At 37.4% G+C, this 63583-nt stretch overlaps 1 protein-coding gene and 1 pseudogene across 2 annotated transcripts; both read right to left on the bottom strand.

Moving 5' to 3' along the window:
- LOC114688834 overlaps positions 1-15161 on the bottom strand; it is a 55831-nt pseudogene extending 40670 nt beyond the window's left edge.
- A 12473-nt stretch (positions 15162-27634) lies between these two features.
- LOC114688241 (vomeronasal type-2 receptor 116-like) lies at positions 27635-62803 on the bottom strand. 2 transcript variants are annotated; one of them, XM_028862864.1, is made up of 6 exons: positions 62607-62803; positions 45725-46016; positions 44665-45462; positions 43110-43337; positions 31958-32081; positions 27635-28539 (listed from the first exon to the last, which is right to left on the bottom strand). In XM_028862864.1, the coding sequence occupies exons 1-6, from the start codon at positions 62801-62803 to the stop codon at positions 27635-27637; spliced, it is 2544 nt and encodes an 847-aa protein (XP_028718697.1). The 2 variants fall into 2 exon arrangements, with proteins under 2 accessions (XP_028718697.1, XP_037058460.1); XM_037202565.1 differs by lacking the exons at positions 45725-46016; positions 62607-62803 and adding an exon at positions 30252-30254 and having other exon boundaries at positions 44665-45450.
- Between the last annotated feature and the right edge of the window lie 780 nt (positions 62804-63583).

The raw sequence follows: 63583 nt of genomic DNA, 5'->3' as shown, positions 1-63583 counted from the left end.
AAACAGCACCCCGAAATATACATGCAGACACAAAAATTTGTTAAGAAAAATGCACAACACACACACACATACACAGAGATACATAGACTCACATCCATATAGACTTACATACATAATACAGATAAATACAATATGCATACATGTATATATGTCAGACACACACATTAAAATACAGACAGAATCAGACAGTCATACTAACCCAAACAGACACACAGAAACAGAAATATGGAAAAATACAGAGGCTCACAACAAATCCACATAAACAAATATACATGGGGAGTCATACACATATTGAAACACCCAGATTGAGAAACATTGACATATACAAATTTATACTCACAAAAAAAGATTGACACACACACACAGAAAAACAGATATTCATATGTGCAAGCAGATACACAAAACACGCAGCAGTGACATGCAGCTGAACTGAAAAACACACAGGAAAATATACATAAATCAAACACACATACACAAAGACATTGACACAAGATAAATTTTTGCTCAATTCCTCAGATAGATATTCAGATAGACAGATATATACGATATATGCAGCAATGCAGATGTACACACAGATACACAGAAAAAAAGAATCATTCTCCCATACACAGTGAGAACAATTCATTCACAAACATGATTCATGTATGTCCAGAAATAAATAACAGCACCACTGTTACACAGTAATTCATGTGTAATTACTCACAGTGTGCTAAACAAGATCCCTGAGCCTACGCTAGGGCAGAATCAGTTGAGAACACTTGTGAAAACCATCTCATACACTTATTATCACATGTTTGAAAATAGATGAACAAGGACTCATCTTCTTATCATGGAGAGGATTAATTAGGAAGGACTGTTATATTTCCAGTAAGAGAAAAAGTGAAATAATATTCAGTGTTCTGTAATTATGTTACTGATATTCCTTGATAAATTCTATACTCCACTCCATTGCTTTGACATTAATATTTATATCAGACTCTAGACTTAATTCCTTACCAGTAAATAATTTCAAAATATTCCTATTTTGATTAAATATTTGCTAATCCAGTAAATTGGAGCATCTGACAGACTCTTAAAGGCTATATTGATGACACATAATTTCATCCAATAGAAAAAACACTACCTTCAAGCAGTTACCATGGTGTTCATTCCCATTATACACATGTTGAAGAAGAATCTCATGGGAAGCATGGACTGCAGTATACACAGCATTATATATGTCATAACTGTCATCACTATGACATCATGTCAATAGTCTGTCCCATTAGAAATTGTAATGAGGCATTGGATGAACAATTCTTCAGTGTCTTACACTTGGAAGCTGAGACTTCACAGTTAAAGTTCATTCATCCAAGCCTTGTAAGGTATTTATCTGTGTGTTTCAGAGGGTTCAATGTCTAGACAAAGGTTTTAAAACCAGAAATCTCAGGATGGTGGTGTGTAAAAGATAGTGTCCCATGGGATGAGCCAACTGTGCAGTCTCTCTTCCTTGTAGTGACATCCCACTGTGATGTGGTTAAAAATATTCTGTGTATACCTAGAGATTCCCACATTCTAAAGCTCACAGCTAGAGTACTGTCTATGTCACCATAAATGATAACTACATTTGCAGATGATGTTATGAGTTGGTTATAATACACTTCAGGCCTTGACATGTATAAATGGACGTTGGCTGGGACCATGCTTACAAAGGCAAAGCAGACTATATTTTTCTCCATCTCAGTTCTCAAATGTGAAAGAAATTGGGTACCCTGGTCATTGTCAGAGATGGCCAGTCCTATCCAGTTCCAGTTGAAGTGAAGCATCAAAGAGATCATTGCCAGGGGTAGAGCTGTGTCCTTGGGGGCCATCTGATATAGATAGAGAAATTTTTCATGATCACTCAGGATAGGATGGAAAGGTCCATAGGTAAGCTGAAAGATCTAGGACACAGGGAGCATTATGAGGTAGCATGCACTTCTAAGAACTTGTAAACACACTTTCAGCAAAGAGTTCTATAAAATTTCTTACCTATGATTTTTCCCTCATCTCAACTTCAAAAAGGAAATGAAGCCACATCAAGTCTCTGAATAGTACTCTTGAACCACAATGTTTAGCATAATTCCACACACTCTTCTTAGCATCTTGGTATTGTTCCAACAGAGTCACAGTTTCTTGCAAAACCACACCACAAAAGCTCACCTGTTGCCAGGAAATGATGGTGGTCAGGTGCTGGTGGCTCACGCCTTTAATCCCAGCACTCGTGAGGAAGGGACAGGCAGATCTCTGTGAGTTCGAGTTCAACCTGGACTACCAAGTGAGTTCCAGGAAAGGCACAAAGCTACATAGGGAAACCCTGTCTCGAATAAAAAAAAAAAAAAAACCCTCACCTTTTGAGATCTGTAGGGGTCCAGCAATGTCCCAACCAGAGCAGATGTTTCCCAATGTGGTCCTGTCAGCACCACTATACAAGTGAGCTCTTCATTACACTCATAATTAGGGTAAATATCTTGATTTTCTTCAGTTAAAAGCATGAGACTGTATAATTTTGACACAGTCTTACAACCACCTTCAGCCAATTGAAATACTAATGACATATTAGGCAAAAGTTCAGGGTTCCTATTGACTTCATCCATGGAAAAAGTTAAGGCTAATGGAAACTGGATGTTTTCATTTGGTGTTCTGTAAGAGGGTAGGATGGTTATTATGGACAGAGACCTAAAAATAATCCTTTGTAGTCAATAGAAGGACTATCCAGAACTGGATGGTATTCAAAACCAGACCCAAATACTGAATGAAATGTCTTGTGCTGTGAAGTTTGAATGACATAGTAAGTTGGATGTGGCAATATTTTATTGTGTTGAAATGTAGTATTATTTTATTTGTATGTTAATAAATAAAGTTTGGCTGCAGATCAGAGGAAATAGCAAACCATTTTAAGTAAAGACAAAAGTCAGGCAGTGGTAGCACATGCTTTAATCTGATCGCTTGGCAGGCAGGGTCTCTCTGTGTTAAAGGCCATACTAGGGAACAGAACTAGGCATTGTGACACATGCCTTTTTCCCATTACCAGTCACAGAGTCCTGGAAGTCTGAACAGACAGGCAGTGACAAGGAAGTGAGGCAGCTAAGCTAAGAGCCAATGAGGGGACAGAACAGCAAGGTAATAAAGGTGCTGGAAAACAGGAAGTTGCACACACTTTGGAAGATTTTGCATGGTGAGGTAAGGTTAGCTGGACACAGCCAGAGCTGCAAGAGGACAGAGCTGCAAATGGCTGGACTGCTTTTGATGTTACTGTGTCCGTGGATCAGACCTGGTGTGGCTCTGGCCAGAGAAAGAGGCTAGAATTTTTTTTCCTCTGGAGTGTGATTGCCCACAACCTCTCTCTTTTAATTCCAATTTTGGACTATGAGACAAGTAAGTAGCTTTTTTTAAATTCCCTTGGACATCTACTGTTCTAAGCAGACTTTGTAAGACATTAAGATATTTTAAAGGGAGAAACAAGTTAAAAGAAAATTTTTTCCATATTAAAATCCCACACTAGTGACTTAACAGCACACCTGAAAGCTCTAGAAGAAGAAGAAGCAAAGTCTCCCAGGAAGAATAGACGCCAGGAAATTATCAAAGTGAGAGGTGAAATTAATAAAATAGAAACTAAGAGAATAATACAAAAAATTAATGAAACAAAGAGTTGGTTCTTTGAGAAAATCAACAAGATAGACAAGCCCTTATCCAAACTAAAAAAAAAGACACAGAGAGAGAATCCAAATAAACAAACTCAGAAATGAAAAGGGGATATAACAACAGACGTTGAGGAAATCCAGAGAATTATCAGGTCATATTTCAAAAACCTCTGCTTCACGAAAATGGACAATGTAAAAGAAATGGACAATTTTCTGGATAGGTACCACATACCTAAGTTAAATCAAGACCAGATGAACTATTTAAATAGTCCAATAACACCTAAGGAAATAGAAACAGTCATTAAAAGTCTCCCAACCAAAAAAAGCCCAGGACCAGATGGTTTCAGCGCAGAATTCTGCCAGATCTTTAAAGAAGAGTTAATACCAATACTCTCTAAATTGTTCCACATAGCAGAAACAGAAGGGACATTACCAAACTCCTTCTATGAAGCTACAATAACCCTGATTCCCAAACCAAACAAGGATACAACAAAGAAAACTACATACCGATCTCCCTCATGAACATTGATGCAAAAATACTCAATAAAATACTGGCAAACAGACTCCAAGAACACATCAGAACTACATTCCAACATGATCAAGTAGGCTTCATCCCAGGGATGCAAGTGTGGTTCAACATACGAAAGTCCGTCAATGTAATACACCATATAAACAAACTCAAAGAAAAAAAAAACACAAGATCATCTCACTAGATGCAGAAAAGGCATTTGACAAAATCCAACACCCCTTCATGATAAAAGTCTTAGAGCGATCAGGAATACAGGGAACATACCTAAACATAATAAAGGCAATTTACAGCAAGCCAACAGCCAACATCAAATTAAATGGAGAGAAACTCAAAGCAATTCCACTAAAATCAGGAACGAGGCCAGGCTGTCCACTCTCCCCATACTTATTCAATATAGTACGTGAAGTTCTAGCCAGAGCAATAAGACAACATAAGGAGATTAAGTGGATACAAATTGGAAAGAAAGAAGTCAAGCTTTCCCTATTTGCAGATAAAATGATAGCATACTTGAGTGACTCCAAAGATTCCACACAGGAACTGATAAAGCTTATAAACACCTTCAGCTACATAGCAGGATACAAGATCAACTCAAAAAAATCAGTAGCCCTCCTATATACAATGGACAAAGAATGTGAGAAGGAAATCAGAGATGCATCACCCTTTACAATAGCCACAAATGACATAAAATACCTTGGGGTAACACTAACCAAGCAAGTGAAGGACCTATATGACAAGAACTTTAAGTCCCTGAAAAAAGAAATTGAAGAGGATGTCAGAAAATGGAAAGATCTCCCATGCTCATGGATAGGCAGGGTTAACATAGTAAAAATGGCAATTTTACCAAAAGCAATCTACAGATTCAATGCAATTCCCATCAAAATACCAACACAATTCTTCACAGACCTGGAAAGAATAATACTCAACTTCATGTGGAAAAACAAACAACCCAGGATAGCCAAAAGAATCCTGTACAATAAAACAACCTCTGGAGGCATCACAATCCCTGACTTCAAGCTCTACTATAGAGCTACAGTCATAAAAACAGCTAGGTATTGGCATAAAAACCGGCATGTGTACCAATGGAATCTAATTGAAGATCCTGACATTAACCCACTCACCTATGAACATATAATTTTTGACAAAGAAGCCAAAAGTGTACAATGGAAAAAGAAAGCATCTTCAACAAATGGTGCTGGCATAACTGGATACCAACATGTAGAAGGCTGCAAATAGTTCCATATCTGTCACCGTGCACAAAACTTAAGTCCAAGTGGATCAAGGACCTCAACATAAATCCAGCTACTCTGAACCTGCTAGAAGAGAAAGTAGGAAGTAGTCTTGAATGCATTGGCATAGGAGATCACTTCCTAAATATAACACCAGTAGCACAGGCACTGAGAGAAACAATCAATCACTGGGACCTCTTGAAACTGAGAAGCTTTTGTAGAGCAAAGGATACAGTCAACAAGGCAAAGCAACAGCCTACAGATTGGGAAAAGATCTTCACCAACCCCACATCTGACAGAGGACTGATATCCAGAATATATAAGGAACTCAAGAAATTAGACATCAAAACGACCAACAATCCAATTAAGAAATGGGCTATAGAACTAAACAGGGAATTCTCAACAGAGGAAACTCAAATGGCTGAAAGCCATTTAAGGAATTGCTCAACATCCCTAATCATCAGGGAAATGCAAATCAAAACAACACTGAGATACCACCTTTCACCTGTCAGAATGGCTAAGATCAAAAACACTAAGGACACTTTATGCTGGAGAGGATGTGGAACTCGGGGAACTCTCCTCCACTTCTGGTGGGAATGCAAGCTTGTACAACCACTTTGGAAATCAATATGGTGCTTTCTTAGAAAATTGGGAATCAATCTCCCCCAAGATCCAGCTATAGCACTGCTGGCATATACCCAAGAAATGCTCAATCATACCACAAGAGCACTTGCTCAGCTATGTTTATATCAGCATTGTTTGTAATAGCCAAAACCTGGAAACAACCTAGATGCCCTTCAACTGAAGAATGGATAAATCAATTGTGGCACATATACACAATGGAATACTACTCAGCAGAGAAAAACAATGACATCATGAGGTTTTTAGGCAAATGGATGGATCTAGAAAAAATCATCCTGAGTGAGGTAACCCAGACTCAGAAAGACAAATATGGTATGTACGCACTCACAGGAGGATACTAGATGTGGAACAATGATGACTGGACTGCTACTCACATCACCAGTTAGGCTATCTGTAAAACAGGACCCTAAGAAAGACACGTGGATCACCCAATGACGGAGAATTGAATGAGATCTACATGAACAGCCTGGACATGAGTGGGATCAATTAATGGCGAGGGTCGAGGGAAAGAGAGCTGGAGATCCCAGCTGGATCAAGAACAGAGAGGGAGAACAAGGAATAGGAGAACATGGTAAATGAAAAACACATGAGAAAAGGAAGAAACAAAGTGCTAAAGAGGCCCACAGAAATCCACAAAGATACCCCCACAAAAAGACTGCTGGCAATGGCCGAGAGACAGACTGGGACTGACCTGCTCTGGTGATGGGATGGCCAAACACCCTAATAGTTGTGCAAGAAACCCTATCCAAGGACTGAGGAATTTGGATGCAGACATCTACAGCTAGGCCCCCAGGTGGAGTGCTGGGAGTCTGATTAGCGAGAAAGACGAGGTTTTATATGAGCAAGAATTGTTGAAACCAACGTTGGATAAAGCACAGGGACAAATAGCCAAAGGAATGGAAACACATGAACTATGAACCAAAGGCTGAGGGGCCCCCAACTGGATCAGGCCCTCTGTAGAGGTGAGACAGTTGATTGGCTTGATCTATTTGGGAGGCATCTAGGCAGTAGTACCAGGTCCTGGGCTCGCTGCATGAGATAGCTGTTTGAAACCTGGGACTTATACACGGACGCTTGACTCAATCTGGGAGGAAGGGACTGGACTTGCCTGGACTGAGTCTATCAGGTCGATCTCAGTCCTTGGGGGTGGCATTGATCTGGAGGTGGTGGGAATGGGGGGTGGCCTTGGTGGAAGGGGAGGGGGCAGGAAGTGGGAGAACAAGGAAATCTGTGGCTGTTATGTAGAACTGAATAGTATTGTAAAATAAAAGAAAAAAGAAAAAAATGGGAAACATTTTTACAATGGAACAAAATTGGTCTTTTTTAATAACACATTAGGTAGTCTGAAAAAGGAACAATTAAATGAGAGGATAATTATTGTTGATGGTATGCATATAACATCAATTATGAATGTTATTTGTTTAGTCATCCTTATTATTTTATTAAAAATGTTGTTTAATTTAAGTGCCAAGATAAAAGCTTTAGTAAAATCTGTAAAATGATTTATAGAGAAATTCAGACCCTGAGAAAAGAATTTAAAGGTGAAATTATTTCAGGATTGACTTATATGGTTACAGAGAGACAGCATGTTTGCAAACAATCAAACTTAATCTATATGGTAACCTTACAGGAATTACCTGCTCAAAGGCATGTACAAGCTAACTGGACTCCAGTGGAAATGAGAGATTAAAGGAAGCTATAGTATCATATAGCATGCATTCTCCACTTGTAAAGCAAAAGTTAAACTCATGGCAAACTTGTAATAGGATTACTCCTCAGCACTGGAAAGAATTGTTAATAGCTGTCCTAGAGTCTGGAACATAATTACAATAGAAAACAGGGTTAAAGGAGGAGGCTATGACAATAAAAAGCCAATGTAGAACAAGAGGTGTGGAAATTTACCAGGATCAACTGCTTGGATAAGGTGAATGTGCTAATATACAAAGATAATGTTTATATGATAACCAAACCTTAATTCTATGTCTCATGGCAGCAATGAATTCATAGAACAGAATTGAAGAAGCAGGAAAAATATTGAATCATTCACAAAAGGTCTATAGGTTCCCAGAGAATCCTTCACAGATTTCTTACAAAGGCTGTCCTCAGTATTATATAGAATAATACCAAATTCAGAAGCTGGACAGATAATAATTGAATGATTGGCTTTTGAGAATGCAAATGCAGCATGCAAAAGAATAATCAGGCCATTGAAAGCAAGATCAGCACCCTTGGAGGATTGGATCAGGGAAAAAAATTAATGTTGAGTCTCATGACCATGATGATATGTGGATACAAGTGATTTCAAAACCTTTGAGGGAAGAAAAGTAGGAGTTTTGGTTGTTGTAAACAAAATTATTAGAAGGGGGCATATAAAAAGGGTATTCCTAGAAAGAATGTTTATTCAAAGAACAATGGCCATCCTCCCCTGGACTTCCCTTCTGGACCAGAGGTGAGTATCCCGGCTCAGCCTGGACCCCATCCCTGGGTACCAGCCACTTCGGGGAAGACCTGCCCAACAAGGAAGTTTGGTGAGAAAGATCTGTGTGATTCACTGCAGAAGTTGATGCAGCTGGCTAAAGCAGGTGATTGTCTACAGAACTGGGTATATGATATGGCATTTCTTTATGAGGAACTGAAGGAGAGGCAAATATTTGCAGTTAAGTTTTATGCTTCCCTGTATGGAGTGGACTATAAGTATCCATGGTATGTCTCCTTGTATTTGGGGCTCTGATAAAGCAATGAGTGAGAGGAGTAAAGTTAGGAAGGGGAGATTCCTGTGTTCCATTGGCAACAGGGTCAGAGGTAGAGAATTGAGTGCCCAACATGTAGTCTGCTGCTGAGATGGGGAAGGGAATGAGAGATTGGATTTGTTGGAATGGAGGGGAAAGTAATGATCTGCAGTTAGTCTAATAATGTGCAATATTTAATGGAACACGTGATGAAAACCATACTTGATGTGTGTTTATAACAGAGGTTGCAAGAAAGTCCTATGATGCAACTTGTATAGCACGGTGAGAATCATCTGAGTACTTTTATTTAAATATTTACTTACTTTTTGCTAATTGACTGTTCAGAAAAGTTTTACTGTTTTCACATGTGCTTTGAATATTGTGGTTTCTTGGGCAGATGAACAAATGTCTGTTAACCACAGATAAAGCACCAGTGACAGAGCAAGTCAATTATTCAACCCAAACATACACTTGTCAATGAAGACTCTACCCTTTCTCATGCCTGCCAACAAATCTCTTTATAGGCCATTTGCATGGTGAACTCCCCAGGCCTCTCATTCTCTTAGTATCAGCCTAGTCTATCACCTGTTTTCATAACTGTTTCTACATTATCCCAGACCCCAAAGGGTCAGAGTATTCGATCTCTATCAGAGACATCAATGGCCACTAGATTTCCAGGTAGGCCACCCATCCTTGAACATCCCCCACTGTCGTTGTTCCCCCCAAAACCCATCCATAACCCTCCAGACCACAATGCAACAGACCCAAAATACTAAGTGAGTCTCTGATCAACTGGAGAACATGTAGGACTATAATATGTCCACATTGGAGGCCCAACTCTATACTATCTCACATTATGGTGCTCAACTCTATCTATAATCACAAATCACTGTGCATCAGAGTTCTCCAGCCCCAACCTGGAAAGAGTCCCCCTGATGGACCAGAGGCAAATTCAGACACCAGAACTTTTTCCTCCAGTTCAAGTGGAGGTGTTTTAAAGAACCTCAGGTCAACTGGATGGAAAAAGGAGAAAACAAAAACAAAGGAACAAAACATTCAAATAAGATGAACATAAAAATAAGCACTTGGCTTATATTCATCACAAACTTAGAATCCTAGACACAAGTGTAAGTATATAGTCAACAACGACTGAGGCAATATGTCACTAGCAATGCCAGCTATCTTACTACAGTAAGTACTGACAATTCCAACACAGTTAAGTAGAATAAAAAAGACCTTAAAACCAACTTCTTGGAGATGGTTGAGGACCTTAAGTGAGAAATGAAAAAAAAAACCCTGAAAGAAATAGAGGAAAAGACAAATAAAACAGTGTAGAAAATGAGTAAATTCTTTAAAGAAGGTGGGAAATCAGTTGAAAGAAACGAATATAACTTTAAGACCTGAAAGGATGGAACTTGAAAATGTCATCCTCAGTGAGGCAACCGAGACTCAGAAGAATAAACATGACTTGTCCTCACTCATTCGGGGATACTAGATATAAAGCAATGAATAACCAGAATACAACCCACAGCTCAGAGAAGTTAGCTAACAAGGACAACCCTAAGAGAGATGCATGAATTGCCCTGGGAAAAAGAAATAGATGAGATCTCCATGAATAAACTGAATGGGGGAATAGCAGGCATGGGATCAGGGATGAGAACATGAGGGAACAGAAGGTTTCAGCTGGAGCATGAACAGAGTGGGAGTGCAATGAAAGAGATACCAAGCTAGAGGGAGATATCATGGGGACAGAGAGAAACTGGGTGCTAGGGAAGTTCCCAGGATTTCACAAAAATGACCCCAGCTTAGACTACTAGCAATACTGGAAATGGTACCTGAACATGACCTACCCTAGTAATCAGATTGGTGAATACCATAACTGTCATCAGAGAGCCTTCATCCAGTAACTAATGGAAGCAGATGCAGAGAACCACAGCCAAGCACCAGGCCAATCTCTAAGAGTCCAATCAAAGAAAGAGAAGAGGGATTCTATGAGCAAGGAGCATCATGATCATGATGGGGAAATCTACAGAGACAAACAAATCAAGATAAATTTTAGACCAATACCTGTAGATATTCCATGGGAATCAACTAGGCCCTCTCCATAATAGAGGCAGTTGTTTACCTTGATCTGTTTAAGGGGCCCCTTCTCAGTAGGATCAGGGTCCATCCATGATGCATGAACCAGCTTTATGGAGCCCACTACCTACAGTTGGATACCATGCAAATCCTTCATGTGGGAGTGGGGTGTTGGACTTGCCTCAAATGAATGCACCAAGCTCTGCTGACTTCCCATAGGAGGCCTTACCTTGTCAGAGGAGGGAATGCAGAATGGGTTAGGAGGGAATGCTGAGGGGCGGGAGGAGGGAAAAAAGGGGAGTCTGTGGTTGGTATGTAAAATGAATAAATTTCTTAATAAAAGAGACTTGAAAATGAATTAGAAACAATAAAGAAAACACAAACTGAGGGAATTCTGGAAAAGGAAAATCTAGGTAAGTAAACAGGAACTGCACACATCAGCATCACCAACAAAATACAAGAGATGGAACAGACAATCTGAGGCATTGAGATATGAGAGAAAAAATAGATTCAATTATCAAATGTTAGATCCTAAAAATCCTTGACTCAAAACATCCAGGAATACGTGAACACTATGAAAAGGCCAATAATAAGAATAATAGGACTAGAAAAAGGAGAAGCCTATCAAGGTACAAAAAAAATTTTAAAAACTCCAAATAGATTGGAACAGAAAAAGGATGCCCTTGCAAAATAATCTAAAGATTAAATATACCTAACAAAGAAAGAATATTGAATACTGCGATGAAAAAGTTGTAGTAACATTTAAAGGCCAACCTTATCTGAATTTCATCTGACTTTTCAATGGAAACTATAAATGCCAGAATGATATGATCAGGTGTACTGCAAATGCTAGGAGATCACAGATGACAACCCATACTACTATACCAGGTAAAACATTCAATCAATTCTCATGAAAGGAGAAAATAAGATACTCCATAATAAATCCAATTTAAACAATATCTACCCACATATACTGTTCTACAGAAGGTAATAGAAGAAAAACTGACACTAGGAAATTTGAATTCATCCATGGAAACACAGGATAAATAATTTCTTACCAGCAAAGCAAAGAAGCAAAACACACACAAGTGCCACCATCAACCTCAACATTAAAAAAAAGAAATTAACAATCATTGGTCATTGATATATCAGTGTTATCAACTTCAAAATAAAATGAGACAGACTAACAACAGTAATGATGTAGAAAGAGTATTCATCCTTCTTCTGGAAATAATAAATATAGCATAAAATCGAAATAGTCATGCCTCAGAGTTAATGGCTGGAAAAATATTTTAAGCAAAGTGAACTAAAAAACAAGATAGTGAAGCCATTCTAGCATCTAAAAAAATGCACTCCTAACCAAAATTAACAAAAGGATATGAGAAAGGGTACTACATATATATCATATGAGAAATCCACATAGATAACATTTCACTTCTTAACATCTATGCTCAAAATGGAAGGGCATTCACATTTATAAAAGAAACATAATTGAAGCTTAAATCACACATTGATTATCATACATTGATAGTTGGCAATTTCAATATCCCACTCTGTCCAAAGGACATGTCATCTAGACAAAAGTTAAGCAGAGAAATACTCAAGCTATTAGACGTTATAAATCAAAAGACCTAACAGATATCTACGGAACATTGCACTCAAACACAAAAAGTATTTCTTCTTTTCAGGACCTCATGGAACTTCCTCCAAAACTGACCACATGATTGGTCAAAAAACAAGTCTCAACTGTTGCACGAAAATTGAAATACCCCCCTGCATCCTGTCAGACCACTACAAATTAAACCCAAACATTGACAATAAGAGAAAAAAAAACAGAAAGCTTTCAAACTCATGGTAACTGAAGTCTTTCATGAATGTCTAAGGGATCCAAGGCACGAACATGGAAATGAATGACTTCTGAGAACCAAATAAATATGAATATAGAATACACCAAAATTTATGGGACAAAGTGTCAGTGTTGGTAAAAGAAAAGTTTGTTTATCTAGCTGTTTTACCAAAAAAAAAAGAAATTGGAGAGAACAAATACTAGCAATTTACAATTCACTTGAATGCTCTAGAACAAAAAGAAGTAAGCCCCATCCAAGAGGAATAGAACCTATTATAAACAAACTAAGGTGTAAAATCAATAAGATAGAAAAAAGAGAACAATAAAAAAAGATTTGATCTAACAAGAATTGGTTCTTTGAGAAGAGGAACAAACTCTTATCCAACATAATGTAAAGATAGACGGAATATCCAAATAACAAAATCAGAAATTAAAAGGGAGATATAATAATAGATATCAAGAAAATCTGAATAATCACTAGATCACATTTGAAAACTTGTAATTAAAAAATTGGAAAAGCTAAAAGAATTGCATGATTTTCTCAATAGATACATCTTACCAATTTAAATCAAGATCAAACAATTGAAATGCACCTGCAACCTCTAAGGAAATAGAATCAGTCTTTCACAGTTTCCAAAACAAATCAATCCCAGTGCTAGATGGCTTTAGGATAGACCAGATATTGTACCAGATATTACAGTATAACCTGTTTTCTTCAAATTATTCCACAAAATATAAACAGAAGAATGATTGCCTCTTCACTTTATGAAGCCACAGTCATCTGATACACAAACCACAAATAATTCTACAATAAAAGAAAATTACAATTTCCCCTTATGAACATAGATGTAAAATACACAAATAATTGCAAACTGAATCCAAGAACATATCAATAAGATCATCCATCATGACCAAATAGACACTATCCCAGATTTTGAGGGATGGTTCAACATATGAAAATCACTGAGTGTAATCCACTGTATAAACAAATTGAAAGAAAAACACCACATGATAATCTCATTAGATGCTGAAATAATGTTTGACAAAACCAACAACTTTGATGGTAAAAGTCTTGGGGAAAGTAGGAACACAGCGAACATATCTCAACATAATACAGGCAATGTACAACCATCCTATAACCAAAATCCAAGTCAGCAGAAAGAAACTCAAAGCAACCCCACTAAATACAGGAAGAAAACAAGGCTGTCTGTTCTCTTTATATCTACTCAATATAATATTTGAGATTAAGAGCAGTAACACTGTTGAATTAGATCATGAGGTTACAACTACACATGTACAAACACGCACACACATTGCTACACACAGAGATACTCACATTCATACAAAAATACATACATAATACAGCAACATACTCATTTACACACATTCCCATACATACTAAGACACACAGATAAACATGCTGTCACATCCAGACAGAGAGATGTATACACCAAAATAGACACACAAAAAGAGAAACAATCAAAATATACCCAGGCCCACACAAACATACATATTCTCAGAAAAATACACAGAGGGAGAGATACACAGATACAAACAACCAAACTGAGAGACATTGAAAGAGACAAATTCATGGCCACATGCAAAGACATACCAACAGACACACCCATATACACCAACACAGACATATGGATGTGAAACACTATACAGATACATGCAAAATACCCCCATAAGCATATGAAGACACATACACTGACAAGTACACACAGACAGATACACAAGTAGACACAAACCCACGTATATGTAAAGCAACACAGATATATACACAGACACACAGAAACACACAAACATACCTCCATATACAGTGAGATGCATCCATTCACATACATGAATATGCATGTATGCACCATACTGAATCACAGCACAGTTTCACTCTTAATTACTCCCCAGTGCCTAGAGTGGGGGCAGAATTAGCTAAGGACACTTGTGAAAACCATCTCCTATGGTGATTACAACATATTTGAGAATTAATAAATAAGGGCTCATCAGAGCCTCATAAGAGAATTAATGACTAAGTGCTGATATGTTTTCAGTATTAGGATGGACTGATGATATTTGGTTGCTTTGTAATATAATCACTGATTTTCATTGATAAATTGTTTATTCCACTTAATTGGCTTTGCCTAGGAGACTAAAACCAACATCTACATGTACTTCCTTAGAAACAAAAAATGTTCAAAAATCTTTCCATTTGGTGATTATTTCTTAATACACTAGATTTGCACATCTGAGAGACTCTTAAGCACTATGACAATGATGACACCAAATATCATCCAATAGAAGAAACACTAACTTCATGAAGCTAATATCAGGTTTTTTCCTATTGTGAATTGGCTGATTATCTTCTTGCTGATGAAGCATCTCATGCAGGGCAAGGAACACAGCATACACAGAATTGTATACATCATAACTTCCATCACTAATGGCCATGCCAATAGTCTGGAACATTGACCATTCCAATGAGGCATAGGATGAGCAGTTTTTCAGTGTCTTACACTTAGATGCCAACAGTTCACAGTTAAATTTTATTTCCCAGCCTTGCCAGGTATTCATCTGAGTATTTGAGATGGGTCAATGTCCAGATCAAAGAATTAAAACCAGAAATCGAAGGATGATTTTGTGCAAATGCTAGAGTCCCAAGGGATGAGTCAAGTGTGAATCTTCTCTTACTTGTAGTGACATCCAACTGTGAGGTGGTGACTCATATTCTCTGTATACCTAAGGAGTCTCACATACAAAAGCTCAAAGCTAGAATACTGTTTGTGTCACCATAAATAATTACTACATTCATGGCTGGTGTCATGATTTGGTATAATACACTTCAGCTTTTGACATGCTGCCAGGGATCATGCTCACAAAGATGAAGCAGACTGTATTTTTTCCATGTCTCTTCTCAAATGTGAAAGAGATTGGATAGCCTGATCATTGTCTAAGATAGACAGCCCAATCCAGTTCCGGTTGAAGTGAAGCATCAAATAGATTATGGCCAGGGGTAGAGATGTGTCTTTAGGGCCATCAGAAACAGATATGGAAATTGATCATGATCACACAGGATAGGATGGAAGGGTCCATAAGTAAGCTAAAGGAACTAGGACACAGGGAGTATCATGGTGAATCATGCATTCCTAAAAATTTATAAACACCGGTAAACACTGTTCTGCTAAATATTCTAGAAAATCTCCTTCCTTGGTACTTCTTCCCTCATCTTGGTTCACACAAGGAAATGTGGAAGTCCCATCAAGTCTCTGAATTGTACCCTTGCACTACAGAGTTTTACATAAGTGTGAGGCCAGTCTCCTCCTCACACACTTCTTAGATTCTGGGAATGGTAACAGTGGAGACAGAATTTCCTGAAAAATCACCCTCAAAAAAATCATCTGCTGGGATTTGTAGAAGTCTAGGAATATCCCAATGATGACAGATGCTGCCCAATAACTTCATAAAGTTCATGAGAGTTCATCTCCCATAAAAAGATGGACATTGCATTTTCCACAGAGAGGGCTCTCCACTCTATAATTGTTAGCTTGCTCAGAAGGTAAATTCAAGGGCACAGTCCTTGACCAAACAATAAACTTGATCTTGAATTCCTTTTGAAATTATAGCATATGACATGTGATGCATGAGCCAAGTTTCTGGTAATTTTGGGAAGAATAATAACTCCCATATCTTCTTACTTGTTTCATATCATCTGAACAATAAACATCAAACTCAAACATATTCTTTCATTCTGAACAATTCACGCACAGTTAAATACAATCTATTTTCCACTTAGAAATTGAATCACTGTGGTATCTTTATGAATAAATACAAATGTTTATCTATACATTTTTAAAATAAAAAATATCTTAGAATATACTTTATTACCACATGGAAAAATGTCATTTAAATTTTCAGTACCAGTCAACCCAGAATTGGAGAGTATAACTTATGAATCTCAAACACCAACTCCTGCACACTAAACAATAAGAGACATCAATGACTTGAGCTGTTACTGTTGTCTACTGGACTAAAGTGCTATGTTTGAAAACAACTATCAGTAATATACAAAATCAAAACGTATATTATATCCAAATTGGTAAAATATAAAGCTATAACTAGTAAAATTACAGAAAGAGAAACATAAGAGGTAAATATAAGTGTCAGAGAATAAATACATTAGACACAAAGAGAAGAAACGCATGCTTCTTAAATAATGTTAGAGATGTGCTTGTATGTAAATATTTTCAAGTGTAGCCAAGTATCATATGCCACAGCTGTCACTCAAGCAAGTGACAATGAAAGTAAGAAGTCATATGAGGGAAGAGGAGGATCTGTGATTGGTTAGTCAGGTGAATAAAAAATTTCTTAATTAAAAAAAAAAGAAAGTAAGAAGTCACCACTCTTAGTTACAGCCACACTTTTAAAGAATGCAAACATATCATTTAAATGTCCATGTGTCTTTGGTGGTATTTTCTCTACTCTTCTCTTGCCCACATCTACCGCTCAACTTACTACTCATTTCATTCCTCTGTCTAAGCAGTTTCCTTCTAACTTTCATATGTTTGGATGTGTGTATATAAGATTAATGAGACAGTGTGTTATTTTCTTTATATTTGTTTCACATGGGAACCCATCCTTAGATCCATAGGCCGTAAATTGTCAAATAATACATGTGGTGATATTTTATTTATTCTTAAATGTGATTTTATTTATATGTTAATAAATAAAGTTGTCTGGGAGTCAGAGCTAATAGCAAACCATTTAGCAGAAGTCTGGCAGTGGTAGGACAAGCCCTTAATCCAATCACATGGCAGGCAAAATCTCTGTGTGTTCAAGGACACAGCCAGCATAGTGATACACACCTTTAATGCCAGTACCAACCACAGAAAAATGGAGGTTTGTATAGACAGGCAGTAATGAGGAAGTCATGTGATTGAGTTAAAACCAATGAGAAGGTGGAACAGAAAGGCAATAAAAAGACAGGTCACACAGGAGATATCTTCATTATGTGTAAATAAACCTGGTGAGGATTTCCTCTGAATTATAATAGGTCTAAGAGAAGTCAGGACTCAGTATACTTTTTAGTTTAACATCATCTTTGGTTTCAATCATTTATGAATTACATAGAATCAATTTGTCTAAATTTCTCTAAAATCCATGTATATGGTTTAGTGAAAAATCACTGTGTATATATTTAAGTGTGGTAATTCATGATACAAAACTTTCAAAATTCTAATAATGCATGGCAAATAACAATAGTGAATCTTTGTACACATGAAAATAAAATCACAAAATTTAGCTGAAGTCTTTTCTTTACTTCCTCTTTTTTTTAGAATCATTGTGACAGATTCCATATCTAGCATATTCTGAATAACAGTGAAATAAACCTAGGCAGACAAATATATATGTGCTATGGTGACTCCCTTGCTTTCAGAAGGTTTCATGAAAGGTGTGGATGGACCATAAGATATTCCTACATTTACTGACTGAAGTAGCTATATGTGCTTACCACAATGGAGCCCTAGGATTCAACTCACCCTAGAAACATTCACTGTTATTCCCACAACTCCTACATACTCATTCATTTATTGTAGGTCAGATTTTAGTCGACATTTATCAAAATGATAGGGAAATCCCATCTTTACTATGGTTTTCCCTTTATATAGCTAAAACAATTGAGTGTATTTTTATACTCATGTTGTCTTTCACAATTTGAAAAAATTAAAGTTAAAATCTAACACTGGTTATGAAGAAGTCAGCATTTCTAATATTTTAGTGTTGGCCATGGACGTTCTTTAAATTGCATTAACCACATAGAGGTATGTCCCATTTATCCCTAATTGTCTCCATGACTTTTTCAACTAAGTGGTGTTGTATTCTTTCAAAGGCTTGTCTTCATCTCATGGGATGATCATATGTTATTTTCTTTTTTTTAGTTTGTTTATGTGATAGATTATGTTAGTTAATTTCTTGTATTGAACCATCCCTCCATCTCTGGGTTGAGGCTGACTTGTTCATGTTGGATCATATTTTTGATGCATTATTGGATTTTGTTTGCTTGAATTTTATTGAGTATTTTTGCATCTACTTTCTTAAGACAAATTGGACTATAATTCTCCTTTTTTGTTCTATATTTAGGAGATCTGCATATCAAGGTAACTTGACTTGTAAATGAATCTAGCATGTTTCTTCTATCTTTGCTTTGTGGAGTAAATGTTTGAGTATTGGTGATAGCTCTTCTTTGAAAGGCTGCAATAATATTTTATGACCCTGGCTTTTTTGATTGGGAAACATTTAAAAACAGCTTCTATTTTACTAGGGATTATAGGTCTATTTAAACTGTGTATATGATCTTGAGTAGAATTTTGTAGGAGATACATATTGAGAAAAATGCCTGTTTATTATAGATTTTCAATTTGGTAGAACATAGTTTTTTAAAAGTATTTACTTATGGTTCTCTGGATTTCCTCAGTGTCTGTTCTCTTCCCCTTTTAGTTTCTGAATTTATTTAATCTCTATTTTATTTCTGTGACTTTTACTTAGTGTGGATAGTGATATGATAATCTTGTTGATTTTCATCAAGAACCAACTCTTTGATTCCTCTTTTCTTCTATGTATAGAGCACTTTGTTTCTATTTTGTTGACTTCATCCCTGGGATTGTTAAATTTTTGTATCTACTCCTCTTGGGTTACATTGTTTCATTTTGTTATTGTTCTAGTTTTCAGGTATGCTGTATTGTTCTTAGTGAGAGATCTCTCCAACATTTTTATGTAGGCACTTAGTGATATGAACTTGCCTCTTGGAGCCACTTTTCTTCATGTCCCACAAGAAAGAAGATGAGGAAGTCAGATGGGGAAGAACTAGATGGATAAGAACGAGATGAGAGAGAAAGACCAAGATGGGGCAGAACTAATAGTCTTAGAGGGAACAGTAGAATGAAGTAGAGAGTATTGGGCAAGAAAGGAGCTAAGTAAGAGAGCAAATGGAAGGCATGTAGACAGAGAGCTGACTCAGAAGAATAAAGTGTAGAGACTAAAGAGCTCTGTGTACATTGATCTATCAGAGAATCTCTCAGATTAATCCACCACCAATAGCATGTCTTCTGAAATTCTGGATAAATGCAATTCAGGGGCTGGATCCCAATAGCATTCATTACCTGGTGCTTGTCATGATAACCATACTAATCAGAAGAGTAATTACCCAAGTACATCCAGAAAGAGAGGAGTCACTTAGAGGAGGCTGTTCAGAGTAGAGTCAGTTTCCCTGAGGATCATAAAGATGACCTCCGAAGTCTTCAGCTACCAAGTGGACCTAATCAAAGGGTGCTGCAGACCCCACGGACATGGTACCTCCTGGAGTGTTGAGTAGTTGAGTAATACCTTACCCCAGTCCCCTAAGAATATTTTTCAACCCATCGATCAGAAGAAGTCTAAAGAGAAGGAGCTTCTGATAGAACTTACAGGACATAGCCTTGAGATAAGAGGCATTTCAGCCAGCTCCAGTCAGTTTACAAGCTTAGATAAAGAAGCAACAGACTATTTTTCAGGCTCCCAGAAAAATGTAAGGAAAGATTTAAAGGTCCCTAAGGGCCTCAGACCTGGTGGGATGGTTTCCTTGGCAGACTATGATAAGTGGCAAAGATTCTAACTTTTCCCTTCTAGGGAGAAACATGCTATTATTTCATTCAGGGCCTTACAAAGAAATAACACACTATTATCACACTACTTGACCTCCTGAGAGTGTAAACTACAGCTAATGAAGTCTACTAAGTCCTCTGAAGTGGCAGCCTCCTGCTACAAACAGCCTTTTTTTTACTATGACTTACTGGAATCTAAAAGGATAACTTGAGCCATAAAATTTCTAACCTGCTCTGGAGATAGCCCTGGAGCTCCATCGAGCAGCCTTCATTTAATAACAATACAAGCCTCAAAGCCCTGCTTGAGACAGTTTTAAAACTATGGCAATTTCCCAGCATTCTTAAACTAATTCTTTTGCTCTCCTATAACTGTTTTACAAAAGTGTCTGTTTTTCTTTTTCTTTTTCTGGGTTGCCTGTACCTATGAGGTTCTGGGTTATTTACTAAAATCTTAGCCAAATCTAAGAACTTCCAGTTAAATCATTCAAACCAGACTTGGAGAAAAGAGACACTCTTCCAGGATCTGGAAATCCTATGGGTTTTCTGGACCCCAGAGACTTCTGGAGACTGAGAAATCCTTCCTAAATAAATGCTTCCTGAACATCTGCCTTCTTTTGTCTCTGAGCCTAACTGCCTTCCTGTAATTAATCTCCTTGCATTTCTGCTGTGTCTCAAGTCACTTCAGCCTGCATCTCAAGTCCTTCTCTCACCTTGCCCTGCCCAGCAGTTACCTGACTTGATTACAAACTGGAGAAATTGGCTGCTACAGATAAAGACAAAAACAAAAACAAAACTTCTCCCTTTTAATTTTTTTACTGTGCTTATCTTATTTTATGATACACCATAAAGGATTTATCCAATTGTCACTCTCCTTACATACAATAATTCTGAATAAGAGCTCTTGTCCCTATATTAAAATAACTTCAGTACAGGCTCATTGTTTTCTAGCCTAAACCTAACATGGATAAAACTTAAAGTTCTAAGTTTATAGGACAACTAATATATAAACTATTAAGAATAAGTTTACTTAAATTATAATCTATGAAAGATAATTAAGATATACAATGTCTATATGTCTGTCTATATGTCATCTCCTCCATAACTAACACTCTATGGGAAAGAGATGTGCTACAACTAATGGGTGTGTTATTAATCTCTGTTAATGAACTAGTTTCAACTCAAATGCTTCAGATGGTTTTGTAACCCTGAAAGGGACTTGGATAAACAAGCCCAAGGCAAAATTGAGCCCATTATTGCAGAAATTAAAAAATGATAGCATGGCCTAGGGTATCAAAATATATCCTAGGGACCATTGTTCTCACTGTTGACCTCCATTACATGGAAGTCTGATGCTCCTATAAGGGTTAAACAATGCCCTAAATGCTGAGAAATATGAAGCTGCTACCTGTCTGGTGGAAGATAGAGCCTCCCCACCAGCTCTTGGAACACATCAATATTTGTTATTATGAAAAAAAAATCAGGCTATTGAAGGATGATACGAGATCATAGAAAATTAAATGGAATTCATTGGAGCCTATGGACACGTTACAGCCTGGTTTGCCATCTCCTATGGCCATCCCGAGAAATCAAAACATAATTGTCATAGATTTGCAAGATTGCTACTTTACTATACCTCTACATCCTAAAGACTGTCAATGTTTCACCTTTTAGCTTACCTTTTCCAAATTTTCATAGACTCTATCAGAGGTATGAGGGAAATACCATACCTCAAGGAGGCAAAACTAGCCTGAACTTATGTCAAAAACATGTTTTTGCAAGTTTGTAAAATGTATTCTGAGGTTTATCTTGTTCATTATATGAATGATATATTGATTTCACATGCTGACAGAGCCTATTTACAAGAAGCATTACATTTTCTGGTCCAACAATTGACTTTATATTGGGCCTCAAATGACTCCAGAAAAATCAAAATTCAACCTCCTTTCTCATATTTGGGACATGTTATTCACACAGATATTGTCTCTCCTCAACCATTTCATTTGAGAATGCACTGTTCAAAAACTTTACATGATTTTCAAAAACTGTGTGATGATCTCTCCCGAGTACATACTTATTTAGATATACCCATGGTTGTACTCAAACCTTTATTTGACATTCCTCTTTGGTGACCCTAATCTAAGTTCATCATGAAAATTATACAAGGAGGCTAGAGCTACTTAGCTCTGTTTGTGGGAGGGACTTAATTCAAAAAAACTGGGACTAGAAAGGAAATTAAACCAAAAAAGATAAGAATTATTTGGGCAAGATATTCATGTGATAATCCTCCCTTATTGGCCTAACAGCCTAACATTTTGTATCATGAGCCTGAAGATTGGCAAGTTACTCAGATAGGATAAATTGGCATCTTTTCATATGAACTACATGACCATTATTTGTTCATTATTGATGGTTTGTAGGAATACTAAGCATGATTTTATAATTTCAGGTGTTAATTCAATCTACAGCATTTGGATCATTGATTTTCAATATCAGGAATGCCTAGAGCTCAGAAAAAGGACAATGGCAGGCATTCTTACACTTCAAGAACTTTTAAGAACTGGTGCTCACATTTCCTATCACCCACTAAGGCATTCCTTATAACTCCCAAGGTCAAGCTATGGTAGAAAGATCTCATCATACTTTAAACACCCAAGTATCCAAATTGCAAAGTAAAGATTTTAATATTCATCTGCCCACCATAACTTAAATCATGTTCCATTTTAATCATATGAATATATATCTGAGGACAATACAAGTTCTTTCCTCAGACACTTTTCCACAAAATTACACTTGAGCCTCTTGGACCTCCTCACTGGTAATTTGAAGTTCCTGGTGTTTTAGTAATGACAGGAAGAGAATATGCTTGCATGTTTTAACAGGACACTGACTCCCCTTTACGGATCCTAATCACTTGATCACAATACATAACCAGGCCACTGCAGGACGAAGGCACCCCTAGCTGCCAGTCTGGATACAAGCTATAATATACCTATAGATGCTTAATATTTAGACCTTGACTTTAGTAAAAAATGATCAGAAAAAAAGGTTCCTCCTTAAAAACTCCTTAATTGTATGTTGTACCACTGATATATATTTGTTTCCAGCAGGAATTCTAGTCACTTAAAGAGTTAAAGGTTGTCAACTTCTTGCCAACTGGTGTTCTGTCTAGCTGCAGCCCTGCACCCACACTCCAGCCCACATACCAAGGAGTCCTTCTGCTCTCCTGTTTGTCTCTCAGCACAGACGGATTCAAATTGCTGTCTGCATGGACAACACGAGAAAAAGCCAACTCTTCCCTGAGCTTCCACTGTGTTCCAGCCTTCTGAATTCCAAACTTTGCCCTATTTCAGCATGAAGCGCCTATAAGCAAATTCCATGCCCCCAAATGTCACTCCCCTTCATTTCATTTTGCTTAAATAACCTTCCTACACAGAGACTAGATTACCTTTTTTTTTTTTTTTTTTTTTTTTGGTTTTCGAGACAGGGTTTCTCTGTGTAGCTTTGTGCCTTTGCTGGAACTCACTTGGTAGGCCAGGCTGGCCCAAACTCACAGAGATCTGCCTGCCTCTGCCTCCCGAGTGCTGGGATTAAAGGCATGTGCCACCACCGCCCTGCCAAGATTACCTTTTTTAAAGGTTTTATTATTAATTGTTTGAAATCTATCCATGATCCCGAATTGGATGTCCTATCAGACACACTCTTTTGTGTCTTGTGTGCTTGTGACAATTGTTCTGTATGTCTTTCTGTGTATACCCTGACACAGGTTATTACTGCCTTCTCAAAGTTAAATGGGTTACCGTTGCCTTGATTATAAATTTGAACTATTAGGTCAGTTTCAACTGAAACCTTGGTCCCACAGATGCTCATGACTAGCTCAGGTTACTCTTTATCTAACAATACTTCATTAAAATACAGATTAACCAAATTAATATCACTAATCAGAAACTAACAAATATACTTAATATTCCAAATTAACCATTTTTTGATAACTCAGAATCATATTATTTAGACACACTGTACCATGTTATGTCACACTGACTAATGGTAGATTTTTATGCTACTTCTCTGCTCCCTCCTTGGGAAAGGGGTATTCTAATTATATACGACTACACCTATTTGCTGTGGAATGTAATTCTGTATGATGTGGATGTGTGCTGCTCTGATTGGTTGATAAATAAAATGCTGATTTCCCAGTAGCTAGGCAAGAAATATAGGTGGAATGAGCAAACAAGGAGAATTCAGGGAAAAGGAAGGCTGAGTGAGGAGTCACCAGTCAGACACAGGGAAAGCAAGATGACAAGGAGAACTGAGAAAAGGTACCAAGTCATATGGCTAAACATAGATAAGAATTATGGTTTAAATTAACTGTAAAAGCTAAGTCAGTAATAAGCCTGAGCTAATGGCCAAACAGTTATAATTAATATAAGCGTCTGTGTGCTTACTTGGGGAATGATAGTGGAAGAGACTTGTCCCAACCAGTGGCCAGCTGGGACACAGTAAAACTTCGGACTACACCTATTATATGGTTAAACTAATCCTCAGGTTTTCATCTATATAGATTATTTATTATGAATATATTTAATTAAATATAATTATATATTATTGATAAAAATATTGATTAAATATCAATATTAATTAACCATTACCATTTATCCAGTCATCTCCAAATTTAAATTTATCCCCATTGTTTGCTTTCCCAGAGAGAATTAAACATTCTCCTTTTCTTTGCTAAATGAAAACACCAGAACTATTGCAAGCAACAATAATAAGTAGCATTTCAGCTGATTATGAATAGCTACTACCTGGAAGAAACCAAGGTCAAGCCGGGGCTCAAGGAGCCTTGGTCATATTGCCCATTGAATATTAGCCATTTCCTGCTATGAATTTCACATGTGTTGTTGTAGCATTTCCATCATTTATTAGACACAATTTCCCCTCTACTAATGGACTATTTAGATAACCTACTGTGCAGTAACACAGCCTGAATTCCTAATTTCAGACTTTTCTGTAATTATCAACATTAGCAGCATCCATCCAGGACCATCTCTGGATGGAGAGAGTATTTTAGCTGAGATACTTCACAGATTCTTTAAGAACAGACTTAAGCATCCAGATTACCTCTTTGAGAAGGCCTGGTGGATGTGTTAATTAAGCATAACTTTCTCCTTTCTGGGTTTAGATCAACCCTTACCTACAGTAAAACCAAATGATAGTGTTCTAAAAAAGGTCATAATAAATCTTGTAATTGCATTGTTATATTCAGGGATCAACATCTTGCTCAGTTATGTTCAGAGAATCTTCATTCTAAAGAAAACAGGAACAAATAGCAAACAGAAATCAACAGCCAGACATTATGGTTAGAGGAAGAAAACTAAGTTTATAAGGGTTGCCTTCTTCACATATCTCCCTCAAGCCACAGAAAATAGAACGGACCCATATGTAGAAAGAGATTCAGAGGCAGACAGAATGGAGGACTATTAAGGTCAAAGCATGTGAGTCTATTTAATGGACAATATGGACTTATTAAGATTTAAATTTAGAAATACACTCCCTAATTCAGACACAAGTAAACATCTGAAGTCATCTTCTATTCTGTAAGTGAGCAAATGGACCTGGCCAACAGATCAAGCCAGTAAGAGGAAGAATGCGACCTCTCTCCCTTTCTTTTATGAGGTCACATATGATGGCAAGAAGCACAGCCTCTTTTGGTCCGTATAGCCCATGCTCATGGGTGGAGCAGATACCACGACAGAGGACACGAAAGAAAAAAAATGTCTTATAAATGAACAGGATTGATAAATAAAAGAAATCATAGAACCTAGGAAATAGGAACAGTGCAAACATAGTTTTTTCCCAGTTTGGTCCCATACCTGAGAGTAGAAGTGATCAAAAACCTCATCCCTAAACCAGAAGCAATCTCCAATTGATCACCACCAGCTAATGAGAATTTACTTTCCGTCAAAGGAGTCTTAATAGGGAATCGAACTACTTTTAAGTGTAGACTGCATGCCCAGAAATAGATGGGAACGGAAAATTGAGTCAACTTGATTTTTGGAAGTTTTTGTCTCATAGTATTGTGTCAGAGTTTCCACATTGTCCCACTTTTGTAGAATTTTCATGCTGTGTGTGTGTGTGATTATATATATATATATAATGTACACACCTTTTTATATATATATATAATATATATTCAACTTTAAACTACAAATTGCTTGCATACATGTTATGGTTCAATGAAAGTTTTTGGGGGGATTTCTGAGTGTACAAACACGTGTGTTTAATTATCATGCTTTCTCTTGTGCTCTTTTCCTTATATTTTAACTTTGACCAAATCCAATGGGTTAGATATTCTCTATCATAGTATGTTTTTTATTATTATCTCCTAGAAACCTTGCTTTTTTCCAATGAGAGATAGAAATGGGCTTAATTCAGATAGGAAGTCATGTGGGGAGGATCTTGTAGGAGCTTTAAGGAGCTGGGAGGTGAAACCATAATCGGGATATTATGTGAAAGAAACACTATTTTCAATGAATGGGAAAGAAAGAAAACATGTGTTCCATTGTAGTGCTATGTAAACTTCAACTTAAAATTTTCATTTAATTTCCCTTATGTGTATGTGTGCTTTTTGAGTGTGCTCTTATGTGCACACCTGTGTGTAGGTGTTCTTGAGAGACAGAAAAGATATCTGATCCATTGGTACTATTGTTATAGTTGCCTATGAATTGTAAGATGTAAGGATTTGATAGTGAACTCATCTCCTTTGAAAAAGCCGAACATGATGTTAAATGCTGATGCATCTCCCCATCTTTCACAATATTATTTCTATCTATTTAACAAAACATCTTTCTTTCTCCTAAGTTTTATTCCTCTAACTCCTAGTATGCAACAGCAGTCTCTTGTCACCTCCAGAATGGGTAATTAGTCTGCAAATATTCATTCCCTCTACTACAAACTTTCTCAGTTTTTCTCTTACATTAAAAGTCACACATTAATTCAGATATCAAAAGAATTACTCTGAGTTTATTTCAAATATTACTTTGTATTAGAGAAATAAAAGAACACATCCCTTATGCACTAATCTCCAGGAAGCAGGTCTTGTAAAATAAGTGTTGGAGTGGAACATTATAGGATACAATGTACAGAAAAGTAGTACACCTGACATTTCTGGGCATTATCATAGAAGAAACAAAGAGAATAGATAGCTAATACATACATCATGCATTGTATCACAACTGGTGTCTCTGTACCATCACTATACTTGTCAGTAACATTTTATGAAATGAGTGTTCAGGAAGATGTTTTCTCCCTTAACTTTTGAAGAGAATTTCTCTCAGGTCGGAACAAAATTATGTAGCACTTGGGGATAAAGATGCATCCCAGCAGACCTGCACTTGAGGACAAAATGGAGAAGACCTCCACCACCACCATGACCTTGCCCTTGGTGCTGTGGTAGACAGGGAGAAAGGTGATCCACACACTGCAGAACAACAGCATGCTGAAGGTCAGCAATTTGGCTTCATTAAATTTGTCAGGGAGATTCCTGGCCAAGAAAGCCACAATAAAGCTTGTAAAGGCAAGAAAGCCATGGTATCCCAAGACACAGTAGAATGCAGTAACTGAGCCCTTGTTGCACACAATGATGATTTGGCCATACTCAGAGTGTGCATCAGTGTCAATAGAGGGAGGAGAGACTAGCAGCCATACTGCACAGACAATAATTTGGATAAGGGTACATATGGCAATGATGTAGTTGGGTGCCCTTGAAATCATGAAGAACCTCATCCTTCTTCCAGGGGCTATGACTATGAAAGCCAAAAGCACAGTCACTGTTTTGGCCAGCACAGTGGAAATAGCCACAGTGAATACAACTCCAAATGTGATTTGCTGTAGAATACAGGTAGCTGAGCTGGGATGGCCAATAAAGAGCAAGGGGCACAAGAAACAAAACATGAGTGAGATGAGCAAGATGTAACTAAGATTCTGGTTGTTTGCCTTCACAAGGGGAGTGTCATGGTGCTTGACAAAGACCACAAGAACAAGCACTGTGAATGCAGAGAAGCACAAGGCTATTGAGGCAAGAGTCTTCCCCAAGGGATCTTCATAGGTCAGAAAGACCACAGATTTGGGAAGGCACTGGTTCTGCTCTCTGTTGCCATACTGGTCCTCTGGACACCTCACACATTTTTCCACATCTGATGGAGAAAGGAAAGTATGATTAAAGCAGCTTTAGCCATTTATTGACTGGATATTTCAATTGAATGTGCTGAAGTAGCATTGCACTATCTGCATTTGTTTCTGAGGATGGAGTGGAAGGACATTGCTGAATAACAATGCTTCCATTTCATAATACTCATTCATTATCTCTATGGGGAATGAAACCAAACACACCGTGTATTGTCTAATTTATGATGTGTGGGTGATGTCATTTGTTATGTTATGAGAAAGCACAGATATTTTCAGTACATGACTTAAACAGGTGAATTGACAGAGGATAAAATCATTACCTATTATTTTGCACAGAGTGTATTTTAAAGTCTCAGATCCCATGGTTATAGTGCCTCCTGATGTCTTTCTGTCTGTGTTATATATTTTCTTCCTATAATAGATGGGGACTTTGTCTTCTATTGGGATACTTCCTGTGATATGTTTTCTAGTTTGAATTTACTAGTCCAAATCCATTTACATAGAAGAAATACTAAACAAAATCTGTAGGGACACTTAGAATTCACACATGGCATGCCAACACAAAGTAGATTTATTTGACCCAAAGAAAAATGAGCAGGGAATAGGAGACAGAACCAAGAGATAGAGAATGAAGGAGAAGAGGAAAACAAAAAGAAAGAGGGGGAAGAGGTTTTTGGTCATGGAGGACAAAGAACTGCTCTGGATAGAGAAGACATAGACATGGCCTCTTTAAAATTGGCAGTTTATAAAGATGAAAGTGAAGCCCCTCGTTAGGTTGAAGTGTTTAATTTTGATTGGACAGTTTAATTGGGACAGACACAACAGAGGTTTTGGAAGCTGGACTTCAATACTTTGAATGCTGGACCTTGATAGTCAGCCTCAAGAGGAGGAAGTGCCCAAATAAGGGAATAGACATTGGTGACTAGCTTTAGGAATATAATAGTTTTAGTTATCATTTCTATTGCTGTGAAGAGAACCATGACCCCAGTAGCTCTTCCAAAGGAAAACATTTGATTGAGTGGCTTATATTTCAAAGGTTCAGTCCATTATCTTCATGGCGGGACATGGTGCTAAGCATGCAGACATAGTTCTGGAAAAGAAGCTGAACATTTTACATCTTTGATCCATAGGCAACAGGAAGAAAACTGTCTCACTTGGTATGGCTTAAGCATAGAAGAGGCCTCCAAGTCTTCATCCACAGTGGCACAAATCCTCCAATTAAGACCACACCTTCTCCAACAAGACCACACCCTCTAATAGGGCCAATTTCATTCAAACTATCACTGAAATCTCATGATTTTTAACAAGGTAAACGGATTGGTGAAGAAAGGCAAGGCTTGCTAGAGCCAATTTCCATGATTATTGTAACTAAAGTTCCCTCATAATTAGTAAGTTGTGTGTGTGTATATGTGTATGTATGTACATGCAAAAGTAACAACAGAGCTCTAATATGAGAGTGATTGTGTTTATATGGGGGAAGCAGGAGGGTGAGAGTAAAAGAAGAGTGTTACATATATATAATTTTTATGTTTAAAAATGCAAAAATAATTAATCAAGAAAATCTGTCCCCAGTTGTGTCCTTATCTGGAAGTAGGGAGAGTTTGTCCATGAGTCTTGTTCATAAGAAGCAGTAACCCCCTCCTGAAGGCAGAAACCTCTGTATATACTTATCATTAACAAGCCTTTCTTCCTGATTCTATCACCTTTCAGAACAGACCACCACCTTTCTTCCTCTTTCACTAATTTCCATCTATGAGAGTCTCAGATTTTGTGAGTGTACTAAAGTGCTAAGTAGATATTGATAAAATACCATGATCACAATAAAAGAAGAACACTCAAGCAAGAGTGATAGGATAGAGGTTTGTTTGGAGGAATCATATCCTGCCCATAAGTTGCAGTCTCCACCATGGAAAGTTTAGGAAACTTGAGTACAATTGCTCTGAATCATTGGACAATTGCATAGAGTCATGATGTGCTTCTAGGTTTCAAGTGTTTTTATCTAGAACAATGCATTTATGGACACATGTAACTAGTTATTTTTTTAAGACATAAAAATTTTTCTCAGTAGTGAAGAGAATATACTGCTCTTACAGAAGAAGTGAATTCAGTTCTAAAGACCCGTGTCAGGTGTCTCACATCTGACTGTACTCTAACTGCCAGTGCCTTGGATGCCTCTCACATGCACATGCAATTGTGTACACATAAACACCCATTTCAGACACACACACACACACACACACACACACACACACACACACATATATAATTAAATAATAAAAATATTTTCTGTAATTTTTGATGTATTTATTGTTGTAAATACCCTTTATTCTTATATGTTTCATATGTAAAACAATTTCCTTAGAGTTGATTTAAGTAAATTGCAGTAAGTTGTATGCACAAGTACATAGGGATCAGAACACAACCTCTAAGATTGGCAACATCTTTCTATTAAATGGGCCCAAGGAATGAACTCATCATCAGGTTTAGTAGAAAGGGATTTAACTTCTGATCTGTTTTACTGGCCATAAATGTTCTTTAATAACTTTCATTATATACGATGATACGCAACAGGATAGAAAACGTAAGTATCTGCCATTGTTATATAACCAACTCTAAATAATCATTTGACAAACATGGGCTGTGTAGGTGGCAACACCATTTGGATAACTGTAGCTAGTTGCTATCATTCAAAACCATTGTGTCTTCTACTTTTTACTTTATTAACTATGCTGTATATAAAAATACTGATTATAGTACTCCATATTTTCTACTTTATGTGGGAACAATTCTCCACACTCCTCTAGATTTCAAATCACAATGATACTTTGAAAGGGGGAATCTCTGGATATAGCTTGAAATCCTTTGTATCATACTGATCAGTTTCTTATTATTTCCCAAGAATTTGTTTCTACTCTTCATTAATCTTACAGAGACAGAGGGCTTATATTTGGTTTCTAAAACCCACATTGCAGAGTTCAAGGGATCAGAAGCCCTAGTCGCTTTTCCATTGATTCCCTGCATATACATGGTGCCTACCAACTTATAAAATTATAAAATTACAAAGATGTAAATATAAAATATAAATATTAATAAAATTTCGGGATTAGAATCTAATCTACTTGTAGTTTCAAAGGAGATTAGTCACTAGTAAAGACCTTCTATGGAATTCCCTCACATTGTGGTTTGATTATCAAAATTTCTATGAGAAAAGGCCACCTAACATGGATTTTCAAGGAGTCAAAGATGTATGTCATGGCATAACATGTTACTTAAAGTGACACTGTTAATGATCATAGTATTATCAAAACTAACTTGGGAAAGTGATATGGTTTATTTTTACACACATCTTTTAGAACCTTTGATCATCCCAGTGTATTTGGGAGAGGATGTTCTATGTGAAGGATTTATCTAACAGCAAGCACTCACTTGTCTCATTAGAAACTTCATTTTCTGGGCAGGGGATGCAATCAAAACAGCAGGCAGAAATTCCCTTCTGCATGAATTTTCTGAATCCAGGACCACAATCAGCACTGCACACAGAGGGTGGCATCTGAGGAAAATTACACATATGCTGATATCAGAAGTTTTACTTACTTCTTCCATAACAAAATTATATTAGTATGAAGAAATATCAATGGGCTTATTTTATGTATAACAAATGAGTGACCACATTAAACTTAGTATATTTTATAATGCCAAACAAGCAAATGTGGTGGTATCGTGTTCCCCAAAATATAGTGCACCCTAATAAACTTATCTGGGGTCAGAGACAGAACATCCACAATATTAAACATAGAGGATAGGCAGTAGTAGCACATGCCTTTAATCCCAGCACTTGGGAGGCAGAGCTAGGCAGAAATCCATGTCTTCAAGGATACTGCCAAGCATGTTGACTGAAGCCTTTAATCCCAGAAAGTGAGCCTTTCATCTCAGGGCATGGTGGTAGAAAGCAGATAGATATATAAGGCATGAGGATCAGGAACAAGAAGCATTTGGCTGGTTAAGCATTTGGCTGGTTAGCTTTTAGGTATTGAGCAGAAGAGTTCAGGTGAGAGCTATTCGGATATAAGGACACAGAGGCTTCCAGTCTGAGGAAACAAGATCAGCTGAGAAGTTGGCCAGGTGAGGTTATCTGTGTCTTGTTCTGTCTCTCTGATCTTCTAGTGTTCACCCCAATAACTGGCCTTAAGTTTGGTTTTATTAATAAAAACTTTTAAGATTCATGCAATAAGCAAAGGTATGGAAACAATCTGATGTAAGTTGAGTAGCTTCCCAATCTTAGAAATTTAGGAATAAAAATGGGTTCTTTGCTGTGGGCAAACACCATAGAGCTTGCAAACTGAATTGTCTAGTTAATTTCACCTTGACAGAAAGTACATTACAAAAGTTAGAGAGAAGTGTAACTAAAATATTTCTCTCCATTGAACTAGGCGGCTGTCATAATATTTATGCATTTTATTACTGCATAATTGATGTATGAGTCCCCAGTATACTGTGGGCAGTGCTGTCCCTAGGCAGGGTTATAGGAGAAATCAACCAGCGCAAAGCAGTAGACAATGTTCCTTTCGGGTCTATACTTTAGTTGAAGGATCCAAATCCTTGCTTTGTCTTCCCTTTAGTTTAACCCATGAGCCTAATCAACCCTTCCTCCTGAGTTTGCTTATGGTCAGTGTTTAATCACAGCAACAGTGCAACAAAGTAGGATAAGTGGATATCAGAAACATGGGAAATATCTCTTCAAATCTCTGACAGCAAACATGACTCCAATAAATAGCACTGCAAAGCATGACAGAGTGTAAAGATAATCACAGCTAATTAGGCAGAGCCTGGTGTATTTCTGGTGACAAAGTGTTGAACTAATATGCATTGAACTGAAAGGTGGAATGTTTCCTGAGGTGAAAGGGCCATATAATGCCAGCAAATATTTGGGGAACTGGAATAAAAGTGAGATTGTTGAAAGTTAATTTTTGGATTTCTTAAAATTTAAAATATAAAAATTTTATATAATCAAAAACCTGGTGATAGGGATCTATATACTGTTTAACACAGCTGCTGATGATCAGGTAGTCACATGCAATCCTTTGTTGAGTATTGAGTTCTGTGTCAGAACCAGAGTGTCTCTGATGCAAGGCCTCTTTCATGTTCTCCACAGTGTGATTAACTACAAATATCCTTTTTGTGGTGGTTTTCTTGAAACAGGGTTTCACAAAGTATTATTGGTATATCTCAACTAACTATATATAGTAGGTTAACTAAGATCACATAGAGATCTGACTCTCTTGCCTCCTGAATGCTAGAATTAAAGGTGTAAGCTACAAGTGGGCATATTTCTTTCCTTGTTTCTGTATTTCATGTTTATCATTACTTCTTGTACTTGCTATGATATTAAGGACTATTTTGAAGGTGAGTGGAGAAAATGTATCTTCTCATCCAATTTCTTTTTTATTCTTCATTAAATTATTTAATTTATTTGCCAACCACAGTTTCCCCTCCCTCCTCTTATCCAGTTCCCTCTCCACCATTCCTCTCTACTACAAAACCCACTCCTCAGAAAGGGTAAGGCCTTCCATTAGAGTCAACATAGCATGGCATACTAAGTTGAGGAAGGACCAAGCTCCACCCACCTTCATCAAGCAGGGTGATTAATCCCACCATAGGGAATAGGTTCTAAAAAGACAGTTTATGTGCCAATGACAGATCTTGGTCCCACTGCAAGGGAATACAAACAGACCAAGCTATACATTTATGACCCACATGCACAGGGATTAGGTAAGTCCCATGAAGGCTCCCTAGCTGTTGGTCTACATTCCCTCAGCTTCCACTATTCTGGTCAGCTGTCTCTGTGGGTTGACCTGTTATGATCTGGACCCACTTGCTCATATAATCCCTACTCTATTCAACTGGACTCCCAGATTTTGGCTCAGTTTTTGGCTGTGCATCTAATCATCTGCTTCCATAGTTACTAGATGAAGACTCCATGATACAATTAGGAAACTCACCATTATGATTAAAGGAGAAGGCCTGTTCAAGTACTCTTTCTAGAAATCTTAGCTGGGCCCTTCTTGAAGAATCCTAGGTGTTTCTCTGGTACCAGTTTTCTCCCTATCCCCATAATGCCATAATTACTGCTTCTCTCAATATATATCCTTCATTGCTCTCCCTCTCCATCCCTCCAGCAACTGGGCCATCACAAAACCTCATGTCCTGTTCACTCAGTTTATCCAGGAGATTCCAGCAATTTCCCCTCCTAAGGTGATACATGTGTCCCTCTTTATGTCATTTTTAACTTACTTCTCTGGTGCAAGTGTTATCGTTTGCTTTACATCTTATGTTCAGTTAATGAGTGAGCACTTCCCATGTTTCTGTACCTGGGTCATGGTTAACTCACTCAGGATGGTGACCCTCATGCAAAGAATGGATAAAGGAAATGTGATACATTTACATAATTAGCAGCAAAAAGCAATGACATCATGAAATTTTAAAGCAAGTGGATGTAACTAGAAAAAAATCATCACTGTCTAATTTTTGCTCATTTCTTTTGAGGGAGGGTCTATATATGCAACCCTAGCTCACGTGGAATCACTATGTACACCACACTGGCCATAAACTGAGAAGGTTGCCTGCCTCTCAATCCAACAGTTTCATTGTAGACATGCACCACCACATACACCTGGCCTCACTAGGAATTCATTGCAATTCTTTGAGTATCTCTTCCTGTAATATAATGGTGTCAATAAGATTGCCTTAGGAAAAACCTCTTATGTGATTGGGCTGGGAAAAATTATTTAATGAAAAAGAAAAGTTCAATAAGTCAAGATGTGTTCCTTCTATTATGTTAAGTTTTTGTTTTTTTTTTTAACTTTTAAATCTGATTGGAAACTGGACTTTGTTAAGAGCACATTCTGCACACATTTGGATAATCATGTAGTCCTATGCTTGAATCTATTTATGTGCCCCATTTACTTAGCTGACCTGCATATGCTGAACCATCCCTGTATCCCTGGAATGAAGCTATATTTGTCACAGGGACAAAACTTTCTGTTGTGTTGTTGACTTATATTAGTCAGTGTTTATTTGAGAATTTTTCCACCATGTCCATCCAAGTGTTTAGCCTCTCGTTTACTTTATAATGTTCTACTTCTTTAAAAATCTTTCCCTCCATATTTACAGAAGGAATCTCTCTACATTTGTAAGTAAGGTTTGTTTTTAGAAGAAAAAATGAATGTTGGTTTGACAAAACAATCTTTTTGTTCATGTATTATGATTAGAGAATGTGAAGATTGACATTAATTTTATATTGATAATTATTTGCTAATTATTGCCCATTTTGTTATTGCAATATTTGATACAGTTTGATAACATTTGATTTTCTATCTGGTTTTGTAATGTTTGCTGTCTTTCTCTTCTTTGACCACTCATATTTATCTTACTTTTCAGTGTGTAGTAGTTCTTCAAGTGTCTTTCATAGAAATATTAGTGGTTATGAATTCTTAAAACTCATATATATCATGGAACATTGATCTGTCTTAGTATTTGTTAAAGTCCTTAAAGAACTTACAGAATGAATCTTTCTGCCTCTCTGTCTCCTTCACTCTGTTTCTCTGTCTTTCTCTCACACATATACATATATATGGATTCACAAAATTTATTAGAAAGTCTTCTAGGATGCAGTCTAGCTAATCTAGAAATCACTAGGCATCAAAGACAATAAAAAATGTAGAAACTTCTCATTCTGTGATGTGGAATGTGTGAGCTGATCTTCAGAAAACACTTAAATACCATAGATGGTTCTAATGCCAGTGAAGAAATGGACTTGCTAGAAAGATGAGAGAGAGCAAAGAACACAAGTTTCCTTTTTAAATGTCCTCATATAGGCTTCCAGCACAGAGGGGGATTTTCAAAATCAAATGATGTAATTCTAAGTTGTGTCTTTCCAACTTAATATCCTGATAAAAGATGTGTCTTTTCTCAGGTTAAAAGATGCCAATTACATGCATGACTTCCTTTTTCTTCTTTTTTGGGTTTTGTTTTAGAGACATGGTTTCTCCTTGTAGCTCTGGCTGTCCTGGAGCTCTCTCTGTAAAAGAGGCTGGCCTAGAACACAAAGATCCCTCTGTCTCTGACTCTTGAGTGCTCAGATTAAAGGCATGTACCACCGTCACCTAATACAAGGCCTATCTCCCTATCTCAAAGATCTGGGTAGCAAATTGATCTTCCTACTTCAAGTTAAGTGAAAATATCTCTCAAGTGTGCCCTCCATTTTTGGTTTTGATAAATTCCAGACTCACTCAAGGTTATCCCCATGAAAACCTCACATACTCCTTTGACTATAAATAACTTTGTTGGATACAGTAATATCTTTAGCTGCTTGGATTACATCACTGTTACTCTCCCCTTTTAAGAAAGTTCATGAAGAAATCTGATGTTAACTAGAAGAGGCCTTTCTATGAAATGGGTTTCCCTCTCTGCAACTGTTAATTTCCTTCCTTTATATGCATAAATCAAATTTTAAGTAAGATATGTGACAGGAAGGTTCTTTTCTGATATTAAATGCCCTGCCTCAATATGGCCACCTGTCTCACTATATTTTGGAAAATTCCCATCATATTTTACTGGATATACTGTTGATGTCAATGTGAGTCCTTCTTCTTCTCTTCTGCCCATTGTTTGTAAATTTGATTGTTTAATGGTATCCCCCTCCCTGGTCCTATACATATTTCATTTATCCTAATTTTTATCTTTGTCACAATTTCAGTTTTCTAATTATTCTGCTTGGTCTTCAAGTCTGCCAACTTGTCTTCAACTTTAAATATTCCTCTGGAGAAAAGTTCTCCTAAGATATTTTGGATTTATTTTATTTCCTTTGGATATTTTAGTTTGACTTTTTCATAATTTTGTACATTTGGGAATGCATCTGTCATATGTTCTCTCAGTTCCTTTGTGCGTGTAAGTTTTTAATCTCATTACATTATCCTGAAGGTGATTTGTGTCCTGTTTGGCATTGTGGAACATTGTTATAATCATTCTTTGAATTCTTTTTTCAGTATGTCATTGAACATACTTATATTTAAGGCTATGACTGGAACTGCGTCCTGACCACTGTCTACCACCCTCCAGCTCCACTGCTCACCTTTTGTATTTGGTTTTCTGGAAATGCAGCAGCCTGGCCAGAGTGAACATCGCCATGGATCCATCATTGCCTAGCCCTTGCCTGGGACGCTGGAAATGCAGGGAGTCAGTGCAGGAAGCACAGCAGGTTTCAAGGGCATCAGATGCTACCACAGCTTGAGTGCCCCGAACAGACAAGATGTGCTGCCCCTGGAGCACTGAGGCCCCAAGCCTAGACTCTGGATAGCAAATACCGAGTATATGGAGGTTTATTAATTTTGTATTTTATTTTATTTATTTATTTTAGTTTTTCGAGACAGGGTTTCTCTGTGTAGCTTGCGCCTTTCCTGGAATTCAATCTGTAGCCCAGTCTCGCCTTGAACTCACAGAGATCTGCCTGGGTCTGCCTCCCAAGTGCTGAGATTGTTTTTATAAATATTTTTATTTTATAATTAATTTAATTATACCTATTAGCCATGGATTCCCCTGTCCTCCCTTCTCCCATCCACCAACCTAATCCCCCAATCCACCCCCCCATTCCCACCTCCTACAAGGCAAGGTCTGCCCTGGGGATTCAGCCCACCCTGGTAGATTCCATTGAGGCAGGTCCAGTCGCCTCCTCCCTACACCAACGCTGAGCAATGTGTCTCAAAAAGGCCCTAGGTTCCAAAAAGCCAGCTCATGCATCAAGGACAGGTCCCAATCCCACTGTGTGTGGGGAGGGGGTCCTAAACAGTTCAAGCTCATAAATTGTCTCACTTATTCAGAGAGCCTGGTCCATTTTCATGGGGGCTCCTCAGCTATTGGTTGACAGTTCATGTGTTTCCACTAGTTTGGCTATTTGTCCCTGTGCTTTTTCGAATCATGGTATCGATATCTCTTACTCATATCATCCCTACTCCCTCTCTCTCAGGTTGTACTCCTGGAACGCCACCTGAGGACTAGCTGTGGATCTCTACATCTGCTTCCACCAGTCACTGGATGAGAGTTCTATCATGACAGTTAGGGTGTTCAGCCATCCCATCATCAGAGTAGGTCATCTCAGGCACTCACTTGACCATTGCCAGTAGTCTATAGTGGAGGTATCTTTGTGGATTTCTGGGGACCTCTCTAGCACTCTACTTCTTCCTATTCCCATGGGGCCTTCATTTATCATCATGTCTCTTTCCTTGTTCTACCACTCTGTTCCTGACCGAGCTGGGACCTCCTGTTCCCCTAAGCTCACTTTCCCCCTCCCTTTCCCTCCATTACTTCCCCTCACATCCAGTTTGCTCCTGTAGATCTCTTCCATTTCTCTGTCGCTGCATGATCCCTGTGTCTTTCTTAGGGTCCTCTTTACTAGGCAGCCTCTCTGGAGTTGTGAGTTGCAGTCTGGTTATCCTTTGCTTTACATCTAGTATCCACTTATGAGTCAGTACATACCATGTTTGTCTTTCTGAGTCTGGGTTACCTCACTCAGGATGATATTTTCTAGTTCCATCCATTTTCCTGCATATCTCATGATGTCATTGTTTTTTCTCTGCTAAGTAGTACTCCATTGTGTATCTGTACCATATTTTATTTATCCATTCTTCAGTTAATGGGCATCTAGGTTGTTTCCAGGTTCAGGCTATTACAAATAATGCTGCTATGAACATATTGACCATGTGTCCTTGTGGTATGATTGAATATTCCTTGGGTATATGGTAAAGAGTGGTATAGCTGGGAGGTTGATTTTGAGGGAGGTTGATTCCCAATTTTCTAAGAAAGCACTGTATTGATTTCCAAAGTGGTTGTACAAGCTTGCATTCCCACCAACAGTGTAGGAGTATTCCCCTTGCTCCATATCCTATCCAACATAAGCTTTCTTGAGTATTTCTGACCTTAGTCATTCTGCCAGGTGTAAGATGGTATCTCAGAGTCATTTTATCCTGCATTTCCCTGATGATTAAAGATGTTGAGCAATTCCTTAAATGTCTTTCAGCCATTTGAGATTCTTCTGTTGAGAATTCTCTGTTTAGCTCTATAGCCCATTTTTTAATTGGACTCTTGGGTATTTTGATGTCTAAATTTTTGACTTCTTTATATATTCTGGATATCAACTCTCTGTCAGATGTGGGGTTGGTGAAGAACTTTTCCCATTCTGTAGGCTGTCGTTTAGTCTTATTGCCTGTGTCCTTTGCCCTACAAAGCTTCTCAGTTTCATGAGGTCCCATTTATTAATGGTTGCTCTCAGTGTCTGTGCTACTGGTGTTATGTTTAAGAAGTGATCTCCTATGCCAATGAGTTCAAGACTAATTCCTACTTACTCTTCTAACATGTTTAGAGTTGCTGGATTAATGTTGAGGTCTTTGATCCACTTGGGCTTAAGTTTGGAGCCTAGTGAAAGATATGGATCTATCAGCATTCATGTTGACATCCAGTTATGCCAGCACCAATGTTGAAGATGCTTTCTTTTCTCCATTGTACAGTTATGGCTTCTTTGTAAAAAATCATATGTTCATAGGTGTGCAGATTAATGTCATGGTCTTCACTTCGGTTCCATTAGTCCACATGTCAGTTTTTATGCCAGTATCAAGCTGTTTTCATAACTCTAGCTCTATATTAGAGCTTTGAAGTGAGGTAGGAATTTTTTAGTGCTTTCTGTAGTGCTGGATTTGTGGATAGGTATTGTTTAAATCTGGTTTTGTCTTGGAATGTATTCTTCACTCTGTCTATAAAGATTGAAAGTTTTGCTGGATATATTAGTCTAGGCTGGCATCCATGGTCTCTTAGTGTCTGCATTACATCAGTTCCAGTGCTTTTGGCTTTCAAATCTCCATTGAGAAATCAGGTGTTATTCTGGTGCGTTTGCCTTTATAAGTCACTTGGTCTTTTTCCTTATTCCTGTTCTTAATATTCTTTCTTTATTCTGTACATTTAGTTTTTCATTATTAAATGGCAAAGAGACTTTTTTAGAGAGTCTAGTCTGTTTGGTGTTCTATAGCTTTCTTTTATCTTCATAGGTATTTCCTTCTTTAAGTTGGGCAAGTTTTCTCCTATGATCTTGTTGAATATATCTTCTGTGCCTTTGAGTTGGTATTCTTCTGCTTCCTCTATCCCTATTATTTGTAGGTTTGTTCTTTTCATGGTGTTCCACATTTCTTGGACATTTTGTGTTATGACCTTTTTGGCTTTGGTATTTTCTGTGACTGACGAAACTATTTCCTCTATTGTATCCTCTAGACCAGAGATTCTCTCTTCCATCTCTTGTATTTTCTTGGTTATTCTTGCATCTGTGTTTCCTGATCGATTACTCAGATTTTTTATTTCTAGCATTCCTTCTGTTTGTGTCTTCTTCATTGTTTCTATTTCCCTTTTCAAGTCTTGAACTGTTTCCCTCACCTGTTTAAATGATTGTTCATTATTTTATTTAAGGAATTTATTGTTTTCTTCCAATTCTTTATTTGTCTTTTCCTTGTTTTCTTTATAGACTTCTTCCAATTTTTTATTTCTTTTAGTCAATTTCTTTATTGATTTCTTCCACTTTTTTGTTATTCTCTTCCTCAATTACATTTTTTCTTGAAAAGCCTCTAGCATCTTCATTATGCCATTCCTAATGTTGCTTTCTTCCTCTTTTTCTACCTTGTGATGTTCAGGTCTTGCTGTTGGAGGAGGCCTTCGTTCTGGTGATGTTGTATTGCTCTTTATGTTGTTGTATGTACTTCTGCTTGACATTGGCCCATCTCTTCCTCTAATGATTATAAGAGGGCCCTGTGTCTTAGTGAGTTGCTGTTGGTCCACTCTGTGCTTGTTGTGTCTGTGGCTCAGGGAGCCATCTCAGCCCCATCTTATTCTTTTTCTAATTGGAGCAGGCAGATTCTGTGTCTTGGGGAGCTTCTCTTGGATCAACCCAAGCTAGTTGATTCTGTGGCTCACTGATCCACTCTTGGTCTTATCAGGGCTCTCAGTCCAGTCAGATTTGACAGATTCGGTGTTTCAGGAAGCCTCTCTTGGTACACTGAGAGGTGGCAGATTCTACTCCTCCAAAAGCTACTCTTGTTCTGATGAGGGCTGGCAGATTCCCTGTCTCCTGAGGTTACTCTTGGTCCAGTGACAGCTCTTTGTACAATGAGAGTTCTCTCTAGGCCTGATGATAGCTGGGGGTTGTTTTCCTAACTTCAGGAAGTTCCCTCGGTTCTCTGTAGGACGGGTATTGGGACAGGGCATGTAGATTGCAGGGTACACTGGGAGGTCATGGTGAGGGAAAGGCTTTCCTGCAGGAGCCCTGCCTACTGGCCATCAACTGAGGCCAAGTTGGGCCAGTGTTCCTGGGGAAAATGGTTGTGGACAGGAATTGGTCCTAGGGACAGGGCTCACTGGGTATGAAGAGTCACTCACCTCTAGGACCAATGAGAGCTGTCAGAAAGTTTTAACTAGATACCTTAAAACCACCCACATCAGAATTCATTCCTATAATATACTTTAGGTTCATAGAAGTATACATCCTTTATAAATTTCAAAAGCTATTTTTTACTACCAATAATACATCCTCCCCACACAGATGAGAAAAATAGGCACATCCTTGTTTGTTTGAGAGAATTATAAAGAACTAATGGGACCATGAAATGTTCCTCTATTGAGTATTTTTTTAAGAACATGCTTTTAGGCTGGAAAATTGGCTCAAGTGTCTATAACAATTACTTCTCATATACAGGGTTCAAGTGTTACTTTCAGCACCCACTGGGTGGCCCTGCACTCTCTCTACCACCCAGAGATTCAAGCCATTGTTTTGGCATCCATATGCACCAGGCATACCAGTGTTGCAGAGACATATATGCAGACAAGTCATCCATACACATTTAATAGAAAAAAGGAACAAATAAAGAGAGAGACAGAGAGAAAGAAAGAAAGAAAGAAAGAAAGAAAGAAAGAAAGAAAGAAAGAAAAAAGCATAGTTACAATTCATAGGGAATCTAAATGGGCCATGAAAATGTTATCTTAATATTTGGTTAGAGATGTTGGCAATTTAGGACCTGTGGGTACAAAGGCTTAAAAAATTATTTAATAATAATTAATGGTTTGTATGTGTTTACTTTACTCCTCCTTACATTTACCTTCAGTCTTTCAGCATCTATGTCAAAGGTTCAGCAGAAGAAAGGACAAGCACTGTATAGTAATCAGAATAGTATCACGAAGATATTGAATGCTTCACTGGAAATGATATAGTACAGTGATAACTATTAATATTCTTTTTGTTATAAAAACAAGTAACATGTTCTGGAATGATTGAAAAATCACTGTATGCCTGGTATGCATGTCTGAGAACCTCAAAGAATTAACAAAATGTCACATCAAGAACTGAAAAGAAGAAACATAAAGAGGGAGGCTAGAAAATGCTTCTTAATGTAGCAGTCTATTTCAATGCATCAGTTACAAGGCAGCACAAATGGACCCACTTGACAGTGTTACTGCTGTATGACAGAAATAATTACAGTTAGGTCAGACCCACCTGTCTACTTCCTGTGGCCCACTCTATCACGTCTTCATATAAATGGAGCTCTTGACCATGTGGAAAATATGGGCTATACTCTCCTATCTTCACTTTGACTTCAAATCCATTTGGGAAATTCCAAATCTGGAAAATGTCATACTCTGCCTGTAGGTTTTCTCTCTGGATCATATTTACTTTTTCTCCAACAGGATTAGTGAAATGAGTCTTCCTCAGAAAAGAGTGCAGCTGAAAGACAGGCAGCATTCTATAATGTATGTATCCTTTCTTGATGTCAGAAAACATATAAATATTTCTTCTTAAAGGCAACATTATTGAAACTGTCCATGAGAGAAATATAATAAGAGAAATAAAAGAAAGTAAATAAAATTTCATAACATTCTTAGAATTTAAATTCTTTCAGAGGAAACTACAAAGAGTAACCCAGACATACATGCACACACAAAATTTGGTAAGAAAAAAGCAGAGAGAGAGAGAGAGAGAGAGAGAGAGACTCAAATCCATACAGACATATGTACATAATACAGATACATACAATATACACACATGTATATATATCAGACACACACATCAAAATACAGTCAGAAACAGAGAGTCATACTAACCCAAACAGACACACAGAAACAGAAACCTGAAAAACACAGAGGCTCACACACAATTGCACACATTGTTAGACAAATACACACGGGGAGACATACACATAGTGAAACACCCACACAGAGAAACATTGACATATACAAATTTATGCTCACAATAAAAGATTGACATACAGACAGACAGACAGACACAGAGAGAGAGAGAGAAACATATATTCATATGTGAAAGCAGATACACAAAACATGAAGTAGTGACATGCAGCTGAAATGAAAAACACAGAAAAATATACATAAAACAAACACACATGCACAAAGACATTGACAAAAGATAAATCTATTCTTACTTCCACAGATAAATATGCAGATAGACAGATATGCACAATATATGCAGCAATGCAGATATACACAGAGATACACAGAAAAAAAGAATCATTCTCCCATACACTGTGAGAACCATTAATTCACACACATGAACACATATGTCCAGAAATATATAAGAGCACCACTGTTACACAGTAATTCCTGTGTAATTATTCACAGTGTGCTAACCAAGGTCCCTAGAGCCTACACTAGGGCATAATCACTTGAGAACACTTGTGAAAACCATCTCATACACTGATTACCACGTTTGAAAATCAATGAACAAGGGCTCATCTTCTTATCATGGAGAGGGTTAATGAGGAAGGACTGTTATATTTCCAGTAATAGAAGAAGTGAAATGATATTCGGGTGTTCTCTAATTATGTTACTGATATTCCTTGATAAATTGTGTCCTCCATTCCATTGCTTTGACATTAATATTTATATCAGAATCTAGGTTTAACTCCTTACCAGCAAATAATTTCAAAATATTCTCATTTGATTAAATATTTGCTCGTCCAGTAAATTGGGGCATCTGACAGACTCTTAAAGGCTATATTGATGACACATAATTTCATCCAAGAGAAAAAAAACACTACCTTCAAGCAGTTACCATAGTGTTCATTCCCATTATACACTTGTTGAAGAAGCATCTCATGGATAGCATGGACTACAGTATACACAGCATTATACATGTCATAACTGTCATCACTAAAGGCCATGTCAATAGTCTGTCCCATTAGAAATTGTAATGAGGCATTGGATGAACAATTCTTCAGTGTCTTACACTTGGAAGCTGGGACCTCACAGTTAAAGTTCATCCATCCCAGCCTTGCAAGGTATTCATCTGTATATTTCAGAGGGTTCAGTGTCTGGACAAATGTTTTAAAACCAGAAATCTCAGGATGGTGGTGTGTAAAAGCTAGTATCCCATGGGATGAGCCAATTGTAGAGTCTCTCTTACTTGTAGTGACATCCCACTGTGATGTGGTCAAAAATATTCTGTGTAAACCTAGAGATTCCCACATTTTAAAGCTCACAGCTAGAGTACTGTCAATGTCACCATAAATGATGACTACATTTGCAGATGATGTTATGATTTGGTTATAATACACATCAGCTCTTGACATGTATGTAAGGAATTTGGTTGGGATCATGCATACAAAGGAAAAGCAGACTGTATTTTTCTGCATCTCAGTTCTCAAATGTGAGAGAAATTGGGTACCCTGGTCATTGTCAGAGATGGCCACTCCTATCCAGTTCCAGTTGAAGTGAAGAATCAAAGAGACCATTGCCAATGATAGAGCTGTGTCCTTGGGGGCCATCTGATATAGATAGGAAAATTTTTCATGATCACTTAGGATGGTATGGAAAGGTCCATAGGTAAGCTGAAGGACCTAGGGCACAGGGAGCAGCATGAGGTAGCATGCACTTCTAAGAACTTGTAAACACACTTTCAGTAAAGAGTTCTATAAAAACTTCTCACCTATAATTTTTCCCTCATCTCAACTTCAAAAAAGGAAATGAAGCCACATCAAGTCTCTGAATAGTACTCTTGAACCACACTGTTTCACATAATTCAACATACTCTTCTTAGCATCTTGGTATTGTTCCAACAGAGTCACAATTTCTTGAAAACCCACACCACAAAAATCTCACCTGTTTAGATAGCCCGGGGTCCAGATATGTCCCAAATATCGCAGATGTTTCATAATCTGGTCCTGTCAGCAACACTATACAACCAGGCTCTCCTTTACACTCATAATTAGGGTAATAATCTTGAATTTCTTCACCGAAATGTGTTATTCTGTTTAATTCTGACATATTCATGGATCCACCCTCCAGCAATTCAAATACTAATGACATATTTGGCAAAAGATCAGGGTTCCTATTGACTTCATCCATGGAAAAAGTTAAGGCCAATGGAAACTGGATGTTTTCGGGTGATGTTCTGTAAGAGGATATGGTGGTTAATATGGACAGAGACCTAAAAATAATTCTTTGTATTCAACAGAAGGACTATCCAAAACTGGATGGTATTTTCAACCAGACCCAAATACTGAATCAAATGTCCTGTGCTGTGAAGTTGAAATGACATAATAAGCTGGATGTGACAATATTTTATTGTGTTGAAATGTAGTAATATTTTATTTGTATGTTAATAAATAAAGTTTGGCTGCAGATCAGAGGAAATAGCAAGCCATTTTAAATAAACACAAAAGTAAGGCAGTGGTAGCACATGCCTGATCTGATCATGTGGCAGGCAGGGTCTCTCTGTGTTCAAGGCCATGCTAGGGAACAGAATACATGCCTTTAGTATGACTAACAGCCATACAGACCTGGAGGTCTGAACAGACAGGCAGTGACAAGGAAGTGAGGCAGCTAAGCTAAGAGCCAATGAGGGGAGAGAACAGCAAGGTAATAAATGTGCAGGAAAACAGGAAGTAGCACACACTTTGGAAGCTGCTGCATGATGAGGTAAGGTTAGCTGGACAAGGCCATAGCAGCAAGGGGACAGAGCTGCAAGTGGCCGGACTGCTTTTGGGGTTACTGACTCCCAGGCTCAGGCCAGGTGTGGCTCAGGCCAGAGCAGAAGGCTAGAATTTGTTATTTTTTTTCTCCTGGTGTGTAATAGATCACCCCCTCTCTCTTGTAATTCCAATTTTGGACTACCAGCAGACTAGATAGCAGCTTTTAAATTTCCTTGGACATCTACTGTGCTAAGCAGACTTGGTAAGTCATAAAGATACCTTAAAGGGAGAAACTAGTTGAAAGACAACTTTTTCCCATATTAAAAATTGGGAAACATATTTACAATGGAACAAAATTGGTATTTTTGATAACACATTAGACAGTGTGAAAATGGAACAATAAAAGAGAGGGTGAATATTGTTGATGGGATGTATATAACATCAATTATGAATATTATTTGTTTAATCATCCTTATTATAGTATTAAAACTGTGGTTTAATTTAAGTGCCAAGATAAAAGCTTTAGTAAAATCTGTTAAAATGATTTATATAGAAATTCAGACGCAGAGAAAAGTATTTAAAGGTGAAATAATTTCAGGATTGACTTATATGGTTACAGAAAGATAGCCTCTTTCCAAACAATCAAACTTAATCGATCTGGTAACTTTACAGGAATTACCTGCTTAAGGGCATGTACAAGCTAACTGGACTCCAGTGGAAATGGGAGATTTAAGGAGATTTAAGGAAGCTATTATATCATATGGCATGCATTTTCCACTCGTAAAGCAAAAGTTATACTCAAGGGAAACTTGGAATAGTATACCTCCTCAGAACTGGAAAGAACTGGTAACAGCTGTCCTAGAGTCTGGAGCACAATTACAATGGAGAACATGGTTAAAGGAGGAGGCTAAGACAATAAAAAGCCGATGTAGAATAAGAAGTATGGAAATGTACCAGGATCAACTGCTTAGATAAGGCGAATATGATGATATACAAAGATACTGTTTATATGATAACCAATCCTTAATTCTACATCACATGGCAGCAGTGAATGCATGGAACAGAATTGAGGAAGCAGGAAAAATTATGAATCATTCACAAAAGGTGTACATGGTCCCAGAGAATCCTTCACAGATTTCTTACAAAGGCTGGCCTCAGCAGTATATAGAATAATATCAAATTCAGAAGCTGGACAGAAAATAATTGAAAGTTTGGCTTTTGAGAATGTAAATGAAGAATGCAAAAGAATAATCAGGCCATTAAAAGCATGATCAGCACCTTTGGAGGATTGGATCATGGACAAAATTAATATTGAATCTCATGACCATGATGAGATGTGGATAGAAGTGATTTCAAAACCTTTGAGGAAAAAAGGTCAGAAATTTTGGTTGTGGTAAACAAAATTATTAGAAAAGTGAGTATAAACAGGGTGTTCCTTAAAAGAATGTTTATTCAAAGAACAATGGCAAAAGAATGTCCCTCCATTCTGGACTATGCAGAAGGTGTGGTAAGCGTAAACATTAGACCAACAAATGTAGATCAATAAGAAACAGACAATGTAATCCTTTGCCTTTGCCTTCAGGAAACTCCCAGAGGCCTTCATATAGGCCCCCACAGCAAATTCAGTTCAGACCTTTATGCCATCATAAAAGAAACCCCTACTCAGAGCAATTAAATAACCAAATAACTATTGAAATAAACCAGACTGCTCGGGAGGATAGAACAACTACAGAAGAAAAATCAAAAATTCTGGAGGAACCATAAAGCAGATTCTTGACAAACTTCTCTAAATGAACAAAGACCAAAATTAAAAATACAAATAAATTGTGGTTTCTTGGAAGAATTAGTAGCCATGGGTATGGATGTGAAAATAATTGCACCAGAATTTTGGCATCCAAATTGGCCTCTGCAAGAGGTAAATGTTCAGCTGTTAGGGAATAGAACATTATCTCAAGTGAAACAGAGTGCAAGATGGCTCAAATGTGTAGGACCAGCAGGTCAGAGAGGAAAATGAAAGCCATATGTGGCTAATATAACTATGAACTTATGGAGCTCTGATCTATTACAACAATGGAATACTCAGATTACCATTCCTCCAACCTCAGAAACAAATCATAAACTAACACATGTTTCTGACAGAGATAATAGAAGGTATTATTCTAAAGAGCTCTCAATAGCCACCCAGATTGTACAAGAACAGGGCACAACAACTGATGATCCTCCAAAGACACCAACAGCTCTACCTTTAAAATGGTTAAAAGACAAGCCTATAGAGGTTCAGCAATGACCTTTAACAACAGAGAAACTGCAGGTTTTAGAAGAGCTGATATAAGAGCAGTTAAATGTATATTGAAGAATCAACCAGCTCTTGGAATTCTCCTGTATTTGCTGTTAAAAAGAAATCTGGTAAATGGAGAATGGTAACAGACATAAGAGCAATTAACAAAGTAATTCAACCAATTGGCTCTCTACAATCTGGAATTCTTTTGCCTACTCTGTTACCTGAAGGATGGCCACTGATAGTTATCAATTTAAAAACTGTTGCTTTTCACTAGTTTGGCTATTTGTCCCTGTGCTGTTTCCAATCATGGTCTCAAAAATTCTTTCTCATACAACCCATCTTCTTTCTCGCTGACTGGACTCCTGGGGCTCCACCTGGGGCATGGCTGTGGATCTCTGCATCTGCTTTCATCAGTCATTGGATGAGAGTTCTAGCATGACACATAAACTATGAAACAATAGCTAAGGAGCCCCCAACTGGATCAGGCCCTCTGGATAATTTAGAGAGTTGATTAACTTGAACGGTTTGTGAGACCCCTAGGCAATGGGACCGGGACCTCTCCTTATTGCATGAGCTGGCTGTTTGGAACCTGGGGCCTATGCAGGGACACTTTGCTCAGCCTGGGCAAAGGGAGGAGTGGACTGGACCTGCCTTGATTGAATCTATCATGTTAAGCTGAATCCCCAGGGGAGTCCTCCTGGAGGAGATGGGAATGGAGGGTGGGCAGGGGGAAGGGGGAGGGGAGCTGGAGAAGGAGGACAGTGGAATCCGTGGCTGATATGTAAAATTAAATTAAATTATAAAATAAATAAAAAAAGACTGTTGCTTTTTAATGCTCTTAAAAGAAAAAGACAGAGAAAGATTCACCTTTGCAGTCTCTACATATAATAATTCTCAAAAAACAAAGAGATATCAATAGAGGGTTCTCCCAAAGGGAATGTGAAATAGCCCAACTCTGTGGCAATATTGTGTACCACAGCCATGGGAATTAATACATAAACAGTTTCCTAAGTCTATAATTTATCATTGAATGGACAATATTTTACTGGATGATTCAATGCCGATAATTTAGAATGTTTGAAGAAATAAAGAAAATATTGCCATGTTGGGGATTGCAAATTGCTCCTGAAAAGATACAAAGAGGATATTCTTTTAATTATTTGGGATGCAAAATAGATCCACAAAAATTAGACCCCAAAAGTACAAATTAGAAGAGGTCCATTGTGGAGTCCTAATGACTTTCAAAGATTATTTGAAAATATTTCCTAGCTGTGAACCATTGTTGGGGCAAAAAAATGATGAACTGAGTGATTTTTTCAAAACCTTAGACAGTGACAAGGACTTGAATAGTCCAAGAGATTTATCAGCTGAAGCTGAGATTTTGCCTTGGTGGAAAAGGAAGTACAGGAAGTACATGTGGATTTGTGCATCCAAGCTTGATTACATTTTGGTTATTTTACCCTCTAAGCATTCTGTTACAGGAATTTTAATGCAGAGTGAAGATATATTGGAATGATAATTCTACCATATAAATAGAGAAAAATTTAAAACTTATGTGGAAAAGATCTCTGACTTGATTTTAAAAGGAAAACTGAGACTTAATCAATTAGCAGGAATAGTCCCAGCAAAAACACTCATACCTTTAACTAAGGAGGACATTGACAAATTATGAGCAGACAATGAAACTTGGTAAAGAGGTTGAAATAATTTTTTGGGGAAAGATTAATAGCAAATATCCCAACAGTGATAGAATTCAACTTATAAAGAGAGCTGATTGGGTTTTGCCTCACATTGTACAGGAAACACCCATATGTAAAATTCATAAATTTTAGACAGACACAAAGAAACAAGGAAAGGCAGGTTACACATCAGAAAAATTTAACTAAAGTGGTTCAAAGTGCTTAAAATTCTGTACTAAAATCAAAATTGTGCACTATTCTGTTGATTTTTATGGATTTTTCAGAACCTCTCAGCAGTTACTGATTCTCAATATGCTGAAAAAGTGGTATTACATATTGAGACTACAGAATTTATGTCTGATGAGTCAGAATAAACTTCACTATTTATTCAGTTATAAGATATAATGAGGAATAGGAGTCATCCTTTATATATATAGCTAACATCTGATCCCATATGGGTATGCCAGGCCGTCTAGCACAAGGTAAAGATGAGATTGAAAAATTATTGATATGAACTGTGATGGAGGCCTCAGAATTTCATAAAAAGTGTCATGTCAATAGGAAAGGTTTTAAAAGGTATTTTTCCATAATATGGCAACAAGCCAGGGAAATTCTAAGGAAATGTCCTACTTGTTTGCCCCACCTGCAGGGTTTCAGTGGGTTCTCGACCACCCTAAGGAGGGAATGTAGGGACAGGAGATACAAAGGAAAAGACACCAAGTCTGGAATCTGATCAAGGTGCCACTTTATTTCTCTTCCATAAAGGTTTATATAGTTCCACAGGGTGGGTGGAGCAAGAAGCTGTCATCAGCATAAGGTGGGGCAAGCTAACAGGATGTTTGTATAGGATGTTTACAGGGTGAGAGGGTCAAGGGCTCTGACTCAATGTCCTGTTGCTAGGCAACCTGACTGTAAGATGATCTAGTTCCCTGTGTTATGGGGGTCTGTATTTTTCCACTAACTAGAGATTCTGTCCTTGTCCCTGACACTTGTTCTTTTGGAAATCAGACTCTGCTACCAGCAGGATGTAACCCAAAGTGTACTCAGAGGAATGAAATCTGGCAGATGGATGTGTATCACTTTGCAGAATTTGAAAAACTGAAAAACGTACAACACACTATTGATACTTATTCAGGATTTCAAAGGGCCAGTGCTCTGAGTTCAGAAAAGGGTGATTTCGTTAATCAAGAATTTCTAGTAGTTATGGCCATCATGGGTATGACTTCACAAATTAAAACTGACAATGCTCCAGCTTATATGTCAGCTAAAATGAAACAGTCTTTTGCTTACTACAATATAAAGCATATTACAGGTATACCACATAATCCTACAGGCTAAGCAGTCATAGAAATATCAAATCAAACTCTAAAGGACATGCTAAATAAACAGAGAGGGTAACAAAAAAATTTCCATTCATTTTCACACCAATCAAAGATTGCCTTCTAAACTCCTCCAGCTCCTTACACCTCCCCCACCCAACCTACCCTCCACTCTTCACCACAATAAGACAAGGTCTCCCATGGGGTGACATATGCAGTAGATGGAAGTCCAAGCCCTTCCCCCTGGCCAAGGTTGTGCAAGGTGTCCCATTATAAGTATTTGGTTCCTAAAAGCCTGCTGATGCACCAGGGATGGTTTTATTCTGTTATTTTAATTTTGTCATTGTAGATTTTGGTGGCTGTATGTTGCCTGGTATAAACATTTCTGCTATCCTGAGAGGCCTAGTCACTGAGGTTCCCATGAAAAATAAATTTTTAGTTACTAGGAGCTGAGAAATATTAAGGAGGAATGGCCAGGTAGAAAGATGGAAAGGGTTGTTTCCTTTGAAGCAAGGAAACTAGGTTTTTCCACCACTATGTCTTAGTCCCCTAGGAATGTGTTAGAGAGTCAGGAAAGGCCAGAGCAGAAACTGTTATAAAACTGAGAATGGTAATGTGTGATTTGACAGGTGAAGAATAGAAGCAGAGGTGAATATCTGTGGATAGCCAATCTGCTTCTCTGGCCAGAGTTTCTCGAGTGTTCCCTAGGTATAGTTTCTCAGATTGCATGACTAGGAAAAAAAGCATAAAATATGGACAAGGAAGTTTGTTGAGGAAATCTGTATGATTTACTGGAGAAGTTGATGTACTGGCTGAAGCAGGTGATCAGGTACAGAACTGGGTATATGACATGGCATTGGTTTTTTTTGTTTTTTGTTTGTTTGTTTGTTTGTTTGAGGAACTGAAGGGGAGGTAAACATTTGCAGTTAAGTTTTAGGCTTCCCTGCCTGGAGTGGAATATAAGTATCCAGGGAATGTCTCCTTGAATTTGGGGCTCTGTTAAAGCAATGAGTGAGAGGAGGAAAGTTAGGAAAGGGAGATTCCTGGGTTCCATTGCCAAAAGGGTCAGAGTTAGAGAATTGATTGACCAACATGTAGTCTGCTGCTGATCTGGGGAGTGGAATGTGGGAATGGGTTTGTTGGAATGGAGGGGAAAGTAATTACCTGCAATTAGTCTAATAATGTGCATGATATAATGGAACACATGGTGCAAAACATACTTGTGTGTTTAAAACAGAGGCTGTAACACATTCCTATGATGCAACCTGTGTAGCACTGTGAGAATCATCTGATTACTTTTATTTTAATATTTACTTACTTTTTGCTAATTGACTGTTCAGAAAAGTTTTACTGTTTTCACATGTGCTTTGAACATTGTGGTTTCCTGGGCAGATGAACAATCACTGTTAACCACAGATAAAGCACCAGTGACAGAGCAAGTCAATGATTCAACCCAATCATACACTTGTCAATCAAGGCTCTACCCTTTCACATTCCTGCCAACAAAACTCTTTATAGGCCATTTGCATGTTGAACTCCCCAGGTCTCTCACTCTCTTAGTATCAGCCTAGTCTATCCCGTTTTCATAACTGTTTCTACATTATCCCAGACCCCAATGGGTCAGAGTGTCCCATATCTATCAGAGATGAAAATGGCCACCAGAATTCAATGTAGGCCACCCATCCTTGAACATCTCCTACTGTCTTTGTTCCCCCAAAGCTATCACCCATCCATAGCCCTCCACACCACAAGGCAGCAGACCCAAAATACTAAGTGATCTCTGATCAACTGAGAACATGCGGGACTATAAGATGTCCACATTGGAAGCCCACCTCTATACTATCTCACATTATGGTGTTCCACTCTATCTATAATCACAAATCCCTGTGCATCAGAGTTCCCCAGCCCCAACCTGGAAAGAGTCCCCCCGAATGACCAGAGGCCAATTCAGACACCAGAACTTTTTCCTCCAACTCAAGTGGAGATGTCTTGAAGAATCCCAGGCTAACTGGAGGAAAAAAAGAGAAAACAGAAACAAAGGAACAAAACACATCCAAATAAGATGAACATAAAAATGAGCACCTAGGCTTATATTCACCACACACTTAGAATCCTAGACACAAGTGTAAGTATACAATCAACAACAACTGAGGCAATATGTCACTTGCAATGCTAGCTATCTTACTACAGCAAGCCCTGACTATTCCAACACAACTGAAGTAGAATAAAAAAGACCTTAAGACCAACTTTGTGGAGATGAATGAGGACCTTAAGGGAGAAATGAAAAAATCCCTGAAAGAAATAGAGGAAAAGACAAAAGAAACAGTGTAGGAAATGAGTAAATACTTTAAAGAAGGGGGAAAATCAGTTGAAAGAAACGAATATAACTTTAAGACCTGAAGGGATGGAACTTAATAATGTCATCCTGAGTGAGATAACCCAGACTCAGAAGAATAAACATGACATGTCCTCACTCATACGTGGATACTAGATATAAAGCAAAAAATAGCCAGACTACAACCCACAGCTCCAGAGAAGTTAGCTAACAACGACAACCGTAAGAGATGCATGAATTACCCTGGGATTTGGGAAATAGATGAAATCTCCATGAATAAACTGAGAGGGGGAAAAGCAGGCATGGGATCAGGGATGAGAACATGAGGGAATGGAAGGGTTGAGCTAGAGCATGAACAGAGTAGGAGAGCAATGAAAGAGATACCATGTTAGAGATAGAAAATGGATGCTAGGGAAGTTCCCAGGATATCACAAGGAGGATCCCATCTTAAACTACTAGCAATAATGGAAATGGTACCTGAACTGACCTACCCTAGTAATCAGGTTGGTGAATACCCTAACTGTCATCATAGAGTCTTCATCCAGTAACTAATGGAAGCAGATGCAGAGAACCACAGCCAAGCACCAGGCCAAGCTTCAGGAGTGCAATCAAAGAAAGGGAACAGGGATTCTATGAGCAAGGAGCATCATGATCATGATGGGGAAATCTACAGAGACAACCATACCAAAATAAACTTTAGACAAACACCTGTAGATCTTCCATGGGAATCAACTAAGCCCTCTGCATAATTGAGGCAGTTGTATACCTTGATCTGTTTAAGGGGCCCCTTCTCAGTAGGATCAGGATCCATCCATGATGCATGAACCAGCTTTATGGAGCCCACTACCTACAGTTGGATACCTTGCATATCCTTTATGCGGAGCCTGGGAGGTTGGACTTGCCAAAACTGAATGTACCAAGCTCTGCTGACTTCCTATAGTCATGTCTTACCTTGTTAGAGGAGGGAATGCAGAATTGGTTAAGAGGGAATGCTGAGGAGTGGTAGGAGGGAAAAGAGGGAGTCTGTGGTTGGTATGTAAAATGAATAACTTTTATAATAAAAGAGACCTGAAAATGAATTAGAAAAAATAAAGAAAACATAAACTGAGGGAATTCTGGAAAAGGAATATCTAGGTAAACAAACAGGAACTACACACATCAGCATCACCAACAAAATACAAGAGATGGAAGAGAGAATCTGAGGCATTCAGATATGAGGAAAAATAGATACAATTATCAAATGTTAGATCCTAAAAATCCTTGACACAAAATATCCAGGAATAGGTCAACACTATGAAAATGTCAATCATAAGAATAATAGGACTAGAAGAATGAGAAGAATCATATCTGAAATTCCCAGAATGTATTTTTTTAAATTGTAGAAGAAAATATTCCTAACCTAGAAAAGGAGACAACTTATCAAGGTACAAAAAAATTTTAAAAACACCAAATAGTTTGGAACAGAAAAAGGATGCCCTTGCAAATTAATCAAAAGATTAAATATACCTAACAAAGAAAGAATATTAAATCCTGCAATGAAAAAGCTGTAGTGACATATAAAGGCAGACGTATCTGAATTTCATCTGACTATTCAATGGAAACTATAAAAGCCAGAATGATGTGGTCAGGTGTACTGCAAATGCTAGGAGATCACAGATGACAACGCATACTATTATACCCAGCAAAACATTCAATCAATCCTCATGAAAAGAGAAAATAAGATACTCCATAATAAATCAAATTTAAACAATATCTACCCACATATACTGTACTACAGGAGGTAATACTAGAAAAACTGAAACTAGGAAAGTTGACTTCATCCATGAAAACACAGGATATAAATAATTTCTTACCAGCAAAGCAAAGAAGCAAAACACTCACAAGTGCCACCATCAAGAACAACAATAAAAAAAGAAATTAACTATCATTGGTCATTGATATATCAGTGGTATCAGCTCCAAAATAGAAAGAGACAAACAAAAGTATGGATGTGTAAAGAGTATTCATCATTTTTCTGGAATTCATAAGTGTACCTCAAAATCAAAATAGTCATACTTCAACATTAATGGGAAGAAAAATATTTTAAGCCAAATGAACTAGAAAACAAGATAGTGAAGCCATTCTAACATCTAACAAAATGCACTCAAAACCAAAATTAACAAAAGGGGATGAGAAAGGGTATCACATATGTATCATATGAGAAATCCACATAGATAACTTTTCACTTCTCAACATCTATGCTCTAAATGCAAGGGCATTCACATTTATAAAAGAAACATAATTGAAGCTTAAATCACACATTGATTATCAGACATTGATAGTTGACAATTTCAATATCCCACTCTGTCCAAAGGACAGGTCATCTAAGCAGAGAAATGCTCAAGCTATTAGATGTTATAAATCAAAGGAACTAATAGATATCTACAGAACATTGCACGCAAACACAAAAAGTATTTCTTCTTTTTAGGACCTCATGGAACTTTCTCCAAAACTGACCACATAGTAGGTCACAAAACAAGTTTCAATTGATGCACGAAAATAGAAATAACCCACTGCCTCCTATCAGACCACTACAAATTAAACCCAAACATCGAAAATATGAAAAAAAAAAAAAACAGAAGCTTTCAAACTCATGGTAACTGAACCCTTTAATGAATGACTAAGGAATCCAGGGAAAGAACAAAGAAATTAATGACTTCTGAGAAACAAATGAATATGAATATAGCATACACCCAAATTTATGAGACAAAGTGGCAGTGTTGGTAAAAGAAAAGTTTGTTTATTTAGTTTTTTACCAAAAAATGGAGAGAACCAATACTAGCAATTTACAATACACTTCAATGCTCTAGAACAAAAAGAAGGAAGCCCCATCCAAGAGGAATAGACACTATTATAAACAAACTCGGGTGTAAAATCAATTAGATAGAAAAAAAGAGAACAACAAAAAAAGATTCAATCTAACAAGAATTGGTTCTTTGAGAACAGGAAAAAACTCTTATCCAACCTAATGTAAAGATAGACAGAATATCCAAATAACAAAGTCAGAAATTAAAAGGGAGATATAATAATAGATATCAATGAAATCTGAATAATCATTAGGTCACATTTGAAAACTTGTAATTAAAAATTTGAAAAAGCTAAAAGAATTGCATAATTTTCTCAATAGATACATCTTACCAGTTTAAATCAAGATCAAACAATTGAAATGAACCCGCAACCCCTAAGGAAATAGAATTAGTCTTTCACAGTCTCCAAAACAAGTCAATCCCAGTGACAGATGACTTTAGGATAGACTTCTACCAGATATTCCAGTAAGACCTAATATCAATTTTCTTCAAATTATTCCACAAAATATAAACAGAAGAATGATTGCCTCTTCAATTTATGAAGCCACAGTCATCTGATACACAAACCACAAATAACTCCACAATAAAAGAAAAATAAAAATTTCCCTTATGAACATAGATGTAAAATACTCAAACATATAATTGCAAATTAAATCCAAAAACACATCAATAAGATCATCCATCATGACCAAATAGACTCTATCCCAGATTTTGAGGGATGGTTCAACATATGAAAATCATTCAGTGTAATCCACTGTATAAACAAACTAAGAGAAAAACACCACATGATAATCTCATTAGATGCTTAAATAACGTTTGACAAAATACAACTTTGATGATAAAAGTCTTGGGGAAAGAAGGAACACAGGGAACAAATCTCACAATAATACAGACAATGTACAACCACCGTATAGCCAAAATCCAAGTCAGCAGAAAAAACTCAAAGCAACCCCACTAAAATCAGGAAGAAGACAAGGCTGTCTGTTTTCTCTATATCTACTCAATATAATATTTGAGATTAAGTAAGAGCAGTAACACTGTTGAATTAGATCATGAGGTCACAACTAGACACATACACACACACACACACATTGCTACACAGAGAGATACTCACTTCCACACAAAGATACAAACATAATACAACAGCATACTTATTTACACACATTCCCATACATGCTAAGACACACAGAGAAACATGCTGTCACATATAGACACAGAGATGTATACACCCATATAGACACACAAAAAGAGAAACAATCACAATTTACTCAGGCCCCTCATAAACATATATGTTCCCAGAAAAATACACATGGGAAGAGATACACAGATACAAACAACCACACTGAGAGACATTGACAAACACAACTTTATGCCCACATCCAAAGACATACCAAGAGATACACCTATATACACCAACACAGACATATGGATGTCAAACACTACACAGAAACATGCAAAATACCCACCTAGGCACATGCATACACATACACTGACAAATACACACAGACAGATACACAGGTAGACACAACCCCACATATATGTAAAGCAACACAGATACATACACAGACACACAGAAACACAGAAACATACCTCCATATAGAGTGAGATGCATCCATTCACATACATGAATATGCATGTATGCACTGTACGGAATCACAGTACAATTTCATGCATAATTACTCCCCAGAGCCTAGAGTGGGGGCAGAATTAGCTAAGCACACTTTTGAAAACCATCTCCTACATGGATTACAACATAATTGAGAATTAATAAATGAGGGCTCATCTTCTAAACATGGAGAGCATTAATGACTAAGTGCTGATATGTTTTCAGTATTAGGATGAACTGCTGTTATTTGGGTGCTTTGTAATATAATCACTGATTTTCATTGATAAATTGTCTCTTCCACTTAATTGGCTTTGCATTAGAGACTAAAAACAATACCTACATGTACTTCCTCAGAAAGAAAAAAATGTTCACAAATCTTCCCTTTTGGTGATTATTTCTTAATACACTAGATTTACACATCTGAGGGACTTTTAAGCACTATGACTTTGATGACACCAAATGCCATCCAATAGAACAAACACTACCTTCATAAAGCTAATATCAGGTTTTTTCCTATTGTGCATTGGCTGATTATCTTCTTGTTGACAAAGCATCTCATGGAGGGCAAGAGACACAGCATACACAGATAACTTCCATCACTAATAGCCATTTCAATAGTCTGGAACATTATCCATTCCAACAAGGCATTGGATAAGCAGTTTTTCAGTGTCTTACACTTAGAAGCCAACAGTTAACATTAAACTTTTTCCCCCAGCCTTGCCAGGTATTCATCTGAATATTTGAGATGGGTCAATGTCCAAACATAAAATTGAAACCAGAAATCAAAGGATGGTTTTGTGTAAAAGCTAGAGTCCCAAGGGTTGAGTCAAGTGTGAATCTTCTCTTACTTGTAGTGACATCCCACTGTGAGGTGGTGACTCATATTCTCTGTAGACCTAGAGAGTCCCACATCCAAAAGCCCAAAGCTAGAATTCTGTTTGTGTCACCATAAATAATTACTACATTCATGGATGGTGTCCTGATTTTGTTATAATACACTTCAGCTTTTGATATGCTGCCTGGGATCATGCTCACAAAGGTGAAGCAGACTGTATTTTTTTCATGCCTCTTCTCACATGTGAAAGAAATTGTATAGCCCGATCATTGTCTAAGATAGATAGCCCAATCCTGTTCAGGTTGAAGTGAAACATCAAATAGATTATGGCCAGGGGTAGAGATGTGTCTTTGGGGGCCATTGGATACAGACATGGAAATCGATCATGATCACACAGGATGGTATGGAAGGGTCCATAAGTAAGCTAAAGGAACTAGGACACAGGCAGTATCATGAGGTATCATGCACTCCTAATAACTTATAAACACGGTTCTGCTAAGTATTCTAGAAAATCTCCTTACTAGTTACTTCTCTAATCTTGTTTCACACAAGGAAATATGGAAGTCCCATCAAGTCTCTGAATAGTACCCATGAACTACACAGATTGACGTAAGTGTGAGGCCAGTCTCCTCCTTACACTCTTCATAGAATCTGGGAGTGGTATCAGTCGAGACAGGATTTCCTGCAAAATCACTCTCAAAAAACTCATCTGCTATGATTGGTAGATGTCCAAGAATGTCCCAATGATGATAGATGCTGCCAATAAGTTCATAAAGTTCATGAGAGTGCATGTCCCATAAAAAAATGGGACATTGCATTTTCCACAGAGAGGGCTGTGTCCTCTGTTTTTTGTTAGTTTGCTCAGAAGGTAAATAGAAGGGCACACTCCTTGACCAAACAGTAAAACTAATCTTGAATTCCTTATGAAATTATAGCATATGGCATGTGATGCATGAGCCAAGTTTCTGGTAATTTTTATGAAATAAACTGAATTGGATAATGTATTCAAAGAATGACTGGTGTGTGCACAGTAATCTTTCTGGGGCAACATTTGGCTCCAATACTTATAAGTCATTAGAATTAGTGGGCAATGTAGTTACCATATTCTTTCATATGCATCCTCATCTTGTTCTTTTTTCTTTCTCATGTGTCTATTACAGGCACAATTTTTTTAAAAGATTTATTTTTAAATAAAATTAAAAACAGAGTATATTTGGTAAATATATGCATCTGTGTATGGACATGAGAACTACTCATTTATGCCATAAAAGGATAATGGATTCCCTGATTTTGAATGACACTTGCCTTTAGAATGGACTGGCTTCAAATGCACAGTAATACTCCTACTCCATTTCAGGAATGCAGAGATTAAGGGTATGTACCACAGTATTGGTCATCTATTTTATGTTTACAGAGGTGTGTTCAATGTACTCCCACTTGGTATATCTGAACAACATAAAATCTTCCTACACAAAGCACATTTTGTGTACATTTCCACATACATATGCACAACATTAGCATATTACTGAGACTGGGAACATCTGGAAATTGCACTGAGATTTCTTTGTGCCAATATTACATGTTTGTATAATAAAAGATTATAGAGTGTACAACGAATGGAAAATGTTTATGAATTTTGAAAAAAATAGTCTAAAAATTAGTAGGAATAGAAAAATATAATTTTCTGTTTATGTGTATGACTAGAATAATAACTCCCATATCTTATTATTCATTTCATATCATCTGACCACTAAACATCAAACTGAAACATACTTTTTCATTCTGAATAATTCACTCAGAGTTAAAGACAATCTATGTTCCACTTAGAAATTGTACCACTGTGCTATCTTCATGAATAAATAGAAATGTTTATTTATGCATTTTAAAAATAAAAAAAAAATCTTAGAATATTCTTTATTACCACATGGAAAAATGTCATTCAAATTTTCAGTACCGGTCAACCCAGAATTTGAGAGTATAACTTATGAATCTCAAACAACAACTCCTGCACACTAAACAATATGCAACATTAATGACTGGAGCTGTTACTGTTGGCTACTGGACTAAAGTGCTATGTTTGAAAACAACTATCAGTAATATACAAAATCAAAACGTATATTATATCCAAATTGTTAAAATATGCAGATATAACTAGTAAAATTACAGAAAGAGAAACACAAGAGGTAAATATAAGTGTCAGAGAATAAACACCTTAGACACAAAGAGAAGAAATGCATGCTTCTTAAATAATGTTAGAGATGTGCTTGTATGTAACTATTTTCAAGTGTAGCCAAGTATCACATGCCACAGCTGCCACTCAGGCAAGTGACAATGAAAGTAATCAGTCATATGAGGGAAGAGGGAGATCTGTGATTGGTATGAAAAGTGAATAAAAAATTCTTAATTAAAAAAAGAAAGTAAGCACTCACAACTATTAGTTGCCGCCTCACATTTCAAAGAATGCAAACATGTCATTTATAGTCCACACATTCCTTCTGTAGCCTATAAAGAGAGGGAAGAACTAGACTATGAAATTAAAGGTAAGTTGTTACACATGTCTATAAGTGATGTATAGAAAAACAGGAACATATGTGAAGTTCACAGTGGACAGGTCTCCACTTTTATTCTTGATGCAGCTTTAGAAAGCACAATGTGACTGCGTGAAGAACATCTGAGAGAGGAACTGAATAGCTTTGTAAAAATTCTCTGAGGCTAGGGTGGCCACAGATATTACAAATACTAGCTGTCCTCCCACATGCATTATGAGAGACATAGTGATCAAAGTGTCATCACAGACTCATTTGACAGTCATTTCGTTACACTCATTTATAATGATACTCCTTGAATAGTGTGGGGTTTCTTTCAGTGAGACATCACCAGCTACTGTGCTGTAGAAACTGTCAAGAGGAGCTCTATATGTGATGGACAAGATACAGAGAACTTTTTCACTCAGCTTCCAGCCTAATAAGTAGGAGGCTAACGGGAGGATAACAAACCATTTTGGACAAAGTAAAAGTAGAAAAATAGAATTGAGTCTCTATAAGAATCTGGAGTTGTTTCTTGGTGTGCAGATTGGGTAACAGGACAAAAGACTCAAAGCAATGTTATGTATCTCATCTACCTAACCATCTACTTCACACATTTACACAGAAGATACAAAAAAACTTACTGTGTATTCAGAATGTAGTTGAAAATATCTTTCTCAACATGCTCCTTCACAACCCTAAGGAAGAAGATACAACCTGTCAACAGGTCTCCATCCTTGTCTTTTTTCTGCTTCATTCTCCAAAAGCACCTGGGATGAATGAAACTGGCAACAAGAAGTGGAATGTTCAGGAGGAAGAACAGAAAAATCAAAGTGAACATCTTTGTCTTACTTGACACCTGGGCAATGTGCATTGTGAAGTGCTATTCAGATCAACACATGATTTGGGCACCCATATTTCCCTTGCTTTGTTCCTATAGCCAAAGGAGGGACTACTTATGAATTCATGTTTTCCTTTTTTCCAGATGGTCCCTCCCCTCTGGAGAATCTTGGACACTCTCTTCCCTGGGGCTCTGCATCTGATGTCCATGTAATTAAATTTGGTTGATAAATATATATGAGAAGAGTTTAGCTAGTTTCATGACATCACTCATATTTGTGGAAATTAATGCTCTTTGGAGTATGCCAGTTTTGGAAAATTTGGTCCCAGGACTGCCTCAATAATCTATGTATGTTAATGCCTTTAGAAATGATGTCAGTAGATTTTGTTGGATGATCCGCATTGAGACCTGCAGTGATGGTTTAGGGGGGATTCACAGTCAGAATTCATGGTTACATACTGGGAATTGTATCACATAGTCTCTGGTAGGCAAAAGCAGCTTGAAGTTTCTAGCAATTGAGTTACAGACACCATGCACAGGACCTACACCTGTGATAGTTAATGTCTAACTAAATCCTGTGCTTTCACATGTTGAGAAACAATAATCAGACCAAATTCCAAACTTTCCTTAATCCTGACATTTTAATACTATCAAGCTAAACATAGAGACAATGGTTACATTTATAGCATTACAAAAATGTTTTTAAATATCAAAAAGATCCATAGAGATCTTCTGCCCTACCCTTCAAACACTAAATAAGATCTCTCATTTCTCCTCTAC

Source organism: Peromyscus leucopus, chromosome 1 (assembly GCF_004664715.2).
Source record: "Peromyscus leucopus breed LL Stock chromosome 1, UCI_PerLeu_2.1, whole genome shotgun sequence".
NCBI lineage: Eukaryota > Metazoa > Chordata > Mammalia > Rodentia > Cricetidae > Peromyscus > Peromyscus leucopus.
Note: the sequence above shows the minus strand (reverse complement) of the source record. Positions and strands in the feature narration are given on the sequence as shown.

Coding starts and splice junctions, on each gene's coding strand:
- LOC114688241 (XM_028862864.1), bottom strand. CDS start 62,803: ATGTTCACTTTGATTTTTCTGTTCTTCCTCCTGAACATTCCACTTCTT. Junction 43,338..44,664: donor ACTATGGTAACTGCTTGAAG/GTAGTGTTTTTT, acceptor CCTGTCTTTCAG/CTGCACTCTTTTCTGAGGAA. Junction 32,082..43,109: donor GGGCCACAGGAAGTAGACAG/GTGGGTCTGACC, acceptor AATTTTCCTCAG/ATGCCACCCTCTGTGTGCAG.